Source organism: Bacillus rossius, chromosome 1 (assembly GCF_032445375.1).
Source record: "Bacillus rossius redtenbacheri isolate Brsri chromosome 1, Brsri_v3, whole genome shotgun sequence".
NCBI classification, from domain to species: domain Eukaryota; kingdom Metazoa; phylum Arthropoda; class Insecta; order Phasmatodea; family Bacillidae; genus Bacillus; species Bacillus rossius.
Genome location: NC_086330.1, coordinates 153,321,870 through 153,393,958, shown reverse-complemented (window position 1 = coordinate 153,393,958; position 72,089 = coordinate 153,321,870). Strand labels below are relative to the sequence as shown.

Here is a 72,089-nt window from a genome sequence, read left to right as displayed (position 1 = left end):
AATAAACGGTGCCCTGCGCGAGGCTATAAACTGGTTCCAACACATTCTAGCGGACATTTTGCAACTATCAATACACTTGTTACTGCAAAAATACCAGAGATAGCAGCACCATCGAACAAAAATAAAATAGCCTTTATAATTTTCTCAAGTACTTTTTAAGTTACTATTATTTCTTGTTATGACCATTAAAGTGTACAAAATTTATTCCAGGCTAGTTTCGCAAAGTTTCATGTGTCACACGAACACGCTTGGTACGTCCCCTAATAATCATCAAAGTGACTGACTATATAGCCTACGAGTTAATGGCGCCAGATGCGGGTCCACCATTTGTACGAAATCAATGAAAAAGTGATCTCTGCGCAGATCGGCAACGGAAAGGAAATTAAAATCAGTGTACTTAAAAATAAGTGTCTGGCCGTGTCCTATCATGTACTAGGAATACGGTTAGGGTCAGAAGTAGCATATTCAACACCTAAACTGTTATTTTTGTAAGTTGGAAATCGGCCTAAGAGATTTAAAAAGTGTCTATTTATATTTTATAGTTTATTTACTGCAGGGATTAAAATAAATTATATACTTGGCTTTATAACGAAGCTGAATTTTGAAAACCAAACGAGAGAATGGTTATGACCAAAAAATCTGTTGAATCTAAGATGGAATATATCTGTGATTGAGGCTATAAAAATAAAGGGTAAGAGCCATGACAAGTAGAAACCACATTTCCTTAACCCTACTTAACATCTCAACGCAAACTTATTTTTTTTTAACTTTTTATACCCTTTTTCCCCAATAAAAAAAAATTCCGTTAGATCAACTTGCTGAAATAGTTTCTTTCATTTTTTTCTGGTGCCTAATTCTGTATCACGCCTACATGTGTGGTCAAAATTTGTTAACAAACATTTCAATTTACTAAAATGCAGTATCTTCGAAAATATACGCAGCATTTCAAACGACTTTGATTTCAAAAGAATATTATATTTTCGGTATCACATTTGGAAGGACACGGGTTCGACTCCCGGGAACGACCAGTCTGATTTCGGTCAGATCCAGCACATTTTGGGGTGAAGCCTTGCAATAGGCCATTGGCCGATTTATTCCCCCAGCATTCCTTGTTGTTGAATGGTTACGTGATAACCTACTTTGAGGGAGTACAATCCAACATTATTTTGTTTCTAATATTTCGTGATTTTGCAAATTATTTTAAATAAATTCATGAAATAACCATGCTTATTTGTTTATAAAAGCTATTATTTCTAATAAAAATGTCATAGATGATGTATTTTTACGAACTTAAAGGCAATTTTTTTTGTCAGCCTAGCATGTACTGAAAGCATGAAATCATGTGGTATACAGTTTTCGAATAACCGTTCGTATGTAGTCTTCGTCTTTGAACTCTTTATTTTTAGAATACATTCATTTAATCAATACAAATGAAGAGTTTTAAGAAGGTTGCAAACTAATAGTTAATATTAAACTGTATACCACATGCTAGAACTGAAATAAATAATTGCCTATAAGTTAATTAAAAATCTTTAAATAAGTATTAGTTTAGAAGGGAATAAACTTTTATGAAGAATTAGATATGATTATATCATGAACTTATTAGAAATTATGTGCGAAAACACGAAATGTTATAAGCAAAATAGTTTAACAAGATTCCTTCCAAGATTTATTCCTGCGTCTCTGACGACACCGCTGTTCTTAAAGCTAGGGAAATAATACGTTAAAATGTGACCCGCAACCTGCTACTAAATAACAAACCTTACCATATGGTTTAAACGGTAAAAATTCAATCGTGGCAAGCAAATGTGCCACAGTTTACCTTAAACGAAAACAAACAGCTGAAACTAGAAAGAAATTCAAAACTATGACTATGGCAAGGGGAATAAAGAGTTAACTTCTGTGACAGGATCATTTTATTTACATAACGCTTGGAATGGACCTCGCATAAGCAGTGAGGTGGAGAGTCTTGACTGCTCGAGTTCGCATGTGTGGTTGCGCTGCGTTGAAATTTTTTTTTTAGACCGTTAAATTATTGCTACGTCAAGTGTTAGTCTTCTGAAGTATGCGGTACTGCTTTTGATTGGATACGAGTGAGGTTAAGTTTGTAAATTGAGCTTTTAATGTAAATTCAACTTTCTTTTTTTGGTGTCGGCGAACCGTTGTTTTGAACGTCCGTTACTTGCGTGATGGGATCACTGGTCCAGACCCGGGCGTCGTGCGCGCTCATGCGTGAAGCGCTCGTCCGCGGTGGCTCGGGCGAGGGGATTATGGAGGGGGGGGGGGAGGAAGGGGGCGTGGTCGATCGGAAGCTTGGACTCACGGCCCGTCCCTCGTCGTCGTCATCCGCTCCGACGATCTGCCCTTTGTTGCGCCACGTCTCTCTCTCTCACTCCCAGCCAACAGAGCACCGCTGGACCGGTTCAATACCCGCTGAAGCTCGCCAGCGCCGTTAGACGGTCGTCGTCGGAAACGGCGGTATCTCCAGGAAGTAGCTACTTGGAACAAAAGGTCCCTCGGGTAAAGCTTCCTTCCTGGGCAGGACATTTGCCCGCGCTTGGCTGGAAAAAACGCCCGGTTCTCGATCTCCCGCGCAAACACTCGTCGCTGCTTCCGTATAGTTAAGGTAGGCGTACTTCACCGTTGCGGGCCTTAATGGCGTAGGACCCGTTCCAGGTCATTATTTTATACTTACGTTCCCACGCGGTTAAAATTTCCGACTTTCTGAGTGCTTAACTTCAACAAAACGGAAAAAATATAAAAATAATGCATACTTTTGGCATAATTAGCTGGGAATGTTGAATTTTTAACATTTTCGTGTCGTGTGCATAATGAGAATCAAAATGGAACAAATAACTGAAAGTTTTTAAGTTTAAAGGCAATTCTAATGGCTACTGCGTGGTATGGTTTAAAATAATTACAGAAAAAATATTTTTTAATTTTAGTTAGTCTTTTAAAATCATAAAAATTCTGATGATATTAAAAGCCCAGGTTGAATTAATTTTTGACGTGACAACATCTAATAAATCGATGAACGCCTGCTGCACGCACGAAAAAGTGTCCCGTTACGCTGTGTTCCGTTACGCTCATTGTTCCGTTACGCTGTGTCCCGTTACGCTTATTGTTCCGTTACGCTGTGTTCCGTTACGCTGTCGGCGAGTGCAGTAAGAATAGGTTATGTTACAATTGACTAAAAATTTATGGTGATTCATATAATTGATGATAGATATTTGATTACAGTTTATTTATATGAAAACTTGTTCATAATTATATTTAAACTTTACAGCTAAAAGCCAGTTTTTAAAATTAATTACAAGTCATCTACACGTGAACTGTTTCGTCGACTGTTTATAAAGTGAAGTGAAAAGTTAATGTGGTTTTCATTGCTTATTAAAAAAACAATTTCGGCAATAAAGGTTAATTCTTCTTGCATATTACAAATCTGATTACTAGTATAATTTCAAGTATTTATTCATTTATTATTAAAATAAAAATGATTAAATTTTATTCATAAAAGTATGAAATCATTTCATCAATTTTTGTTATGACGTCACGTTAAACTATCGTCCGTAAACCGACTTTACAGACAACCAATTTTTTTTCTGAAATAAATGAATCATATCACATAGCAGCCAGTAAAATTTACTTTAAACCTAAAAAATTTCAGTTTTATATTTCATTTCATTCTCCTCATACTCACTGCACAAAAACGTTAAAAAAGTAACTTTACGAGCTAATTATGCATAAAGTCTGCGATATAATATGTGCCTTTTTTTAAATTTTCTGATATTTCAGCCACTCAAATGTCGGCAAGTTTAACAGTGTGAAACGAAATTATAATATGACATACACCCTTAACCAGAGAGTCCTCTAACGTCAAGGCTGCATTCGGCGAAAACTGGTCTTTTAAAGAATATCCGAATTATTTCTAAGCCAACAAAAACCGGTTTGTCGACAGAAAAATATTTTTTTTCGGTAGTCATTTGTTTGCATTTATAAATTTTTTATACATTATTTTCAATCAATTTTCAATTTTTCCACAGGCGAGTCGATTATTTGTGAGTTATAGATAGAAATAACATGATGTAGATGGCAGTTTGCTGGCTAAGAAACAGATTACCGTTACATTTTTATTAAAAATATAGCGCCACAAACCCCTCAAAGATCACAAGGATGCATGAAAGGAAGCGAGCGATCTGTCCTTTCACGAAAGGCTGCATGGGAGATTCTTTAAAGCCCTATGGAGTATAATTAAAATGTCTGACATCATTTAAGATGCACTTATCAAGGACACTTTTACGCTGAAGAGTTCTGTAAGGAGGTATTCGGGAACAGCTAAAATCTCGTCACTCACTCAGCAAGTAGCCAGTCTCACTTTGTGCAGAACTCAATCTGTAAGCGCGAGACTACTTCTCAACGGAAACTGAAGCTGTATGGACGCGTTTCCCGGGCGCGCAGCGGTGAGCACTTTAGAAAAAGATACACTTTTTTTTCTTGTCACTTGCGAGTTTCTGCGAGAAATACAAATTTTTCGTGCAGTGAATATCGTTTCATTGGGCTATGTTGGCCACCCTTAATTAGTGAAGGCAACGGGAAAAATCTAGAAGAAACATTTATGTGTCTTGTTTCCTATAGTATCATCAACAAAAAAAAACCTTGCCTTTAATTTTTATAGTTTTTTATTGGCGATAGAACATAATTATTTGCCACTAAATGAATTAAGCTCTCATACAGAGTAAGAGGATAGAATAATTTACTAAATGAAATGTTTCAAATATCTGTTATGTGTATTTTTTTATAATTTAAATTCTGTTAGCAGTCAATTATTGGTTTCCTGTTGGTGTTGGCAAACCACTGCTCGTACCTTGGTGGGCGCAAAGTGGCACTCGGGTCATTGATTGACTGCCACTGAACAATGCTAATATTTGTGGACTGTACTGACAGGGACCGAGTACCCATTTAAATGCAGCGAAAGGCTATCCTATTACAGTTTTTACGTCAGTTACCACGTGGATCACAGAGTTATATCTCGGTTACATATACTGAATGTTTCAAAAATCCATGCAACACACGCATGTGGGAGACATAACACAACTAGACACGCACAGGTCACCGTGCTGTGTATGGAGCGCTAGAGGGCACGAGCTGTGTTTTGGAACGAGAAGCAGACAGAAGGACGGAATGACAGGACTCAGAGATGTTGGCGCGGACGCACCTGGCACGAGTCTTGCTGGTGAAGGTTCTCCATGCTTCCCTCGAGCAGAGCATGCGTGGCATTCCGGCTGCTCCCTTCTCCTGGCTCGCGGCACGCGGCGGTCTCGCTGCAGATCCTCGGGACGGATCACAGGTGACGGCCGCTGTGAACTGCGTGGTTATGTCGTCTGCTGGAGAGAGCCCTCCAGCGCTTCACCGGCTGAGCTCCGAGCACACATTGTGCTTGTCCAGTTGCGCTCCATCACCCGTTAACGCATGCATCACTAATTTAGAAATATCCTGTTTATAGACCTCCCTCTCTCTGCAGTACTGTTTTTTTATTGTAAATATCTGTGTATGTGTTTATTTTCAGCCTCAGTATGTGGCATATTCAATATCCTAGCTTGTATAATATTATCGCTGCATATTTTGACGAAAAACTAAATAGATAAATAACTATAAAAATAGACGAGTTATTCTCTCACTTGATTAAAAACACTCATTGCCGTTAGTACATTTTTTACCACCCACTCATACATCTACGGACTATTGCTACGATTTAGAGAGAGAAAAAAAAAAAACATTTTTCATAAAACTTGCCGCAGCGGAAATAAATTTATCTTACTGTGTAAGATAAAAAAAATGATTCACGAGCCGTGGAGCTCTGGCTAGAGGGAAGACAAGAACTGGAAAGAAAGAGATAACGCGCGAATTTGTTCCTTGTTTTCACACCTTTACAAGAAGTCGAGATAAATTACATTCCTGAAAGTTCAAATTAGTAGTGTTATATCATGACGTGCCAAGATAGGCGGAGGAATTAAACTCCTGGAGATTCTAGCCGAAAGAAAACGAGGGAAAAAGCATCTCTGCGTCCCAAAAATGCCATTCTCAACTTTTATCCCCACTTAGTTTGCACCTATAATCAAACTGCAAAACTGAAAAATGCTAACACTTAAATTCGGCAGACTTTTTTTTTGCGTTGCCGGGTTGTGACACGTCTCAATTGAGTGTCGATAAGCCTTCGAAAAACCGCGTTTAGCGTTAGATTTCCGGCTGGGTCGAAAACAGAATTTTTTTTTTTAACCTTCCACGTGTCGTAAATCGGTGGATTTTCTCGCAGTATTCCTGTTTCCGGCACCAATTTATTTATTCAATGGTCTGTTCTCACTTCTTCACCCCTAATCGTCTAAAGAACTCAATGTTAACGAAATTTAAGACTAAACAAAAAATTTTCTATTTTCTCTTTGGAAATTGAAGGGTTAAATTAAATGGAACTATGCGTGTTGGTAAATTAAAGCAAACAATTTTTGGTATTTACTATCGTAAAAATATAATCTCCGCTTGAATACTAAAATCCAAACAAAAAGTGATAAATTCTTCCTGCAATTTTTAACATACATATTTATCATACCTTATACGCTGTTAATTTAGTAGCAACTTTTTCGCAAAATAAAAACCTGTAAGTTTCAGAAAAAAAATCATGCATGGTCCATTCCTTCCAGAGCTATTTATCTCATGACAAGTGAAAAATAAAATAAAAAATATCATACCTTGAACTTCAGACACTCGTGAACGTTCTGTACCTTTTGCACCTCATTTCTCTCCCTCTCTATCCTTCTATGTCTATCTTTATCTCTCTCTATATCTTACTATAATGATCCATAGTTATCTTTATATTTCTCTAACCCTATATATTTATATAGGGTTGTTATATATTTTTGTCTCTTTATATCTATGATTATCTCTCTCTTTCTCTCTCTGTCTTTCTATCTCTATCACTCTATATTTATCTACCATTCTCTTTATCTTTCTCTATCCCTCTCTGTCACACTGTCTCTCTTTATCCATCCATCTTTAAATCTATATATTTATCTATCGTTCTATACATATTATTTATCTCTCCCTATCTCCCTATCTCTCTAGCTCTCTTTAACCTTCCGCCCGCACAGTTCAGTCCTTTCTTGCGCTACCTGGCAGCGCTGTAAGGCCAGATCTTCCAGATCTAGAGTTAGGAAGCCGTTGAAATCTGCGCCATTATATTACCGCTAAATTTAAACGTTTTGTATACAATTTCTTTCAATCACTCCTACCAGCTACTGCACGAAATCAAATTAAAACAAACCTGTCTTGCACTGTTCCTGGTAATAAGAAGTATCTAAACTTTAAATTCTTGATTCATTCATTTACATTTTTTTTATTTAGACCAGTTATAAACATTTTACGGCCCCGTAACAATTGAACATGGACCTTGGAAGCGCAGGGAGTTTATAAACTTATCTGTTCGTTAGCAAATTCCCAAGCAATAAAATAGTTCGGAAATTTTAGTGAACAGCACAAACACAACGAAGTTACCTGCATGTTTTAGAATTAAGTTTTGTTTGCTAATCTCGTATTACGGTACAAAATGTGCAAACATGAAATTTTCGATTGAGAAGTTTAGTTAACTGTATTAAAAAAGAGTTCAAAAATCTCAGTTACGTAACACGAAAACATTGAACAATTGTTGAGAGACAAATACAGAATACCTTCGGGATTACCACTTACAATAAAGATAAACTACAACTATCTAACGATATAATGTTGTTCGCGAATATATATTTTTGGACTCAAACTATTTCTATCGTATTTAAAACGTGAGCAAGCATACACCTTGGCCAAAAATTCTTCCTCCTATTGCTCACACGTGGATACGTAGACCGAAACGCTGGGAGATATAATCCTTCGTTCCATGTAAACTTTACGCGTCCGTGTCGTTTACATGCGTTCCATTGTAGATACTCTTACGTTTCCGCGTACGTGATCCGCATCCACTTCCGTGCCACTGTAGAATGGACCTCACGCTACAAAAGCTTCATATATATATATATATATATATCTTTATATATATATTTCTTGTGTGCGTGTGTATGTCACTGAACTCCTCCTAGACGGCTGGACCGATTTTGATGAAATTTTGTGTGTGAGTTCACGGGGATTCGAGGATGGTTTAGATTCACAATTGGATATTTTATCTCGATTCTGAGTTAAGAAAAACTAAAAAAAAAACCTGCTTTAAAAGCGAAAATTGCAACGCATTATTAGAAGCCATTAAGTTTTGCTATTGTAAGGAACTAAGTAGAGAGTAAGAAAAAAATAAAGATCCTGACAGTTTATAGCGTCGCCATATTTGTTTCAATTTTCAATACCCTTTTTGTATATTACAATTTAAATTGCAGAAAAACAATCATGTTTCATAGCCACACAAATAGTGAGGATGGTTTAGATTCACAATTGGATATTTTATCTCGATTCTAAGTTAATAAAAACTAAAAAAAACACGCTTTAAAAGCAAAAATTGCAACGCATTATTAGAAGCCATTAAGTTTTGCTATTGTATGGAACTAAGTAGAGAGTAAGAAAAAAATAAAGATCCTGACAGTTTATAGTGTCGCCATATTTGTTTCAATTTTCAATACCCTTTTTGTATATTACAATTTAAATTGCAGAAAAAAAATCATGTTTCATAGCCACACAAATAGTGAGTGTGTGTCATTTCTCTATGTCCACGAGGTCTCGCCGCGTCAATTTTCTCTTTGGAGCGAACCCGTCCGCTTAATTAAATAAACAGCTTTTATCGTTGAATGATTTCATGATTTATTTAATGAAAATATGCTCTCATAAAAAAATTAGTTAGATAGACATTCAATAGGTGTCTTTCTCTCACTCTCTCTCTCTCTCTGAAATGTATGTAGCTTGCTCGCGGGTCAGTAATGCAGACAATCTTTACATTCTAGCTCGAGACGGAAAAAACAGCAAATGTGGTTTATAAAGACATTTTATGAAGTGTCTTCCCGTCATTACATTTGAAAGTAGAAACATATTTACTCAAAATTTAGGTAGTAACATATTTTTATTGCAAAGACTGAAATAGAGGTGAGAAAAATTATCATTTGTGAACATAAGAAAACTACTACAACTGCATCAACTGTTATGTTATAATGTTTAAATTTCTAAATGGTGCAAGATAATAAAAAATTCCATGCGGAAAAAGTCGTGGGCAGCAGATACGTATAGTTATAGGTGTGGGGCTATGCATGCTGATTTTTCATATACTGCATGGATGCGAACATGTAAGAATAATCTATCTATCTTACTATAATAAAACAGTACTTTTTCTGTCTGTCTGTACGCGATTTTGATGAAATTTTGTGTGTGGGTTCACGGGGATACGAGGATGGTTTAGATTCACAATTGGATATTTTATCTCGATTCTGAGTTAAGAAAAACTAAAAATACACTCTTTAAAAGCAAAAAAACTAAGCATTGTTGATAATTAGCCTCCATGGCAACGGGCTTTTGCATTGTTGTTGCCTTCTGCGTAACCATGGGAAAGGTTTTTGGTAACGGCAGTGGCGTGCCCAAGAGGAGGGGTATGCATAATGAGAAGATACAAAATGTCCAGCGTAGAAATACTTACCGCCATATCCATATCTCACAAAAAGTACATTTGGGCAGGACAATGTCTGTCGGGTCCGCTAGAAAGATATATAGAGAGATAGAGATATAAATAGAAAGATAGAGAGAGTTATAGAGATATACATAGAGAGATAGAGAATTAGAGAGATAAAGAGAGATGCTTAGTATACGTTTAAAAAATTACAAAAAAAAATTTGATTGAGGCATTGCAACGCATGCCGGGCATTATCTAGTATATATATATATCTTTATATATATTTCTTGTGTGCGTGTGTATGTCACTGAACTCCTCCTAGACGGCTGGACCGATTTTGATGAAATTTTTTGTGTGAGTTCACGGGGATTCGAGGATGGTTTAGATTCAAAATTTGGTCCACTGGAAAATGTTTATTTAATTAATTTTTTATTTATAAATTGTTGTTGATCTTTGAATGGTTTAGGTTTACAGTATAATGACGGTGTGTTGTGTATTTATTTATGTGTTGTTGTTAATCTTTGAATGGATTTTATGAATTGTTGCTATTACATTAAAATTAAAATAGAATTGGTTATTGAGATTATTATATTATTATGTATTGTAATAACATTTTAAAGTGTAATTAAAACTATAGGTGCAAATTTGTAAGGTGCAGTATTGAAGTGAGTATTTTACATGATTTTTCGTGATTTTAATTATGTATACACGTGAATTCAATACCAATCAACTTATCCTCCAAATTTAAATTGTCAGTTCTAATTTTATTTTACATATTAAAATGTAATAAAAAATATACATTGTGCAGAATATGTAAGGTGCAGTGTCAAAGTGAGTATTTAACACGATTTTTCATTACTTTTAATTATGTATGGACGTGCATTCAATAACAATCAACTTAACCTACAATTTTAAATTGTTAGATCTCATTTTATTCTATGCAACTTATGACGTATTGATGTCTCTTTGAAAATAAAAATATAAGTTTGTAAAATAAATTATAACATTATAACATTTATAGTATCTTATAGTAATTATAGTAATTTCAGTTCGACCCGGCAGATGACGCTGCGATTAGATTCAGGGAAATTTCCTGTAAATTTTCGAATTTAAAACGTTTGAACAGAACAACGTCGGTTGGGTCCGCTAGTATATATATATATATATATATATATATATATTTATTTATAAATATATATAGTTACAATACCAGATAGTTACTACGTTCTTTGGACGGTTCTTGCAATGGGGAAGTTGATTAAAGATTTTTTTGATCCTACGCCATTGCTGTTACACTTTATGTCATAAGAAACCTCAATAACAGCCGGGGGGGGGGGGGGGGGGAATGAATCTGAAAAATCACAGAAAACAAGCCAAAATCATCCGATGTCATAAACTGTAAACATCAACAGCACAGCAATATCAGTGGAAGGAATTAGAAATTTATTACAGCACAGAACACCACACTGAGCTGACAACGACGAGACTGTTGCAACAATAACAGTAAATAAAGTAAAAAATTACCTTGAATATCACAGCGACAAACAGACGAACTCAGCGGTGATACTAAACAGATAATATGGACAACACAAGGACAACGCGGAGACGAACAGGTGAAACCAGTGATGTGACAAAACAGATATTCTGGATACTACAGTTCCAGCACAGACTGTGATGGTTGCCTTCTTTCAGCACAGCTCCTGACAACCATTTCAAACTCGATACCCGACCAGTATTCACTTTGTAAGAAAACAGTTTCATAAAGAAATTTAAATTAAACAAAATTACAAAAATCCTGAACAAGCCACCACCTGATATTCATAAAACACAAGCAGAGCTTTTAAAAAAAAGCGGTTAAAAGGCGTAAGTAGTATATATTGGCCGGTCCGCAGTTACCAATTAACTTGGAAAACATTTGCTCAAGCACCAAACTCCAAAATACTTCAAAATATTGGTTGTCTGTAAAGTCAGTTTACGGACGATAGTAACGTGACAACGTCATAACAAAACATTGATGAAATGACTGCATACTTTTATGAATAAAATTGAATCATTTTTATTGAATTATCACCATTATTTATGGATACAAAGAAGGAGTGAAATGAAATCTACAATTTAAATGATAAATTTACTTTTATTTGCACTCATTAATTCAAATATGTTTATTACTTTAACGAAGAAATTATTTTAACTATAACTTCTATACATGTTTGCTATTTAACTTCTTCCAATCTGTGTTATTCTGTTAAGGATAGGACGATTATAAGAAAAGTAAAAAACGAATGGAAGTGTTTCAAGTTTAATGTGCCTCGATAAAGTCAAACCGATGGTTGTTCCAATCGAGTGGAAGAGAGATAGATGAGGCGCAAGCGTACAATGAGCGGAACGGGACACAGCGTAACGGGACAATTTGCGTTACGGGACACTTTTTCGTGCGTGCAGCCGGCGTTAATCGATTTATTAGACGTCACGTCAAAATCAAGGATACCTTAGCAAGTAAATGGTGGCAGCGAATGTCTTAAAAGCAAATGTAAAATTTAAATATCCTTACTTACTAGTTTACAAAATAATACAATACAAATAAATGGCAACTTAAAAAATATAGAGCTCTAAAAATGTACGTGACTAATACTTAAACAATAATATAAAACTGAAGCAAATTAAAAAAAATACTATGATTAACTCCATTGAAAAATAGGTGACGTGAGTGTAATTTACGCGCTATCGGTCAGTGCAAACAAAATCAGTTTAGAGTTCTGGCGATGCTAACACCTTTATTGCAAACTGCTGCAATGATTTTCATATCAAAGTTCAAGCAGCTATTTAATTTTCGTTCGCATAAAATAAGTTTACATAAGTTAATGTAACACCTTAAGTAGTTGTACAAAACCAAATGAATAGACCTGTTTGAAAGTACGTGCACAAACTCAAACATGTCAGTTAAATGGGGTCCACACAATACTTGTAAATGAGCTAGCTCATTTTTCAGCTGGAAATAATATCACCATTGCATGCAAGGCCTCGGGATTCTCGGCTCTTGAAATACCTAAATAAAAACACGTAGCTGGAGCTACCGAAACGTGAAATAATAATAATAAAAAAAGGCGGTCATGGGGACTGTCGGCAGAAGTGAAAAATTAAAACTTTGTGTAATATGACATAACTTATACGTCAAATGTACGGAAGAAAATGATTGTGGTATTATATCAGTAGCATGTTCGTGAAGCGAACCCATACGTTTTGGCCCAACAATAATAGCTAAAATTAGAAGAAATGAAGTTTTATCATTTAAAAAAAACAACTTAAATCCACAAATAATCAAAATCATCTCTCATAAATCAATAGCCTGACATTTGAATAAATTAACTACTTAAATAATAAACAAAATAAAAACATAACCTTAACTTAACTACCTACTAAAAAATAGCCAATTCTCGCAGTATGTACCACACAATAACATTAAAAATTCCTTGGAAAATAAAAATAAAATGAACAAATTATAGCTTTAAATTTATAATAAATAAAGTAATATCCTTAAAAAAACTATGAACTTAAATCCACAAATAATAAACATTCATTACGAAAATAATTAAACAAAAGAAAATCGCTCAGCGCGGTCAATTTAACTTCAGTTAGGCCTACTGCTACTACAGCATGTCGGTGACGTGAACTTTTAAGATTTTACCAATCCAAAAAGAGTCCAACACGCACATGATACAGCCGAGTACTTATATACAATGTATTCGGGTATAGGTATATGCGTGTACATGTACACCGGCCGCTGCGCGTCGCCAGTCTGGCGCAACACGTCACTAGCATGTCGGTGACGCGAACACACAAGTTTTGCCCCTACCAAAAATCGCTCAACGTGGCTAAAGAAATTATCTTTGAAAGATTTGTTCAATGGGAGTGCATGACTTGATGTAAGCTTTTGGACATACGCCATTGCTAAGCACATGTATGTCTGTAGAAGAAAACTACAAAAAACCAAAAGAAAATTATATTTAAATTAAGCAAAAAAAAAGCTTGTTTCCGTTTTGGAAAACTATTGTGTTTGTTTCGTTTTTTCGTTTTGTTGTGTAATTGTCTCGTTTCAACTGCTGCGCTGAATTTTTTTGGAGTTCAATTAATCATTTATGGGAATTTTTTCGTTCTCTTAGTCCATTTTTCTTTGTTTTTCTTTGTTTGTTGACCATATTCCTGCTATGGAATATTATGTGGTGTATATATCCTGTTGGAAACAGCTTTTTTTTTTGCTTAATTTGCGTTTTTTGTCTTTTGGTTTTTTGTAGTTTCCTTCTACAGACATACATGTGGTTAGCAATGGCGTATGTCCAAAAGCTTACATCAAGTCGTGGCTAAATAAGTTTTCACTTCAAAAATAACTGTTTACACTGACAACTTGCTCACTGCCCTCAGTTCAGAAGATGTGAGGTCCATGCCGAGACTACAAAAAAATCGGAATATTTTACCTTCATGGTCTGCTCGTTGCCATCTCTACGGCGTAACCTCCACGTAAAGCGCAAGCATTGCTTTAGAAAGGCAGCAGCTGAGAGTTCCCACACGCCGTAGCGCGAGTCCGGTCGGTCAGCTCCGCCGTGTTTCGCGCGAACTGCTGAACACGAGTCCCGGTCCGACAGCAGCGCCTCGCAGTGGCGGCATGTGTAACCAGCTTCCAAACAACCGTTTAATACAACTCGAGTGAACTCGGAAAAACAACTATGCTGGTAAAATCATCGGAAAAACGAATTGATATTAACAAAAATAACTCTATTACATAAAAATAAATTTTAAATGTAAAAAAAGCAGGTTAAAAGAAACTGTCAGAAATTTTAAGCCACGGAAGAACACAGTATAGTCTCTCTAAGACGCCGCAGCAGTATTGTCTTAGGTAGCCTACTGTGCTCGGCTGTGCTGTGATATTTTTATAATTCCTTTCACGGGAATTGTTGTGCTGTCTATGTTTTATACATATGAAATCTTCTTATTTTGACTTGTTTTCTGTGTGTTCGCATTTTAATTTTTTCTTTGTCGCTTATTGATGTTTCCTATGACATACAGTCTAACCAGAAATGGCGTATGTCCTAAAAAAACATTTTTAATCAGATACATGCTACAAGTTGTGTGTTATTTGTAAAAGTTCTGGCAATTATGAATGATTAAAAATTTTTTAACTAGTATTTTCATGGCTTCTCACTAAAAGTTCATCATCAGTTTTTATTGGTTTGCCAATACATTCAGTGTAAATTTTTTCCTTCTTAAGAGTGTGGTATCCTAAATCATTTTGCTTCTAATTTTTCGTGTTATTGTTCATCATTTTAAATACATTCGTAACCTAACCATTATAATTGTTAAATAAAGATTTCTATACGATAAAAAATAATTTTTTCTTTGGTTTTCAATGACTTAAGTGCAAATTTTTAAATCAGGTCTCGCATGTAATTAAAGCATGAAATCATTTGGTATACGTTTTTGGATTAACCGTTCGCATATATACTATGTCTTAAAACTTTATTTTTAATATGCAATTCCTAAATAAATAAAAATTATGTATACCACACGATTTCATGCTTTCAGTAGGTACATTCTGGGACTGACACAAAAAAATTAATTAGAAAAAAACCTTTAGCTTACATTTCTATGTTAATGAATTAATTTAAAAATCATGTACAGATCCACAAAAATATGACGAGCAAGATAATTAAGGAAACTCCCCTAACCCGCGCGACTGAAGGACTTCCAGAAGGGGCGAGGCTGTGCGAGTGGTGGGTCGCCCGCTAGCCGCGCGGCCGAGCCACTTCAGCGCCGGCGCTGGTCCGGCCCGGGGCCTGGGGCCGGCTCCCCCGAGGATCGCAATCAAGTGTCCCTTGTCTTCGGCGGCGGCGCGCCGCTGGGAGGGAGTGGCGGGATGATTGGGCACGACCCCGGCTGAAAGACATTTAACTCGCCGCGCCCCCTCCTTCCCCCGGGCGAGTGCCGGGATAAATAGGTTCGGGGAATTCGCCATCCCCACAAGACGCAAGGATGAATTACCACTCGGCGTAGACGCAGAGGTAGAGTTCGCACATAACGGCAGCGCAGGAGAGAACATCCACAGTGCCTGCAAACACGTGACACGTCCGCTCGACCAGGCGGCGCGGCGTCAATAATCTGTAACGACAAAATTAAACGGTTGGAAACTGACTTTTTTTTTCCATCGTGTAAACATACCTTAGCTAAAAACAATTTTGTCTTAGATAAGCATTTTTAAACTATAAATAAAGGTATGCAAACAGCCAAGATAAAACCAAACTGTTGTGTTTGGATTTCACCAGTTAGCCACTTCTTCTTTGATTTGCCCTCTTCTAAATCTAGAGTCGGTGATTCTTGACTCGCTCGTCCACTTCAAGCCCCAACCCGCATACACCGGGTAAGTCTCTAGCTTCTTGTTGAGAATTTCACTGAGCAACTGGGTTGTGCAGGCTTTATTTCTACATAAAGAATAAATCTGCGTGCATTAAGTGGAAACATGAACTCGGATACAATAATAACCATATGTGAATTGGAATATATAATGTTTTTTTTTTTTTGTATTTTTACGTTCGCCTGTGTGTACGAATGTCACCTCGTCGTCTTTATTTTGGAGAACTTTTCTCAGAGCAACCTACATTCATCCAAAAGCAGAAATGCACGTACTTTTAAATAATAGTTTTCCACTGCATTTGGTTATGTTTGTCATTTCCATTAGCAATATTCTAAAAATATTTATTTATTTTTTTCATTTCTACAAACATGTTTGAAAGTTATTATTTAAATGGTGAATCGGACTAACAGTTAAGCTTATAAATGTTGAATATTATCCTTATTGTGTTTTATCATTAACATTTCGATTTATTGCACATGTTTTGAATTTTTTTAAAAGAGTTTCAGTATTAAAATGCGGATGTGTATACATATATACAAACACATGCTATACATATAGGCTACACATATTTGGTTTTACCTAGAATTAGAATGAAATTTTTCGACGCAATTTCTTTTTATGTTGAATGATTACTGATGTGCTTCTAGGAACTACCAAATAACTTAAATCAAATAATTCGTAATGCAGATATCTTAGTAATTTTTAAGTGTTACACACTGCTGAAAAGTTACAAGTGCAATCTGTATGTTCAATTATTCATAGAATACAAATATGTTAAATGATATTTCATTTATTTTCATTTAAATTATATTTCATAAATTATATTTAAATGCATTATTATGAGACGATGGCTATCACGCATAAGCAGGTTCGTTATAGAAATGTTAATAAAAAAAACTTTCAAAGAATCTTGAACTCTACATTTTATAACATTTTTATCACACCCACACGTTTAGATTCTCAAGCACATATAATCACCCTACATGGAATATCTGAAAGCCAAAAATAATTCTTAAAGTTTTTTCTGGCACAGGCTTCTAGGCTGTGGAGCTTGGAGCCAACCGCCATCTTGGATTGTGACGCCATGGTGTCCATCGGAGACTCAAAATTCCTCAAAATTCCTTAAAAATGACTAAAAATGACTCAACATTTCTAAGAAGTCCCTATTTCAAGAGAAAATTCCCCCTTTAAAGAGAAAAGTTCTCGTTTTATTCCACAAAAATTAAAAAATTCATAAAAAATGGCTTAAGATTCCTAAGAGCAAGCCACCCTAAACCACCGAGGTCCCCACCTTGACCGTAAACTTGAAAATCTTTAATTGTTGACAAAAAAATTACAAAAAAATTCCCAAAATATTATCCTTGGTTCGATCCCCGGCGAGCGTAATCATGTCATTTATTAATAATATATTTAATAAATTCTTAATAATTGAAAAATTAAAAAAAAATCTTATGTAACACCCGCCATCTTGAATTATGACGTAATCGCTGAAATTATGGTTAATGTCCTCATCTTGAAAATCTGTATTTTGTATGCTAGAAAACCGGGAAAAAAATTAAAAATTTATAAAAAATATATTTAATAATAAATTTAATAAATTTGACTTAAAAAACACCGTTGCACATTTCGTTACGGTCGCCATATCGGATTATAGAAGAGTTACTCGTTTCGTTACTCCCACCATCTTAGGTGTGCATGACGTTTTCGGTGCACATTAGGTTATGGCAACCATATTGGATCCTATATAGTTCCAATTTACGTTACGTCCGCCATCTTGAAAATAATAATTTTTATACTAGAAATTTGGGAAAAAAATTATAACAAATTATTAAATTGAAATATATAAATTTATAGGATATATTATACATAAAATATAACGAATTTTAATGGGAAAAAATTTAAAATTTATAAGAAAATAATAAATTTTTTTAAATGTATTTCTTAATTTAAAAAACGCACTTACGTCAAAGAGTCCTCGTTTAGAACGTGGTAGGATAAAAAAAAAGATCCTTCCTCCAAGAAAGCAGCCGACAGACTGACCTCCCACAACTAATGCCAAGATATATCTACGTATATCGCCAGGTAGTATGACATTACGTCCGCCAACTTGTTTTCGTCCGCTGGAGGCTGTCATCTAGTTTGTGTCTGCTAGAGAGCGCTACTGACATGTTAGTTTAATTTTTACTCACTATGGTGCAGTAATTATATATTATTACTGATGCGCCTGCCATCTTGAAATTCGAACACTATCTTGGAAATTCATAATTATTGAGCTATAAATTAGGGAAAAATTCCAAAATTCATAAAAATTGTACAACTATTATACTGTTTGATTCGACCGATTCCCGTCCTTAATTCGATACTGGAAATATAAAAAATAATAATTTTATGTCTAATAAATACTTATATAATAAATCATGTTCAAAATCCTAAAAGCAACTTAAGTTCCTCATATACAAGCCTCCTATAAGCCGATAACCACCATATAGGAAATTATTTAGACAGAAATTCGGAAAAAATTCCATAATTGATCAAAAACATCACTTATTAAAATAATGATAGACGCGATAAATACCTATCATTTGTTTGATTCTCGGCCAGTGATAAGTATAGTTGACTAAACTTTAAAATAAATTTTTAATTTCTGTTTCTCATTAAATTTCGTGGAGTTTATTAATTATTCACTCTACGAAAAACAACACTATACAAGATACCCGTCCGACGAAATAAATACGGTGTCACGCTGCCTAACACAGGGTCTATTTTTTTCGATGCATGAAGTACATTCCACCCAGTTAATGTGCAATGATATACGTATAGGCGAAGTATCTTCGGACCACGAGACGAGGTCATGTACAATGTCAGACGTATAGACCAGCGGTCTCCGAACCACAAAATCCTTCTTTGTCACTATCTTTTATAACATATTTCAAGCAGTCAAGACAAAGCATTTGAACTGTTAGACATAAAGTATCGATAAATCTAATACATTCAATTATACCAACGGTTCATGTTTTACGCTTACAAAGGCACCAAGAATCCCTGATAAATGTTTTATCAAGACTAAGAGATTTTGAACCAGTAAATATTCAGTTCTATAGATATGACTACGCGCAATTAACGAAACCAGACATAGGCCTATTCAACAAAATAAAAGAACACAATGTACACACACTAGACATACAGTACACACAGTAAACACACTGAAAGCACAGTACACTCAGTACACACCCTGAACACACAGTACTCACACAGTACTCACACTGGACACACAGTACACACACAGGTAGCCTGCCTCCCCTCCGGGCGCGGGTTCCCCCACCACGCTATCTGAGCTGTGGGCTGCGAGCTGGCTTCGCCGAGCGGCAGCACGAGACGGTGGAAAACTTTCAGGATTTGCAGAAATTGCGGAAAAGAAATCTCGGAATTTAAAGCGATGACTATATGTTTTATATTCATGATTTTCTTCAGAAAAAAATTATCTTTTTTCTAGACTTGTACTTTTTTTCTGTCATTCTTCTAAGCAGTATAAAATGGCCCCAAAGTTGGACAAGTTGGTGATTTTTTATTTCATATTTTGAAAGAAAAAAAAAACAAAAATGTAAACGTATACAGACAATTCGTGTAGTATCTTCTCATGGGTGAAAATTTTTCAGATTCGTAGTGTCGATTAATAAAGTCCCATCATTATTTTAAAAACATAGTGTTCCGCTAATTTCTGATGCTACTAGGGAGGCCCCTTAAACACGGCCGACTTTCTGTCGCAGCAACTGAGCGACAGAAAGTCGCAGCTTCAGATGACAATCACATAAATATGCATACTAGCGTTACGTCTGTCACAGTATCAAGATGAACTGCGCTTGTTCGGAACGCAGGTGCTTAAAAACAAAAGAAAAAAGACAACGAAAGGTGCATCCACTAGTAAATTGGCAACTTATTAAAATCTTTTTATAATAAAATTGTTTGACTTTCTCTTACGACACCCAGGTTATTTCAGTTTGTAATCACAGTATAACATGCATCTGTCCACAACTTAATTTTCAAATTTCTATCACTAAATTTTATTGCACATTTATAGAGTTCAGGTCTTTTTTCTACCTCTAAAATGAACTGTTCCTATTCTAAATTCATTGTTTAATGCATTTTCGATGCACTACCAGGCACTCTGGCGCGTCGGTTCGCGGCAGTCGCTGCTACAGTTGTGTCGCCCGTGTGAAGGGACAGGTTCAAAAGCGACTGTTTAGACCGGGGGATAGCCATGACTGCGTGAATACATGCTGAGTGTGTGAAGCCGTTTTTTCCTCCAGTTCATTGTTACACCATATAGGTTATACGCCCAAAACATTGGGTGAAGTGAAGTGATTGCATGTGGAAACAGATTTAAATGACTTTCTTCTTCACGAAAGTGACTGTTTTTAACGAAGTAGATTCTAATTCGTTCTTACTAAACATCATCATACGTGGTCAAGCACCATTTCCGTAATGTTTTGGGTGTGAGCAATATGGCAATGACGAGGTTAAAATGTGACTTCACCTACGTCACAGCATACCGTTTCCTGACAATTCCTAACTACATGGTTTAGACGCGGTGACTCGCGACAGGAATGGAACCAGTTGCGTCTTTTTTAATCGTGGCTATAAAAAAAGGCGCTCGTGTGCATGGATTAATTACAAACATTGGTTCCATCAAGGGCGACTTTAAGTCACAGCGACAGAGCGACAGAAAGTCGCCCGTGTGTAAAGACCCTAAAGCTCTCGTCATAGCCAGGGCTCTAACAGCTTTCACGATTGCGGCGTATCCGTTTCCATGCCCTTAAAGCCCAGGGTGGCAGAGCCTAATGGCTAAGAGCGCAGGGTTATAAAAAAAGGCAGTGTTTACTTTATTTTAACAGGAAGTATTGAGGCTCAGTTTGAGTTGAAATGTAGGTATAGCCAATGAACAGTCGTAGCAAGTGAATTTATTGTATGTTGCTAGCCTTAAGGTACAAAACCGTAATGGTATTCATTTATAACTACTTTTTTGTTATAGATTTTATCGAATAAAACAATTTTTAACACCTTTAAATTAATTTAAATGATTAATTTTTTTATTGTTACTGCTTTGTTTTACATATGACATTTATGGTAGTTAAAAATACTAAAATTATGAAGTATTCTCAACAGTTTCTACGCACAACTGGAGCTCATGAATCTGGCTACGTTTAAAATTGGAAATAAAACCTATGGTATTTACCATATTCCACCTAGCTGTATTTGAAATCTTATCGACTCGTGGACATGTATTATTATGATTCATTCGTTTAGTGTTACAAATTTTATTGAATAACATATTTTGTGAATAATATAGCCAATAACTTACATCCATTATTTACACAAAACATGATTATGTACTCCTTGCATCAAGAGTTGGCGTACATCCAACTGCATTACAGAGATTGGCTTTTATAAAAATATAAGTTAAAACGTATTTCTTTTTGTTTTGCCATATCAATGTTTTCGGTTAAATACAGCTAAATAATGAAAACATGTATGTTAATTAGTTACAAAACACGTGATAATTTTTAGTTTACCAAATTGTAATTGTTTATGTTATAATATCAATGAAATCATAAGAAAAAATTATTAACACCATATTCAAACATTAAACATAAAAAATATTATATATTTTGCAGTAATGTTAAGAGTTTGTGTTTGTATTGCAGGTACCCTAGGGTGTGAACCTCATACAGCATGGATGGAAGAATGCAAGTATTGTTACTGCAGTGGAACTGGAGAGCCAGAGTGCACTAAAATGGCATGTAGGATATATTTATAATTATTACCATAGAAATGCTATATATCAACATATTTTTTTAAATATGTTCGCTTAAATTATAAACTTTATTATATTTTTATTAACGAGAAGTTTGTTCATACTTTCAAAGATGTTAAAAATATATTGTAATATTTTAACACCTGAACAATAAAAAAACATTTAGACAAATGTTTTAAAGGAACTTTAAAGGCGGACACATACAACTAACAAATTACAGGATGACTTGAGAAGGAATTGACCATGGTTTCTTATGATGAACATTCTCAGCATTTGCCTGGAGTGATTTTATGTAACCGTGGTTAGCAGAAGTCGGGATGGTATGACTTCGGATAGAACCCTGATCATCCCAAATGCGAATCCTATGTTTTGTCGTTGTACCACTATGCTCTGCAAATATAGATGTTTCTACAAAAAAAACTATGGGAAAAAATGTTACGATATGTAATCAAAAAGCGACATATTAAAGCTCTAAAATATTTTTTGGTGTTTTGAATTTCTGAAGTTATTGCCAGTGAATAGATGTGTCTAGCTTATTTCTAGATGTGGCTGGTCACAGATCTGATGTGTCTGGCCTCTGACTGGTGATGTTTAGCCAACAACTTGGATGTGTATGGCCACCGAATGGATGTGCCTGACCACCAACTGGTCATGTCTAGCATACAACTGGACATGCATGTTCGCTGACTGGACATGCCTGGCCACAAACTGAATATTTCTTGCTGGCTATTTCGTACTGGGCACTGACTGGAGGTGTCTAGCCAACTTCCGGATCTTCCTGGTCAATTTACTGTCGTGTAGAACTGGCCTGAAAACACATCAAAAATAATTTAAAGGACTTTCTTTGTACTCTAAGAAGACCGGAGAAATCGAAACATACTGGTGATTTGCTAAATTTTTTTTACTTGTAGATAATACATAATATATTTGATGATTTTTTTGGTAATTTTTAATTCAATTATTTTTTTTTAATCAATCAAGGATCGAACCTAGGATACAAATAGATCAAATTATTTAGTACCTTATTGAGTAATTTTTTTTCATGCTTTTGGGGATTTTTCCAGAAATTCTAGTTAAATAATTACGAATTTCCAAGCTGATGGACAAATTTCAAGATGGCAGGCGCCCTGGCATTAAATTATTCCTGCACTCTAGTGGGCAAAAATTAAACTAATATAGTTGCAATGCCCTCCAGCAAATGAAAACAATATGTTGGTTCCAATATGATGGCCTCCAGCAGACGAAAACAAGATGGCTGCTATGATGTCATACTAGCTGACATATTATCTGCCTTGGCATTAGTGGTGGGAGGTCAGTTTGCCGGTGGCTTCCGTGGAGGAAGGATCCGTCGCAATTTTTATTTTGTCTTCGTCGGGTTCGAACTGAGGACTTCAAGCTCCATAATGTAAGTGAATTTTTAAATCAAAATTGTATTAAAATTATATTTATAATGGTTTTATAAATTTTATTTTTTATTCAGATCTGATAAATGTACGGATTTTCAAAATGGTGAACTAATTTCAAAATAGTGGAATTTTTTGTTTAAAATTTTATTAATCTATTTTTATATATTTTTTTTTTAATTTTTCCCGATTTTATAGCTTAAATATTAAGGATTTTCAAGAAGGCAACCATAACAAAATTTGCAATGTTCTGGAATCCAAGATGCCGGCCGTAACAAAAAGTTCAAACATGATGTATTACACATGCAATATCTGTGCGTAACAACATATAGAGTGCGGTGATCGATTTCATGATAACAGATCCAAGATGGCTACCGGGGTCAAGGTCCTGATCTCAGCGGCTTAGGGTGACTTGCGTTTAGGAGTCTTTAGCTGCTTTTATGAATTTTCATTTTTTTCTAAGGCAAAAGTCTTTTAACAATTTTAGAATTCCCAACTTTTTACATTTTTATGAATGTTTTCCCTTAGAAACGGTAAATTTTTATTTTTATGACTTTTAAGATTTTTGTCGGAAGTTTTTTTCCTAACAACTGGAAATTTTTGCGCATTTTTGGCATATTTTGGCAAATATTTAAGGTCATGTTCATAATTAAAAGTCAACCAAGATGGCCACCGTGACGTCAGAATACAATATGGCGGGCAGGCTCCTCAGCTCCTCAACAAGGAACCAGTCCCTGGTCCTACAATCGTATACTACTAAACCCTTGCAGCAATGCTTCATATTAAGAAAAATTTTTTCAAACAAATTTATAGAAAAAAATGAGACTAACAAACAATTTGAACGAATTTGATGGTGTACATACATACATACATATTTTTGTGTTCCAAATGTTTTTTTTTTTTCATTTCTTTTTTTCACACCTTTTAGTTATAGTAGATTGAACCCAAAATTGATTTAGACAAACATTTTTGACATTACTTCTACACTTTATAGTACTTTTAAACGTACGCTATATTCTCCATATTAAGGGAGACATAGCGATATTTCTGTTTTTCAAAAACCCCTTGATTATTTCTACTCTTTTGGTTGGATTTTGCCCGATAACGAACTCGACCGAGATTTTCCATTACTATATATAATGTATTAGTTTGAAGTTATTTGTAAAAGATTACGGCAGTTATCGTATCCATAAAAATATTATATATATAATTTTGAGTTGACGATGGACTATGAAACAAAAAACTAATTTTCTGGAAGTCGCAACATGGTAATGGCTACAATAGGTAGTCCTTCTACTAAATCTGCCTTAAAGGTAAATTTTGGCTAAGTTAATTGGTATAAGCTGAAGAAATTATTTTTTCTTAGATAAGAGTTCATAAAATTACATAATTAACACTTACGTAATGATTGACTATCAACAATTAATACTTGAACTCTCTTAACTAAATGATATTTATCGTCCTGACATGATAATTAATGAGAAATAATCATATAAAAAATGCCAGAACATTACAACCATTAAGGTTTTGATATACGATTATTAAGAAAATAAAGGATAAAATCACTTGACATTTACAGTAAATTAAAAAAAAGTTGATTTATTTTTTTTATTTGTGTATTAATAAATATTTTTAACATTGCATATTTAACAAAATAAATTTTAAGTTTATTAAGTCATGAGTCATAGATGTATACACTGAATTCGTGAATTCCCTATAACCGAAAGTGTAAACTAATAAAAAAAAAACTATATTTTTAATTTTAATTAAATTAGAATATCACTGTAACAATATCAATGCGGGTTTATTATAGCGAATGTAGTAAGTTGCTGTAGATAGTTTATACAATGTTTTAAAAAATTTATAGCAATATAGAAACTGGGGCTCAGTACAAGAGAAAGCTTTAAAACTTAATCTAATCTTTTTTTCCAACTAGAGGTACATCACCTGGAACATAAATAAACTATCAAGTATGATAAAGAACTTGCAACAAGAAATTAAACTTGGATAGTTATTTGAAAATGATGTTTCCTGACCAGCATAAACCTAATCACATGCAGTTTTCTAACAAGTATAAAGTCCTATAAAAATACCAACAAATTACACCTGGTTTTAGATAGTAAAATATGTTTGTCGACTTCATTGTTATGCAATGCAAATAAAGAGAACACGAAAAATTGTTTTATCTATCTACTTCCGTTGCCCGGCTGCTATGTCTGCGAAGAGGTTATCAGCAAATAAAGGTCCAAACCAAAGTTCGTGTGTCACCCAGACGAATATAGACGAACATTAATTGGGTGTTAGATACGGTAGTGTGGTACATTTTTTTCTAACGAGATGGCGGACAAATTGTTTACCAACTACGCAAAAGCTATCCCAAGAACGACCCTGCTGAGAAGTTCATCGCTTAAGTTTGAATCGAGGTCAAAAAAACACGGGTGTCTCTCAAGTGTTTTTTTTTTATTATTTTCTCAGAAGTTTAGTACATGTGGCATGCAATGATATTTCACCAGCGACAACTGGAAAAAAATATAGAGGCGTTCCTCGAAGCGCGAATGAGAGAATGAGACAGACAAACAGCGCCAAAATGCAGGTTCACACCGCTTGAGGCGAGCATTACATTCTCCGGGAGAGAGTGCCGAGTCACAGTGGAGACATCATGAGAGCTCGCTGATTAACGGTCTTTTTGTTTGCCGACCTTGGGACCTGGAGGGCAGGCAGAGGACAGTTCCCTCATGGAGGAGGGGAACCATGCATATATACCCGCACGCGAGGGTTATTCGGCGACACATCAGGACCACTGAACCAACACCATGAAGACGACTCTGGTTCTCTTGCTCTGCGTCGCTGCCATTGTGGCCACCGCAGCCGGTGAGTACGGTTGGCTCAACCTGTAGGCTGTGTCCTCGTATCCACAGCTTGAGATCCACTGGCGAGCTTTCCTTTGTACACCGAAGCTGCTTGAGATGCTTGAGGCTGTTCTGTGGTCAAATCACTCGCCTCCTACCAAGTTTATCCGGGTCAAACCCAGATTGCCCCCCAGTGGGAATCTTGGAAGCTTTGCCGTGACCCGTGGATTTTCTCGGGATGCTTTCATTGCTCCTATCTCCTCCAACCACTCATTACATAATTTCTCCATAGTCATGTCATAGTCCATCGTCTCACATGACCTCGATGTCAAATATGTTTCGTTATAATTAATTAATTATGGGATTCAGATGCTTTGATATCCCAGTTGAAGGCTATGCTTTCCGCTGAAGCTATTGGGTTGTAAGACGACAGATAATCTCAGTAGTTTTAGAAGTTGGTGTGGAATGGCGGAAGCAGGAGTTGATACTAACCTGTTATACCTATGTTTCAAACAAAAAAAGTGTGTTCTAGCTACTCTAGAGGTTCAAATTTAACATCTTCGATTTTGTGGCTAAAGCAGACACCATTCATTCCTACTTTGTACTCTGCTGACGAACGCCCCAAACCGATATCGCCGACTGGCAAATGACTTTCCAAATGGTTTTCTTCTGCTCCAGTAACCTCGAGTTACTATGACTTTTTATATCTACATTTAACTTGGGATTTACAGCCAGTAATCAGCTTGGGCTTGTGTGATGGATGCATGTAGCTAACACAATCAATACTTCAGTGCAGGGAAATTAGTGAAAGAATTGGCCATTAACCAATAGTGAGTCTAAGCATATGCTTGGAGTGATTTCGAGAAATTTTTTTTTTGAATATACGTAAATCAGGCTGGCTGGCCCCAGATTCGAACGTGGGTCTTGCAGAACATAAGATTTGCAGTGATCCTTGCAATTTTGTTTGGACCTTCCGTAGTGTGAGTGTTGTCAGATTAAAAAACACAAACTTACGTCTATGCCTTGTGTATTTATATAAGTGAAATTATTTTCCCTGATAAATAATTTGTTTGCATTAAAAATTATAATACATTAGTATTTAATAAATAATTTAAATTAATAAATAAGAAAAAAACATTCAGCATATTTATGAATTTGTAATTATTTATTAACATTTCTATCGATTATTTTACAGAATTGATTAATAAATTTTTAACACTTGTTTATGTTCATATTAAATACTGAGAAATTATATACATTTTTTAATTTGATTAAATTCATACATTACCAACTATATTTTTAACACTCCATTTCTTTTCTTATTTTGTTTCTATTAATTATTTGCATGAAAAATTAAAGTGAGTTTTTTTATTACGCCAAGTAAGTATAACTTCTAACTCGCTTACATAAATACACGCACCCAATTTTTTTTTTAATAGTATCTTGGTGTTCTGTGTCACATCAATGTTTTAAAACAGACAATTCCTTAAATAAGTACATTCCAATGGCGCTCATTTCCCAACTGCCATCTCCAAAGCATCACATGATGTTTCTTTACGAGCACTGAAGGCAGGACAAGAGTGGCAGTAGATTCGTAGACCACCGGCAGTACTGTAGAGAGCTGTGAGGCTCGAGACAAGCTGGACTGTGTGTGAGAGAGCAGGCCAGGGAGTGGCAGCTGGTGGTGTGGTTGCAGGGCCCTCCGGGGACACCTGCAGTACTGTAGAGAGCTGTGAGGCTCGAGACAAGCTGGACTGTGTGTGAGAGAGCAGGCCAGGGAGTGGCAGCTGGTGGTGTGGTTGCAGGGCCCTCCAGGGACACCTGCAGTACTGTAGAGAGCTGTGAGGCTCGAGACAAGCAGGACTGTGTGTGAGAGAACAAGCCAGGGAGTGGCAGCTGGTGGTGTGGTTGCAGGGCCCTCCGGGGACACCTGCAGTACTGTAGAGAGCTGTGAGGCTCGAGACAAGCTGGACTGTGTGTGAGAGAGCAGGCCAGGGAGTGGCAGCTGGTGGTGTGGTTGCAGGGCCCTCCGGGGACACCTGCAGTACTGTAGAGAGCTGTGAGGCTCGAGACAAGCTGGACTGTGTGTGAGAGAGCAGGCCAGGGAGTGGCAGCTGGTGGTGTGGTTGCAGGGCCCTCCAGGGACACCTGCAGTACTGTAGAGAGCTGTGAGGCTCGAGACAAGCGGGACTGTGTGTGAGAGAGCAAGCCAGGGAGTGGCAGCTGGTGGTGTGGTTGCAGGGCCCTCCGGGGACACCTGCAGTACTGTAGAGAGCTGTGAGGCTCGAGACAAGCTGGACTGTGTATGAGAGAGCAGGCCAGGGAGTGGCAGCTGGTGGTGTGGTTGCAGGGCCCTCCGGGGACACCTGCAGTACTGTAGAGAGCTGTGAGGCTCGAGACAAGCAGGACTGTGTGTGTGAGAGCAGGCCAGGGAGTGACAGCTGGTGGTGTGGTTGCAGGACCCTCCGGGGACACAGCAGGACTGTAGAGAGCTGTGAGGCTCGAGACAAGCTGGACTGTGTGTGAGAGAGCAGGCCAGGGAGTGGCAGCTGGTGGTGTGGTTGCAGGGCCCTCCAGGGACACCTGCAGTACTGTAGAGAGCTGTGAGGCTCGAGACAAGCAGGACTGTGTGTGAGAGAGCAAGCCAGGGAGTGGCAGCTGGTAATGTGGTTGCAGGGCCCTCCAGGGACACCTGCAGTACTGTAGAGAGCTGTGAGGCTCGAGACAAGCTGGACTGTGTGTGAGAGAGCAGGTCAGGGAGTGACAGCTGGTGGTGTGGTTGCAGGACCCTCCGGGGACACCGGCAGTACTGTAGAGAGCTGTGAGGCTCGAGACAAGCAGGACTGTGTGTGAGAGAGCAGGCGAGGTAGTGGCAGCTGGTGGTGTGGTTGCAGGGCCCTCCGGGGACACCTGCAGTACTGTAGAGAGGTGTGAGGCTCGAGACAAGCTGGACTGTGTGTGAGAGAGCAGGCCAGGGAGTGGCAGCTGGTGGTGTGGTTGCAGGGCCCTCCAGGGACACCTGCAGTACTGTAGAGAGCTGTGAGGCTCGAGACAAGCAGGACTGTGTGAGAGAGAGCAAGCCAGGGAGTGGCAGCTGGTGGTGTGGTTGCAGGGCCCTCCGGGGACACCTGCAGTACTGTAGAGAGCTGTGAGGCTCGAGACAAGCAGGACTGTGTGTGAGAGAGCAGGCCAGTGAGTGGCAGCTGGTGGTGTGGTTGCAGGGCCCTCCGGGGACACCTGCAGTACTGTAGAGAGCTGTGAGGCTCGAGACAAGCAGGACTGTGTGTGTGAGAGCAGGTCAGGGAGTGGCAGCTGGTGGTGTGGTTGCAGGGCCCTCAGGGGACACCGGCAGTACTGTAGAGAGCTGTGAGGCTCGAGACAAGCAGGACTGTGTGTGAGAGAGCAAGCCAGGGAGTGGCAGCTGGTGGGGTGGTTGCAGGGCCCTCCGGGGACACCGGCAGTACTGTAGAGAGCTGTGAGGCTCGAGACAAGCAGGACTGTGTGTGAGAGAGCAGGCGAGGTAGTGGCAGCTGGTGGTGTGGTTGCAGGGCCCTCAGGGGACACCTGCAGTACTGTAGAGAGCTGTGAGGCTCGAGACAAGCAGGACTGTGTGTGAGAGAGCAAGCCAGTGAGTGGAAGCTGGTGGTGTGGTTGCAGGGCCCTCCAGGGACACCTGCAGTACTGTAGAGAGCTGTGAGGCTCGAGACAAGCTGGACTGTGTGTGAGAGAGCAAGCGAGGTAGTGGCAGCTGGTGGTGTGGTTGCAGGGCCCTCAGGGGACACCTGCAGTACTGTAGAGAGCTGTGAGGCTCGAGACAAGCAGGACTGTGGGTGAGAGAGCAGGCCAGGGAGTGGCAGCTGGCGGTGTGGTTGCAGGGCCCTCCGGGGACACCTGCAGTATTGTAGAGAGCTGTGAGGCTCGAGACAAGCTGGACTGTGTGTGAGAGAGCAGGCCAGGGAGTGGCAGCTGGTGGTGTGGTTGCAGGGCCCTAAGGGGACACCTGCAGTACTGTAGAGAGCTGTGAGGCTCGAGACAAGCAGGACTGTGTGAGAGAGAGCAGGCCAGTGAGTGGCAGCTGGTGGTGTGGTTGCAGGGCCCTCCGGGGACACCTGCAGTACTGTAGAGAGCTGCGAGGCTCGAGACAAGCAGGACTGTGTGTGAGAGAGCAAGCCAGGGAGTGTCAGCTGGTGGGGTGGTTGCAGGGCCCTCCGGGGACACCGGCAGTACTGTAGAGAGCTGTGAGGCTCGAGACAAGCAGGACTGTGTGTGAGAGAGCAGGCGAGGTAGTGGCAGCTGGTGGTGTGGTTGCAGGGCCCTCAGGGGACACCTGCAGTACTGTAGAGAGCTGTGAGGCTCGAGACAAGCAGGACTGTGTGTGAGAGAGCAAGCCAGTGAGTGGCAGCTGGTGGTGTGGTTGCAGGGCCCTCCAGGGACACCTGCAGTACTGTAGAGAGTTGTGAGGCTCGAGACAAGCTGGACTGTGTGTGAGAGAGCAGGCGAGGTAGTGGCAGCTGGTGGTGTGGTTGCAGGGCCCTCAGGGGACACCTGCAGTACTGTAGAGAGCTGTGAGGCTCGAGACAAGCAGGACTGTGTGAGAGAGAGCAGGCCAGTGAGTGGCAGCTGGTGGTGTGGTTGCAGGGCCCTCCGGGGACACCGGCAGTACTGTAGAGAGCTGTGAGGCTCGAGACAAGCTGGACCGTGTGTGAGAGAGCAAGCCAGGGAGTGGCAGCTGGTGGTGTGGTTGCAGGGCCCTCCGGGGACACCTGCAGTACTGTAGAGAGCTGTGAGGCTCGAGACAAGCAGGACTGTGTGTGAGAGAGCAGGCCAGGGAGTGGCAGCTGGTGGTGTGGTTGCACGGCCCTCCGGGGACACCTGCAGTACTGTAGAGAGCTGTGAGGCTCGAGACAAGCAGGACTGTGGGTGAGAGAGCAGGCCAGGGAGTGGCAGCTGGTGGTGTGGTTGCAGGGCCTCCAGGGACATCTGCAGTACTGTAGAGAGCTGTGAGGCTCGAGACAAGCAGGACTGTGGGTGAGAGAGCAGGCCAGGGAGTGGCAGCTGGTGGTGTGGTTGCAGGGCCCTAAGGGGACACCTGCAGTACTGTAGAGAGCTGTGAGGCTCGAGACAAGCAGGACTGTGTGTGAGAGAGCAGGCGAGGTAGTGGCAGCTGGTGGTGTGGTTGCAGGGCCCTCAGGGGACACCTGCAGTACTGTAGAGAGATGTGAGGCTCGAGACAAGCAGGACTGTGTGTGAGAGAGCAAGCCAGTGAGTGGCAGCTGGTGGTGTGGTTGCAGGGCCCTCCAGGGACACCTGCAGTACTGTAGAGAGCTGTGAGGCTCGAGACAAGCAGGACTGTGTGTGAGAGAGCAGGCGAGGTAGTGGCAGCTGGTGGTGTGGTTGCAGGGCCCTCAGGGGACACCTGCAGTACTGTAGAGAGCTGTGAGGCTCGAGACAAGCAGGACTGTGTGAGAGAGAGCAGGCCAGTGAGTGGCAGCTGGTGGTGTGGTTGCAGGGCCCTCCGGGGACACCTGCAGTACTGTAGAGAGCTGTGAGGCTCGAGACAAGCAGGACTGTGTGTGAGAGAGCAAGCCAGGGAGTGGCAGCTGGTGGGGTGGTTGCAGGGCCCTCCGGGGACACCGGCAGTACTGTAGAGAGCTGTGAGGCTCGAGACAAGCAGGACTGTGGGTGAGAGAGCAGGCCAGGGAGTGGCAGCTGGCGGTGTGGTTGCTGGGCCCTCCGGGGACACCTGCAGTACTGTAGAGAGCTGTGAGGCTCGAGACAAGCAGAACTGTGTGTGAGAGAGCAGGCGAGGTAGTGGCAGCTGGTGGTGTGGTTGCAGGGCCCTCAGGGGACACCTGCAGTACTGTAGAGAGCTGTGAGGCTCGAGACTAGCAGGACTGTGTGTGAGAGAAAAGGCGAGGTAGTGGAAGCTGGTGGTGTGGTTGCAGGGCCCTCCAGGGGCACCTGCAGTACTGTAGAGAGCTGTGAGGCTCGAGACAAGCAGGACTGTGTGTGAGAGAGCAAGCCAGTGAGTGGCAGCTGGTGGTGTGGTTGCAGCGCCCTCCGGGGACACCTGCAGTACTGTAGAGAGCTGTGAGGCTCGAGACTAGCAGGACTGTGTGTGAGAGAGCAAGCCAGTGAGTGGCAGCTGGTGGTGTGGTTGCAGGGCCCTCCGGGGACACCTGCAGTACTGTAGAGAGCTGCGAGGCTCGAGACAAGCAGGACTGTGTGTGAGAGAGCAAGCCAGTGAGTGGCAGCTGGTGGTGTGGTTGCAGGACCCTCCGGGGACACCTGCAGTACTGTAGAGAGCTGTGAGGCTCGAGACTAGCAGGACTGTGTGTGAGAGAGCAAGCCAGTGAGTGGCAGCTGGTGGTGTGGTTGCAGGGCCCTCCGGGGACACCTGCAGTACTGTAGAGAGCTGCGAGGCTCGAGACAAGCAGGACTGTGTGTGAGAGAGCAAGCCAGTGAGTGGCAGCTGGTGGTGTGGTTGCAGGGCCCTCCGGGGACACCTGCAGTACTGTAGAGAGCTGTGAGGCTCGAGACTAGCAGGACTGTGTGTGAGAGAGCAGGCCAGGGAGTGGCAGCTGGTGGTGTGGTTGCAGGGCCCTCAGGGGACACCTGCAGTACTGTAGAGAGCTGTGAGGCTGGAGACTAGCAGGACTGTGTGTGAGAGAGCAAGCCAGTGAGTGGCAGCTGGTGGTGTGGTTGCAGGGCCCTCCGGGGACACCTGCAGTACTGTAGAGAGCTGTGAGGCTCGAGACTAGCAGGACTGTGTGTGAGAGAGCAGGTCAGGGAGTGGCAGCTGGTGGTGTGGTTGCAGGGCCCTCCAGGGACACCTGCAGTACTGTAGAGAGCTGTGAGGCTCGAGACAAGCAGGACTGTGTGTGAGAGAGCAGGTCAGGGAGTGGCAGCTGGTGGTGTGGTTGCAGGGCCCTCCGGGGACACCTGCAGTACTGTAGAGAGCTGTGAGGCTCGAGACTAGCAGGACTGTGTGTGAGAGAGCAGGTCAGGGAGTGGCAGCTGGTGGTGTGGTTGCAGGGCCCTCCAGGGACACCGGCAGTACTGTAGAGAGCTGTGAGGCTCGAGACAAGCAGGACTGTGTGTGAGAGAGCAGGCCAGGGAGTGGCAGCTGGTGGTGTGGTTGCAGGGCCCTCCAGGGACACCTGCAGTACTGTAGAGAGCTGCGAGGCTCGAGACAAGCAGGCCTGTGTGTGAGAGAGCAAGCCAGTGAGTGGCAGCTGGTGGTGTGGTTGCAGGGCCCTCCAGGGACACCTGCAGTACTGTAGAGAGCTGTGAGGCTCGAGACAAGCAGGACTGTGTGTGAGAGAGCAGGCCAGGGAGTGGCAGCTGGTGGTGTGGTTGCAGGGCCCTCCGGGGACACCTGCAGTACTGTAGAGAGCTGTGAGGCTCGAGACAAGCAGGACTGTGTGTGAGAGAGCAAGCCAGTGAGTGGCAGCTGGTGGTGTAGTTGCAGGGCCCTCCAGGGACACCTGCAGTACTGTAGAGAGCTGTGAGGCTCGAGACAAGCAGGACTGTGTGTGAGAGAGCAGGCCAGGGAGTGGCAGCTGATGGTGTGGTTGCAGGGCCCTCCAGGGACACCGGCAGTACTGTAGAGAGCTGCGAGGCTCGAGACAAGCAGGACTGTGTGTGAGAGAGCAAGCCAGTGAGTGGCAGCTGGTGGTGTGGTTGCAGGGCCCTCCAGGGACACCGGCAGTACTGTAGAGAGCTGTGAGGCTCGAGACAAGCTGGACTGTGTGTGAGAGAGCAGGCCAGTGAGTTGCAGCTGGTGGTGTGGTTGCAGGGCCCTCCAGGGACACCTGCAGTACTGTAGAGAGCTGCGAGGCTCGAGACAAGCTGGACTGTGTGTGAGAGAGCAGGTCAGGGAGTGGCAGCTGGTGGTGTGGTTGCAGGGCCCTCCAGGGACACCGGCAGTACTGTAGAGAGCTGTGAGGCTCGAGACAAGCAGGACTGTGTGTGAGAGAGCAAGCCAGTGAGTGGCAGCTGGTGGTGTGGTTGCAGGGCCCTCAGGGGACACCTGCAGTACTGTAGAGAGCTGTGAGGCTCGAGACAAGCTGGACTGTGTGTGAGAGAGCAGGCCAGGGAGTGGCAGCTGGTGGTGTGGTTGCAGGGCCCTCCAGGGACACCGGCAGTACTGTAGAGAGCTGCGAGGCTCGAGACAAGCTGGACTGTGTGTGAGAGAGCAAGCCAGGTGTGGCAGCTGGTGGTGTGGTTGCAGGGCCCTCCAGGGACACCGGCAGTACTGTAGAGAGCTGCGAGGCTCGAGACAAGCAGGACTGTGTGTGAGAGAGCAGGCCAGGGAGTGGCAGCTGGTGGTGTGGTTGCAGGGCCCTTCAGGGACACCGGCAGTACTGTAGAGAGCTGCGAGGCTCGAGACAAGCTGGACTGTGTGTGAGAGAGCAGGTCAGGGAGTGGCAGCTAGTGGTGTGGTTGCAGGGCCCTCCAGGGACACCGGCAGTACTGTAGAGAGCTGTGAGGCTCGAGACAAGCAGGACTGTGTGTGAGAGAGCAAGCCAGTGAGTGGCAGCTGGTGGTGTGGTTGCAGGGCCCTCCGGGGACACCTGCAGTACTGTAGAGAGCTGTGAGGCTCGAGACAAGCAGGACTGTGTGTGAGAGAGCAAGCCAGGGAGTGGCAGCTGGTGGTGTGGTTGCAGGGCCCTCCAGGGACACCTGCAGTACTGTAGAGAGCTGCGAGGCTCGAGACAAGCTGGACTGTGTGTGAGAGAGCAGGTCAGGGAGTGGCAGCTGGTGGTGTGGTTGCAGGGCCCTCCAGGGACACCGGCAGTACTGTAGAGAGCTGTGAGGCTCGAGACAAGCAGGACTGTGTGTGAGAGAGCAGGCCAGGGAGTGGCAGCTGGTTTTGTGGTTGCAGGGCCCTCCAGGGACACCGGCAGTACTGTAGAGAGCTGCGAGGCTCGAGACAAGCTGGACTGTGTGTGAGAGAGCAAGCCAGGGAGTGGCAGCTGGTGGTGTGGTTGCAGGGCCCTCCAGGGACACCGGCAGTACTGTAGAGAGCTGCGAGGCTCGAGACAAGCAGGACTGTGTGTGAGAGAGCAGGCCAGGGAGTGGCAGCTGGTGGTGTGGTTGCAGGGCCCTCCAGGGACACCTGCAGTACTGTAGAGAGCTGCGAGGCTCGAGACAAGCTGGACTGTGTGTGAGAGAGAAAGCCAGGGAGTGGCAGCTGGTGGTGTGGTTGCAGGGCCCTCCAGGGACACCTGCAGTACTGTAGAGAGCTGCGAGGCTCGAGACAAGCAGGACTGTGTGTGAGAGAGCAAGCCAGGGAGTGGCAGCTGGTGGTGTGGTTGCAGGGCCCTCCAGGGACACCGGCAGTACTGTAGAGAGCTGCGAGGCTCGAGACAAGCTGGACTGTGTGTGAGAGAGCAAGCCAGGGAGTGGCAGCTGGTGGTGTGGTTGCAGGGCCCTCCAGGGACACCTGCAGTACTGTAGAGAGCTGCGAGGCTCGAGACAAGCTGGACTTTGTGTGAGAGAGCAGGCCAGGGAGGTGGCAGCTGGTGGTGTGGTTGCAGGGCCCTCCGGGGACACCTGCAGTACTGTAGAGAGCTGTGAGGCTCGAGACTAGCAGGACTGTGTGTGAGAGAGCAGGCGAGGTAGTGGCAGCTGGTGGTGTGGTTGCAGGGCCCTCAGGGGACACCTGCAGTACTCTAGAGAGCTGTGAGGCTCGAGACAAGCAGGACTGTGTGTGAGAGAGCAGGCCAGGGAGTGGCAGCTGGTGGTGTGGTTGCAGGGCCCTCAGGGGACACCTGCAGTACTGTAGAGAGCTGTGAGGCTGGAGACTAGCAGGACTGTGTGTGAGAGAGCAAGCCAGTGAGTGGCAGCTGGTGGTGTGGTTGCAGGGCCCTCCGGGGACACCTGCAGTACTGTAGAGAGCTGTGAGGCTCCAAACTAGCAGGACTGTGTGTGAGAGAGCAGGTCAGGGAGTGGCAGCTGGTGGTGTGGTTGCAGGGCCCTCCAGGGACACCTGCAGTACTGTAGAGAGCTGTGAGGCTCGAGACAAGCAGGACTGTGTGTGAGAGAGCAGGTCAGGGAGTGGCAGCTGGTGGTGTGGTTGCAGGGCCCTCCGGGGACACCTGCAGTACTGTAGAGAGCTGTGAGGCTCGAGACTAGCAGTACTGTGTGTGAGAGAGCAGGTCAGGGAGTGGCAGCTGGTGGTGTGGTTGCAGGGCCCTCCAGGGACACCGGCAGTACTGTAGAGAGCTGTGATGCTCGAGACAAGCAGGACTGTGTGTGAGAGAGCAGGCCAGGGAGTGGCAGCTGGTGGTGTGGTTGCAGGGCCCTCCAGGGACACCTGCAGTACTGTAGAGAGCTGCGAGGCTCGAGACAAGCAGGCCTGTGTGTGAGAGAGCAAGCCAGTGAGTGGCAGCTGGTGGTGTGGTTGCAGGGCCCTCCAGGGACACCTGCAGTACTGTAGAGAGCTGTGAGGCTCGAGACAAGCAGGACTGTGTGTGAGAGAGCAGGCCAGGGAGTGGCAGCTGGTGGTGTGGTTGCAGGGCCCTCCGGGGACACCTGCAGTACTGTAGAGAGCTGTGAGGCTCGAGACAAGCAGGACTGTGTGTGAGAGAGCAAGCCAGTGAGTGGCAGCTGGTGGTGTAGTTGCAGGGCCCTCCAGGGACACCTGCAGTACTGTAGAGAGCTGTGAGGCTCGAGACAAGCAGGACTGTGTGTGAGAGAGCAGGCCAGGGAGTGGCAGCTGATGGTGTGGTTGCAGGGCCCTCCAGGGACACCGGCAGTACTGTAGAGAGCTGCGAGGCTCGAGACAAGCAGGACTGTGTGTGAGAGAGCAAGCCAGTGAGTGGCAGCTGGTGGTGTGGTTGCAGGGCCCTCCAGGGACACCGGCAGTACTGTAGAGAGCTGTGAGGCTCGAGACAAGCTGGACTGTGTGTGAGAGAGCAGGCCAGTGAGTGGCAGCTGGTGGTGTGGTTGCAGGGCCCTCCAGGGACACCTGCAGTACTGTAGAGAGCTGCGAGGCTCGAGACAAGCTGGACTGTGTGTGAGAGAGCAGGTCAGGGAGTGGCAGCTGGTGGTGTGGTTGCAGGGCCCTCCAGGGACACCGGCAGTACTGTAGAGAGCTGTGAGGCTCGAGACAAGCAGGACTGTGTGTGAGAGAGCAAGCCAGTAAGTGGCAGCTGGTGGTGTGGTTGCAGGGCCCTCAGGGGACACCTGCAGTACTGTAGAGAGCTGTGAGGCTCGAGACAAGCTGGACTGTGTGTGAGAGAGCAGGCCAGGGAGTGGCAGCTGGTGGTGTGGTTGCATGGCCCTCCAGGGACACCGGCAGTACTGTAGAGAGCTGCGAGGCTCGAGACAAGCTGGACTGTGTGTGAGAGAGCAAGCCAGGGAGTGGCAGCTGGTGGTGTGGTTGCAGGGCCCTCCAGGGACACCGGCAGTACTGTAGAGAGCTGCGAGGCTCGAGACAAGCAGGACTGTGTGTGAGAGAGCAGGCCAGGGAGTGGCAGCTGGTGGTGTGGTTGCAGGGCCCTTCAGGGACACCGGCAGTACTGTAGAGAGCTGCGAGGCTCGAGACAAGCTGGACTGTGTGTGAGAGAGCAGGTCAGGGAGTGGCAGCTGGTGGTGTGGTTGCAGGGCCCTCCAGGGACACCGGCAGTACTGTAGAGAGCTGTGAGGCTCGAGACAAGCAGGACTGTGTGTGAGAGAGCAAGCCAGTGAGTGGCAGCTGGTGGTGTGGTTGCAGGGCCCTCCGGGGACACCTGCAGTACTGTAGAGAGCTGTGAGGCTCGAGACAAGCAGGACTGTGTGTGAGAGAGCAAGCCAGGGAGTGGCAGCTGGTGGTGTGGTTGCAGGGCCCTCCAGGGACACCTGCAGTACTGTAGAGAGCTGCGAGGCTCGAGACAAGCTGGACTGTGTGTGAGAGAGCAGGTCAGGGAGTGGCAGATGGTGGTGTGGTTGCAGGGCCCTCCAGGGACACCGGCAGTACTGTAGAGAGCTGTGAGGCTCGAGACAAGCAGGACTGTGTGTGAGAGAGCAGGCCAGGGAGTGGCAGCTGGTTTTGTGGTTGCAGGGCCCTCCAGGGACACCGGCAGTACTGTAGAGAGCTGCGAGGCTCGAGACAAGCTGGACTGTGTGTGAGAGAGCAAGCCAGGGAGTGGCAGCTGGTGGTGTGGTTGCAGGGCCCTCCAGGGACACCGGCAGTACTGTAGAGAGCTGCGAGGCTCGAGACAAGCAGGACTGTGTGTGAGAGAGCAGGCCAGGGAGTGGCAGCTGGTGGTGTGGTTGCAGGGCCCTCCAGGGACACCTGCAGTACTGTAGAGAGCTGCGAGGCTCGAGACAAGCTGGACTGTGTGTGAGAGAGAAAGCCAGGGAGTGGCAGCTGGTGGTGTGGTTGCAGGGCCCTCCAGGGACACCTGCAGTACTGTAGAGAGCTGCGAGGCTCGAGACAAGCAGGACTGTGTGTGAGAGAGCAAGCCAGGGAGTGGCAGCTGGTGGTGTGGTTGCAGGGCCCTCCAGGGACACCGGCAGTACTGTAGAGAGCTGCGAGGCTCGAGACAAGCTGGACTGTGTGTGAGAGAGCAAGCCAGGGAGTGGCAGCTGGTGGTGTGGTTGCAGGGCCCTCCAGGGACACCTGCAGTACTGTAGAGAGCTGCGAGGCTCGAGACAAGCTGGACTTTGTGTGAGAGAGCAGGCCAGGGAGGTGGCAGCTGGTGGTGTGGTTGCAGGGCCCTCCGGGGACACCTGCAGTACTGTAGAGAGCTGTGAGGCTCGAGACTAGCAGGACTGTGTGTGAGAGAGCAGGCGAGGTAGTGGCAGCTGGTGGTGTGGTTGCAGGGCCCTCAGGGGACACCTGCAGTACTCTAGAGAGCTGTGAGGCTCGAGACAAGCAGGACTGTGTGTGAGAGAGCAGGCCAGGGAGTGGCAGCTGGTGGTGTGGTTGCAGGGCCCTCAGGGGACACCGGCAGTACTGTAGAGAGCTGCGAGGCTCGAGACAAGCTGGACTGTGTGTGATAGAGCAAGCCAGGGAGTGGCAGCTGGTGGGGTGGTTTCAGGGCCCTCCAGGGACACCGGCAGTACTGTAGAGAGCTGCAAGGCTCGAGACAAGCAGGACTGTGTGTGAGAGAGCAGGCGAGGTAGTGGCAGCTTGTGGTGCGGTTGCAGGGCCCTCAGGGGACACCTGCAGTACTGTAGAGAGCTGTGAGGCTCGAGACTAGCAGGACTGTGTGTGAGAGAGCAGGCGAGGTAGTGGCAGCTGGTGGTGTGGTTGCAGGGCCCTCAGGGGACACCTGCAGTACTCTAGAGAGCTGTGAGGCTCGAGACAAGCAGGACTGTGTGTGAGAGAGCAGGCCAGGGAGTGGCAGTTGGTGGTGTGGTTGCAGGGCCCTCAGGGGACACCGGCAGTACTGTAGAGAGCTGCGAGGCTCGAGACAAGCAGGACTGTGTGTGAGAGAGCAGGCGAGGTAGTGGCAGCTGGTGGTGTGGTTGCAGGGCCCTCAGGGGACACTGGCAGTACTGTAGAGAGCTGTGAGGCTCGAGACAAGCAGGACTGTGTGTGAGAGAGCAAGCCAGGGAGTGGCAGCTGGTGGTGTGGTTGCAGGACCCTCCGGGGACACCGGCAGTACTGTAGAGAGCTGCGAGGCTCGAGACAAGCAGGACTGTGTGTGAGAGAGCAGGCCAGGGAGTGGCAGCTGGTGGTGTGGTTGCAGGGCCCTCCGGGGACACCTGCAGTACTGTAGAGAGCTGTGAGGCTCGAGATTAGCAGGACTGTGTGTGAGAGAGCAAGCCAGGGAGTGGCAGCTGGTGGGGTGGTTGCAGGGCCCTCCAGGGACACCGGCAGTACTGTAGAGACCTGCGAGGCTCGAGACAAGCAGGACTGTGTGTGAGAGAGCAGGCGAGGTAGTGGCAGCTTGTGGTGTGGTTGCAGGGCCCTCAGGGGACACCTGCAGTACTGTAGAGAGCTGTGAGGCTCGAGACTAGCAGGACTGTGTGTGAGAGAGCAGGCGAGGTAGTGGCAGCTGGTGGTGTGGTTGCAGGGCCCTCAGGGGACACCGGCAGTACTGTAGAGAGCTGTGAGGCTCGAGACAAGCAGGACTGTGTGTGAGAGAGCAGGCCAGGGAGTGGCAGCTGGTGGTGTGGTTGCAGGGACGTCAGGGGACACCGGCAGTACTGTAGAGAGCTGCGAGGCTCGAGACAAGCAGGACTGTGTGTGAGGGAGCAGGCGAGGTAGTGGCAGCTGGTGGTGTGGTTGCAGGGCCCTCAGGAGGCAGGGCGGAGGAGCGGTGCGAGCCCGGGACGGTCACCAACGACGGCTGCAACACCTGCACCTGCACCTCCACCGGCGTCAAGGCCTGCACGCTCAAGCTGTGCCTCGGCCCCAACAACTGAAGTCCTGATCACTTGTTTTCTCTCTGTGTAAACAATCAAATCTTTTTTAAAGAATCTGTAATCACACACACGCTGGACAGCACGCAGAAGTCTCTTCAACACCGTAACACATCTCGCCAGATTAATGCCGCTTACTTGCCAGGTTTTTCAGTGACGATCTTACTGCAGGCTAAGTCACTGTATTCAGAGAGACAGTTTTTCAAACCGTGGCTTATGAGGTAAGAATTTTGTTATTTGTGTACTGCAGAAAAATGTTTCATTTTGTACAACACTTATTTTTACTTCTTTTATGAAATAAAAATCTTTTAAATCTAATGTTGTTTTAATTCAAAAATGTAACAAAACTATAAGGAACTACTCAACATATATTGTTACTCTTAGTTTTAAATGTTTTAAGGTGTATCAAAATAATCTACCGATTTATAGTCAAAACTAAAAGAAATAAAATGTAATTTTAACCACATCTGTTTAATCATAGCCACATATCCTTCATTAATTTATTTTTCGAATTTTTAAATCAAACAATTTAAACAAAACTCATCACACATTAAAATAATTGCCATTTAACATCGAAAATATCTTTATCCAACCGAAGGTAATGAAACTAAACTGTTTATTGTATTGCTTGTGGTCACAATATATAACTGAAACATATAAAACATATAACTGAAGCATGAAAATTTCATAAATTAAAAATATATAGTAAAAACATTAATGGAAATAAAATGTAGGTCATATATATACATTTAACACACTCATTTACAGTCATCTAACTAATTTCACCGACTGTTAAACCTTATCATATACGTATAAAATGACTTCGCCTATCACTTACATAGACTAATAGAAGTGTGTGTAATATATCTTTTATTGCAAAGCTTTTTATATCATTTTAATAATATTTTTTTACATAAATTATGTTTTAATATCAAAATGAAAGGTGGTTTGGGGGTATTAAAATAAGTTACAACCAATTCTTTTCAGTACAAATAGTTTCTTAAAGTACATCAACTTGCATCAAATCAACTACTCTAAAAATGTTGATATTTTTGTAGGCCCTAAGTACTATCTTTTTGTTTGCTCAGTAAAGTGTTGCGTTGCATGATTATGCACAGTGGCTTAAGGTGACGAGTCATACACTTGAGTCATGCCGGCGTGTTGAGGAAGAACCCACGAACCTCTCCATATGAGGGTCATAACAGCCACCAAGTAAATATAAAAAATATAGATGTTTACACAGTAATAAGGTATTATTGTTCATGAAGTCAGTTCGTACTTCTACCTAAACACCGTATTGTCCTGAATATATGTTGGAAATTATGTCTTAAATTTATAAAGAAAAATGCACATCTGAATTACATGCGAGCATTTCAGTAATTGCAAGAAAACAAGATATCTATAGTATACTTTTAAAAATGTTTATTTTATCATGCATGTTGGTAATTTTTTACGTTTCCAAATTATTTTTATAAACAATGCTTTTGTAACGTACAAATTGATGAGTTACAAGTATTTTTTTCCTGGAAATATGTTGAAGCAGACAAGAAAGTGCAACCACCAGTGATGGCGATAATGATAGTTACTGCAATTTTTAAGTTGTTATCACCAAGTTTAAAGTTTTAAAATTTTATTGAAATAAATATTTTAGTTATTTTGGTGTGCAACCCCTAACATGTCAAATAATTTGTTTATAAACTATGATTGAAGATATGTAATAATGCAACCAGCATGTCTCCAGAAGTACATTTAATTATTTGTAAGCAAAGTAATTTTTGTGGTTTTAAATTTACTCAATTTTTTTCTCCAAATTTTAAACTGAAAAGCAATTAGGTAAACTTATGTGCGAGTCTACTTATATTCGGGACAATACGGTGTCTATGTTTATTATTTTAATTACAGTAGAGCATACCACGCTCTTTCTCTAAATAATTCTTAAACGGTGTAGCTCGTTGGCTATGAAACTGGATTCATAAAGTCATATAAGCACGTCTGCATGATTACACAGTAATTGGGTGAAGCCATTTTATCTTTCAGCAAATTGGGCGTCATATTGGTTAGACGCCCAAAACATTGGCTGAAGTGAAGTATTTGCATTATTTTTATGAAAGTGACTGTTTATAGCGACGGAGATTCTAGTTCATACTTACCAATGGTCATCAGACGTAGTCAAGCACCTTTTCCGTAATGTTTTGGGAGTAAAAATACGGCGATGACGAGGCTAAAAATCTCCTGACAATTCATAACTCCATGCATATAAGCACAACGGACTTTGCAGTGTGGTTTCTCGTATATTGTTTGAGTAAATTTTATTTTTCTCTATACATTGCTAACTACATTTCTTTATGTTTTTTTTTTCTCAATTTGAAGAGTTTTTCATCTTGTTGTCAAGCACTTCGCTCTAAAATCATTAGTATGCGAAAAATAGCAATCAGATCAGGTCTTAAAGTCAAATTCGTTAAAGATAGTCTAAGGATTGAATGTAATCGGAAAATTCATGGGTGCGGAAGGGATTCTCTGTAAAATCCAATTTTTTTTTAAACCAGATGTGTCAATAACATTATGGCATTATGGAGCCGTATATATATTTCGGTAAAGCTTCAAAAAAGTGTTGTTTTTATTAATTTTATAACAAAAAGAATTCGTTCTTAATTAAATTCATCACATTTGCTAGAAATTTACTCAATGATTCATTGCGGACAAATTCGCTCTAATAATCACACTATCTCGTAAACTCATGGTCGCTTTTGTCCAGTGTGTAAAGTTGACGACTGGCCTATTTTCCTCGCCACTTGCTTCACATTACTGTGTTATAATTGGTATTTGAAGTCTCAGTAAACATATAAATTATTAAAACGATTTTTTATCAATTATTTAATTTTTTATTATTATAAATCATAAAATAAGAATTAAAACATAAGATGATATAAGAATTAAGAAAAATTCCTAGATAAACATTTTGTGCACGAATAAGCAAAACCACGATATTTTCCACTGACGAGTAGCTAACTTTCTCAGTGAAAACGAGGTGGAAATTAATGTAGTTGGAAATGTATGGAGGAGAAAGACTGTGCGCTGAAAGACGGCTGTCACTAGATAGGGCTTATGCTGCGCTTGTTGAACACAAACGATTCACTTTATACCAACATCATAATGTCATTCACATTCAGATATGATGTATGATTATTTAAAAAATAAAAATACTTGAAAGCAATCTGTAATTTTACTTTCTAAAGCTAATTAATTTGATTAGTACAACATTTAAGTGTAAAGAAAACTATTTAACAAATGTTTTCACAAAAAAGGGCATATCAACAAATGTTGTACCATCAAGTTTGTGCCCTTGTTTATTTGGTAGATTTCAGAGAAATACCTATTGTAGCTCTTACCATGGTGAAACTTCCGGAAAATTTTTATATAGTTTTTCGTTTCATGGTTTGTAAGCCCTAAAACCATCGTCACCTCAAAGGTTTATATATATGTTGTGCCTACTAATAAAGTTATGATTTTTCCCCTTCCAAACGTTGTTTATTCTACCCCTTGCAGTACCTAATGGCTGGTCGTAACAAAAACTTATATAGACTAAATATTTTGGTATTACTCCTACGAGGTATAATACCTCAAATCGGATGTGACATTTTCCTTACTATGGGAGTTACATCGATTTTTCTGTTTTTCATAAAATCTTCACAATTTCTACCCCTTTGGTCGGATATTGCCCATTACCGAACTCAACCGAGATTTTCAACTACAAGGTTTTATGTATCAGTTTAGAAGTGATTTGTAAAAAATTGCGACAGTTATAGTGTTCACAAAGTTGTGATATATATATATATATAAAGTTTATATATATAAACTTTTGAGTTGACGATGGTTTTGTGGTCTATGGACTATGAAACGAAAAACTTTATATAAAAAGTTTCTGAAAGTCGTACCATGGTAACGGCTACGATAGGTAGTCTGTTTTTGAAATCTACCTGAATAGAATAATAGCTTTTTATTTTTAACATAACCTAGTAGACCCTGATATCGTTCGGGTTCAAAAGAAATTCCTTTGGTTTTATGATGTGTGGTTGTAAGTGGCAGAATCGTGTGTAGCCTATTTCAAAGAGAGAGAGAGAGAGAGAGAGAGAGAGAAATATGTGAACTAGTGTTTCAGTACTCTACAGTGACATCAAACCTCGGTGTCGAGCCAATTTGCGTGTTCTCATGTGTCAAATACACTCATAATAAAAACATTTTGGACACAAAATTGTGGTTTGACTACATTTATTGGACACTAGAATTAGCTTCTGGAGCAGTACGTTGACTATCGAATCATTTGATTAGCAGAGCGAAATTTTAAACTATATAATGGAATGACTTTGATAAAAGCGAAAAGACATGAATAAATACGTAACCACGGCTTTAAACCTGATTATGGACATTTAATTTGAATAAAATACTGCCCGTTTTGCTGAAATCCATTAAAAAGTTAATACTTTAAAGTTTCCTTTTGTCATTGTGAACTTTGGTACGCACCATCTGACACAGATCGCAGCACCGTGGTTGTTACACTTTTCCGTTCCTTGACTTTCTTCGCATTTCCTAAATTACTCCCACCAAATGCCGTGTACCTAGAGCTAAGATGTTACACATGTTACTATAACATACAGTACAGAGTTCTTTCTGAAACTTTATTGTAATTTTATTATTATAAACTAATAGTAAATTAACATAGTCTTCTCCTATCAGGACAATATAATTCTCTTTGGACTGAGAATCTATTAACTTTTGATGCCGTGCAAGACTGATAATTTTATTTCTATGGTTTTTCAGATGGCTTATTGACATTTTAATAATGAAAATTTTGTATTTTATCATAAGATAGCGTATAACATGTTATTTGGGAACACTATAGCTTGCTCTCATTAATTTGTTAGGGAATTTACGATTGACCAATTTCAGTTTTTGCAAATTTCAAATGTATTAACAAATTACACAGGCCAATAAGAAAAAACTTTTTAAGGTACCTAGGATTTGGGAAATGATTTAGCTATATTTGGGGCGCTGAATATAAATATAAAAATAGTTTTTTTTCTATTAGCTATACTTTTTGAGATAAATGTGAACAAAATAAGTAAAACCTCCTGCTTGAATCAATCCATTTCGTCACAGGGGTACCCCAGGCTGGGAATCCCCACTTCATCACTGTGATACCCCAGGATGGGTATTACATCTGTCATTTCAACGCTTAAACTAAATTTGAGGTCAGTTTGTGAGTTTTAGCCGTGCAGAATAGATCGAAGTTGATAAAAATGAGTTACACTAAAAAAATTTTTTTCTCTAAATCATCCTGATGTGTTTTGCTACACATATTAAAATATAACAGAAAGACTGTTAGTGACCTTCTAAAGAGAGCTTATCATGGATACTTTGGTGTTAAGCTCGGTGATCAGAATAAATCATGGGCACTGAATCAGTTTTTTGAAACATGCACAAAACATTTACGTCAGTGGATTAGAGGGAAAAGAAAAAAAGATTAAAATTTGACGTACCGATAGTTTGGAGAGCACCCAAAAACCATATCGATGACTGTTACTTCTGTCTAGTAAATTTTACTGAAATCAGTCGAAACAACCGTAGCAAGTAGGCTTATCCTGATTTAGTCTCTACGATACACCCGGTCCCTCACTCACTGGTAAACGATATGCTTAAAAATTTCAAGTCCCTTGGGTGCAACATGAGTATTAAGGTGCACTATTTACACAGCCACCTGGACCGTATTCCAGAAAAATTAGGAGACAGCAGTGAGTAGCAAGGGGAAAGATTTCATCCAGGGATTAAAATTATGGAGGACCGCTATCAAGGAAGATGGGATACGCACATGATGGCAAATTATTGCTAGAGTTTAAAAAAGGACTGTTCCAAAAATATATTCATGAAGTTCACGAAAAAGAAACTGCCGAAGTATTGAGTGACTAGTTGGTTCCATCAATGTCTTGGTACTATCTTTGTGTGTATATATAGTTACGAACACGTGAGACCAGACCGCGATGCCAGGTTCGTAAGGCATACCACGTGTGCCTGGCCGGATTAAAAGGGTTGTCGCTACTCACCTCCCCTCCGCTCCCCGCGCGGGGCCCTGCCCCGGCGCCGGACAGCCTGTGGAAATTCCGCGGGCTATCGCGTGAGCTGCCGACATTGGGTCGACTCAGGGTGACGCGACTGGCCCCAGCCGCGCTCGTCACTTCTAGAAGGGCGCCAGGGTCTATATAAGCCTGGACGCCGGCCTCCACGAGAACTAGCTCGGCGAGTTGGAGTGAGCTGCTCGGCGAAGAGAGTTTTTCGATGGCGAGATTGCCGCGGGTACGGCGAGAGTCCCAAGCGAAGCATCGAGCGGACCTCGGCGAAGGGAAGTGCGACGGCGGCGACGGAGAACGAGAGTTCGGCGACGGAGGTCCACGAAGAGTGCTGCGGCGAGAGCTGCGCGAGGGGTGCGGTGTGTAAGGACTTGAGATACTGAGTGTGAGTAATTGATTAGTAGGCATTTTAAGTAAGATTATGCATTAGTGTTGTAAATATTAACAGTCAATAAAACTGTGTAGTAAAAAAATATTTGGCTATTCCTATACGAACCCAGTTCTTTCCACGACGATTATTTTAATAATCGTAACAATATATATTACTAATAATAATATTTCTATAAAATAATGATATTTGTATAATAGGTATAATAATATTTGTGTAGTTAAATAATAATGATTTTATTTTTAGATTTGATTGGTGGATTTAACCTAAAATAACGTAAAACGTACATTCCACTAAAACGTCATATCTAAAAAAAATTACCTCCTAGGCAAAAACCAATACCATATTTGAATTCATGGCACTAAATTAATATGAAATCAGCTCCAAATACTCCGGCATCAAAACTATTGCTGGTTGTGTTATACGATTGGTTCCTATTGTTGTAACATTGAGGTAATAAATTACCTTAAACTTTTTGAATGAGAGAAAAACGATAAGGGAGTTCTTGGCCATCATGACATGATTCATGCTGTAGAATTGTTTATTGACCAGTATTAGTAATGCTTGGTGATATTAGAGGCAAATTTAATATTGAACTTGTGTGAATTTAAAAGCTCATGTATCGTAGCTACGCTGAAGATAATATATTTTGACAGATTCTCTATCAGAGTAAAGATATTTCATCTGTTATATTCTCAAAATATAAGGTATAAGTAATATTGCTGTTGAGCTGTTACCTTGACGAATTAAATTGTTTAATTACTCAAGCCATTCAGAATTGGTGCTTGAACTTGAAATATTCACTTGCCAATAGCTTGAGTGAAGTAAAATGTGATTTTGATAGAAGAATATAATAACATTTCAGTAAATGAGAATAGTCCCTTTAAAACAGACTAAATTAATTATCACCTACAACTAGAAAAACGAAAACCAGTGGTATACCTGTGAGTGTAATAGATTTTTATGTGACATCCGATTGAGCATGCCGAAAACATCAAACTTTTTTCTTTTACCTCAAACCCTTGTGTTTAATAGTATTGAATGTACTACAAACATTTGACATATCTGTGCACCAATATAAATTTATGTGATTGCTTTGTTCTTAACTGCATTGATTGTTTAATTTCTGATAGAAAGCGATATTAAAATATATTGATAGTTTATACTGCTATACAAACCAGCATATTGTTTCCAATAGGGTTAATTTAATGTGATTCTATCACTAATATTGTGGTCCCTGAATATTAATTGAAATATTATTGATACAAAAACAGACTTGTCTACTAGACATTATTACACCCTCACGCTGTAGGGGCCTATAACTATTTGTATAATATACATAAGCACAGGCCTACCTTTAAGAACATAAAGTAGGTGGTACGTATGAGAAGATACATATGATACATATGAGGAGAGTCACACGAGTAAAGAGTAAAAGAGAAATTAAATGAAGAGGTTACTTTTCATGAGTTATTTCCAACAAAACACATGGTAAAGTCCACCAACATTTCAACATCAGAAAGGAATTATCCGAGAACGAAGTCTCTGTTTACACGTCTACTCGTTGACCTAGACGACAAACTTGGCAGGAATGATGACAGTCAGCTGTTATCGTGTTTGTCCGTGGAACACAATGACGTCATAGGATTCTCCCCGCACTGGGCTGTCCGCCCTGAAGCCGCCTCGCTCGCGCGCTCATCTCGAGGGAGCGCAAGTACTTCATAGGCAAATTGCAAGAAAACATTCGGAAGTAAACAACACTGTGGGAAGGACGTAATAAGAAAAAAACGAACGGTGACTAAATTTCCCATGAATACATTTTTATCTCAAGTTGAATTGAAAAGAAATTTACCAATCAATCGAGATCGTAGGCTTCAATTAATAACGTCATTCAGTTTCGTTACATGTTTATGATAAAGAACATTATGTAAATATTTTTTTAGTGTTTGTTTTTAAGGGGCATTTGGAAAGTTTATATGAGTCATGGAGCTAGGAATTGGAAGGAGAGTTAATGCTGTGACGTAGTTGAAGTCATTTTTTAATTCCCTCGCCACCGTCATGCCCAAAACATTGCGAAAATAGTGCTTGAGCACGTCTGATGACGGTTGGTAAGTATAATTGAGAAACTTCGTCGTTAAACACAGCCACTCCCATAAAATTTATTCATTTAAAACTGTTTCCACAATGAAAACATGTTTGCTATATAGCAATCAATGTTTGGGCGTCCAACCAACATAGCATAGACCATGAGTTGAGAAAAAATAACCGTCTCACCCGGTTGCCATGCAATCATGCAGACTTGGTCACAACCAGGTTTGAACGATAGCATATATATATAAAATATTTGTACGTGCACAATGATAAAACGGGTGAACTCAGACAACAGTGCTACAGCGAGAGTGCATTAAATTCGTTGTCTAATGTCAATTAATCACAAAAAAAAATATCCTCCATAATTAGTTTTATATGTTTTTTTGGATGTTTGTGTTTGTAAATATCAAAAATAACCTAAATAGTACACACGCCGTTATTTTTATAGAAACCAAGTTTAAAATAAAAATTTTAAATAAGTAATAATAATTTTTTTGATAAATCTGTCATTTTTAGCAATATATAAAACTGAAAAACTTCTACAGTACATTAAGTCAAAGGGAAATCTTAAGACAACTAAGTAAAGAGTCAAATCCGGTGTAGAAATGTGTGTAATTTTAATATGAAGTTTAATGTGTATACAGGATGTAATCAGCTTATTAAGTAAATTACCGTCTAAAAGTGAGCATGTTAGTAACATACAAAGAAACTGAAAATAGAGTTTACTGGAAATAAATTTATTGATGAAAAATATCAATGATTTTATAACCCATAGTCCTAATATTTTTGCAAAGACTATTTATGTCGTTAGTAAAAAACAAAAAAAAAAAAACGACCGTTTACAGTTTCTTGTACTTCAAAATGAGGGCCGTTTTTGAGTTTAAATTATCGTTAAATAAAAAAATAAAAGAAAAACATTAAGATATGACTTGTTTTCAGCTTCTGCGCCTTGAGACTTGTAAACGGTCAATTATATAAAAACAATCTTTATTTGTGTACGAGCGTTCCTGCAAACAGTCTGACTCATGAACACCGCATTGGCGATGTTGTTGGTTGCAGAGGTACTTTCATTATTGCTAATTGACATGTCTTGTTACTATATTTTAGTGTAATTAAATGTTTACACTTTAAGAGTGCTTTCAGCTGTGATAATTTCGTCCTGCTAAATTTACTATAGGCCTACATCATAACAATTTTCTGAATTTTCCTTTAGCACCAGTCCAAGAATTAATTTTAAGATCACTTAATATAGTCACGCTACTGTAAATTCCAATCCAAAATATACCTCATTTGCAAGGCAAAATAGCACATAGCAAATGTAGCATAGGAATTATTTTATGATATTAGAGTTAGTTTGAAACCGAGGCGATTAGAATTCATACCCTACACCAGTGTTATCACTAAATTACATGGATATATGTGCAACACTTTTGTAGCAATAAGAAACAATTTCTTGGAGAAAGTAAAGAATGCATGGATGAAATTAGGTCCAGGAATAAATTTAAAAGTTCAATATAATTATTGTAAAATATGTGTGATTAAAATATTGTTTATATGTGATTTAAATTTAAAAAATGGGAGAAGCTTAGTAAATTTCAATAAAGGTTTTTGAAAGTAATTCTAACAATTAAATGGAGTATCGGTAGCATTTATTTTAATTATAGGCGCTACTCAAGTAAATAGTAAGAAATATGTATATTATGTTTATTTTTCATTTTGTAAGAGTTAAACTTCAATAATTTAAACAAGGTTTGTCGATAATATAAAATAATTATCTGTAATTGGAAATTTCACACCTAATTTTTTTCTTTGTGGAATTACTTCGCTATAAAGAAACAAAAATTCGATGCTGTAAGTCTATTTTTGTATTATATGTGTTTATTAAATTTCTCATATAAAATATACGTGCTAGTGTTAGAATAATATCTAGTTATCATTTCCTGATATAAAAAAATTTATCTCGAATTTCAATAATACACGACCTGTATTTATACTGATCATTGTGTACATGTTACTAAAAGACACTAACTAAATATGGTTTAAAACATGCTTTCTGAATAAATGAAATCCCGACATATAAAGGTAATTTCACACAGCCTATAGGATGACAAATCAGCTAAAATTAGGGTATCATTGAGGTAGTTGTGGGTACCTTTTACTTATTTAAAACAAAAGAAACAATTTATGGATTAATTTAATCCTAATGTAAAGTTACTTGACAGTTAATAAATACCAACTAAGAAAATGGTTTTACCTCATTTGAAATAAATAGGTATAACTACCTACTGGAGGATAACATTAGGCACGGTAAACTCATGATTGTATAAAATATATATTTATTCCTTCACAATGACTGTGATTATAATTTTTTTTTTAGTTTAGTCACAGGTGTAAAAAGACTCTTCCATTGTCGGAAAATATTATTTATTCTAAAAGTATATACTTCTTGACAGTGTTTATTGTAGCTTGCATTTGTGTTGCATGTACCCTGGCGTGTACACCCAACAAAACATGGAATGACATCGCCAACACATGCTTCTGTAGCGAAAATAGTGTTGAGGGTTGCACTAAAAACATTGCGAGAGCATTACGCTACAAGTGCCGACATTGCAGTAGTAAAACAATGTCAACAGTTAATTAAAAACCATGAATAAATTTTCTTTTAAGACAAAATATGTCCGTTTGTTCCTGATGATGGGAGCAAAAATCCATGTTTTCCATTCTTAAAGATTTTTTAATATATTTTAATTTATTTTTTCGAATTTTCACCATCCAATTCTAATCTCATTTTTTACTTAAGTAGTAAAAAAAACAATAAAAAATGTTTCCCTCTTTATTTTTATTTCTTTTGCACTTATTCATTCTCGCAACATGGGTGAAGATAAAGATATAAAACTTAATTATAGATAAATATAATCGTCAAACCTACTTATGGGAAATCAAGGGAATGCTGCAGTCAACCGCCTGACTAAAGACACCGATAGTAATAACAGCTTACTTTCTGATGTCAGCAATGAAGGTACTGACAATACTTAATATAGTAGGAGGTTTTGCGCAATTCAGTACGAGGTTATGTGTGCGTATATTAAAAGAACTATATCAAGTTAACTTACACATGTGTGCACACCAACACACAAATTTGCCCACAAATCTTTAACTTTGGTTGTATTTTCATGCACCAGTTCGAAGATAAAATTATGAAAGAGGTAAACTGTAACATTTATACAAACAATTTGTGTATCTTAAAACTGTGCTCCGATGGAATAGCATAAAAAATCACATCACTGTAAAAAACAGCAATAAAACGGTTGTGATTTCTGATTAAATAGTATGAGACCATTACCTTTTTTTTCAAGTATACTATATTATCCATCATACTTAAAAAAATAATAAACATATAGCATTTATTTTAAATATTAGCTAAGTTGTTATCACTGGGACACAATTCATTCACAGCTTTAATACTGGCTTCGACATGGATGTCAAATATCGTTTAAATAATTCATGTTAATATAAAGACATTATGTAAACCCCGGTTTGATTAGCTTGACTGTATTTTAGGGTTAAACAGTTGTTTTCGGTATGATCCAACAAAGGAGGGAATATTTACAAGAGGGACACCATGCCTGTTCACTTGGGATGTGCAGACTGTATTTATACCTGTCTGCCCTGGATGACGTCATAGCTCCCGTCTTGCTGCACAGGTAGTGCAGTTGACCGTTTGGAACCAGGCCTCGCTTATACTGGAGGTCGGTTACACTAGGCGAGTATTATATCATATAGTATTCGTACTGAAGAATATTTAACAGTGGAGTGACCGTAACGTTACAAAGCTACAAGCGAGAGGAACTGAACCTATTAGTTGACTCAAAACCGGGTGTCGTGGGGCAGTTGTAAAAAAAATGATCTCTAATTTAAAGTACCTGGGTTACAACCTGTATCAGGAATCGCAATTATATATTTTTCTTTGGTTTCAAGAAGTATCTCTAAGTGTATAATACAGATACTTATCGACACCCACGGCCGATTCTCCAATACTTTCTTTCGCATGTCTTTTTTTTTTTTTTTTTTTTTTAAGCGACCCTGCTGTGAACTAAACTTTATTAAAGATAAAAATGTTGGCACGATAAACATGTCACCTTTTGAACTCTATGAACTATGTGAGTCAAGTAAATATAAGTTAATGTATATATAAGACATTTGCTGACGAGCTCTCCAGACAAAAACATCATGAAGTCCGTGAAAGTGTTACTTCTAGTTGCTTTTATGTTATTGCTATCGCTGTTTGGTAAGTGTTTTAAATTTTTCAACATTGCATTTGTAGCTATAAAACTGCATTCGATGGAAAACACAAAAGTATTTATATTATTAAACTAGCATTTACTATAAAGAATAGTTGGAGTTATTAATATTATTGTAATGGAATTTCCACAACACGTGGAGGTTTATGGGAGGTGGTAATAAAACTGATTTTCATAGGAATGACTTCAAATGTATTTATTTGCACCTCAATGTAAATAAACAGCGAGAAATATGCTACACGGAGTTCTAAAATGTTTTATGGTAATTGAAACATCATTTGACGAAAAATAATTATGGACGAAAGGTTTTGCACACTGTACCGTGAACAATAGTATGTGCGACGCTGTATGTCACTATTGGAACACAATCATCTCAATTTTGTGTTTTTATAACAGCAATAAATAATTATCATGTTGTCAAGGTGCCTGATTTATTGACCAAAACACGGAGGTACAATTTACGATATGGTTAGTCATACATATATATTTTTTTTAAATAAAAAATAATAGTTAAAAATGATTTTGGACATGTAACTATACAAAGAGTAAACGTGCATCAAATTTACCACTCATAGTTCTTATTGCCAAGATTCCGATAAGCATGTGAAAATTACTAATTCATCATATTTGTACGTTTTTACATTACAAAAAGAAAAAAATGCGTAACTGATATATTTTAAGTAGTAGGAATATATATATATATATATATATATATATATATATATATATATATATATATATATGCTTACCTAAATATTTACATGCATTATTTTACCTAGAATTAGAGCATGCACTAATAAACATGTTAAAACTTCACTTTGATTGCCTGTACATGAGGATGTTTTAAACTACGACGCCTGATCATTAGACGAGAGGTTAAGAACGCTCTTGTGGTGCGCTACCACGCTCAGTTACCGTCGATTAGGCGTCTGTTCGATTGCCCGAGCGAGCGACACAAACGTACCTTCGGAATTTATTGAGAGAGTCAGAAGGTATTGAAAGCTGTCTCCCGTCTCCCGTTCAGCCTACTGTGTGTTGGGCTTGGAGGGTGAGCCGTTGCAAACTGCGGTCCTATTTTGCTCCGCACTGTACATGCTCGCTTCCAGGCTGGCGTGACAATCCGCGGGACGTGGTCCTAAATGTATCGCCATCTTGCAATTTCAAATATTCTCATACAGATTCCAATAAAGCTTCCGTGCTAAATTTTTTGGGTCGACATGGCATAGGACTTATCTTTGGCTACATGTTGAAGTCAATTCTTGTGAACCTGTGTTATTACCAAGACAGTTGTTATCACTCTCGTGAACTATTAAGTTATTTCCTCGCGGCGACTACAAACTAAAGCATGTATAAATATGTGGTTCAACAAGGTAAACAAGGTCTAAGGGATATTATTTATGACTTGATATGCCAAAATTTGGGATAAGTAATTCAAAATTAGAATTATAGAAAATAGAAAAATCAAAGATGAAGGTGTTTAATCCTTTAACTGCTCACCACTGATGCCGCTTGCTCATAATTAGTTCTTACGCCGTTAGAAATTTCAGTAGCTACGCGAGTGGACATGACAGCAAAAAATTGAAAACACAAAATAAAAATAAAACTTTTCTTTTTATCTTTATGGAAATTGCGTCAGGTTACGACTGTTATATTGTAAACAGGGTAAACTATATAGAAGAAAGAATAGTGTAAACTCCGTTGTATACAATTCAGGATTTTTTAAGGCTCTGTTTATAATCCAAGGTGATACCTGTGAGTTCATGTGAACACAGTACCCTTAAAATTACGAATAATTCAGTAAACTTGCCAAGATTCTCGAGTAATCATGCAAGAAGTGCCCTCCCTCCATTCTTTCAAGGTAACCGCTAGTCCGTCGTGCGCGCTGCGAGTTGTTTCAGTCGCGAGCAAGCACAGAAATCGTTGGCCACCCAGATGAACCAATCACAGGTCAGTAGGTATGTCTATTGAGAGGGCCGAGAAGGGGAGGGGGAATCCCCGGGATCCGATTGAGTTTCGATATTAGTTTTATGCATGATTTTATCCTGATAGTAGCTCAAAATTACAAATCTATTGACAAAATATAGTTAAAAACATTCGAAACCACACAAGTTAGGCAATACACAAAATATATATTTTTTTCATTAATGGCCACAATATCGTTTATATTGTTTATGTATTTTTATTTGATTGTGGGGTTTAAAAAATTGTATGTTAATTAATGAGGAAGGGACCCGACAAAGGCCAGTACTGTGCCAGTGCGCCAGGCCTTGGTTGCTGATCGTCTTTGAAGATGCCTGCTACAAGGCATGCCGAAATGTCGTGCACGTCGTGTCCTTGGGCACGGTCACAGCTGTTTTGCTGAGAAGTAACTGCAATAAAAAATTTCGTCAACATAATTGTATATTCCGCAGTAAATAAAAAGCTAATATTTTACTGTGCTTACTGTCCACTAGGTATCTCTAGCATGCTGGATATGTTATGATTAATACTAGAAAAGGAAGTAAATCTAGGTTTTCAAGGGTTAAATTAGCACTATCCTAATTTGTTATTATAATATATTATAACAAGTTTAGTAATGTTCGAATAAGAACTTAAATTTGAATTCGACGTTTGCCTGTGTACACCTACGTATACCAAACGTGACTGGGTAACTTAGAAAAAACAAATTATTTCTAATTTCAGTTCATTGATACCTTAACTAAATAATTAACCTAACATAACATAACCTAACGTGCTCAAAAATAACGCAACACCTAACATTACCCAGTCAGCATAGGTTAGACCTAGGTGTACACGGTAATATCAGATTCAAATTATTAGAGTGATTATTTTAACTTTACCCTTCAACCTTGGATAATGCTAAGTTAACATGGGTAAACCTAGATTTAGTTCTTCTTCTAGCATTACCCGTAGCAGATACATTAAAAATAATTGTTCACTTAGGGGCTGAAGGAAGAGGCCCGTGTGTTCTTGGTTCAAAAATAACTTTGTCCTAATAGTGTTGACAACTACCCACATTTGTGTGCTGCAGGTGCCCTGGCGTGTGTACCAAACACAACATGGAAGCAAGACTGCAACACCTGCTTCTGCAGCGAGAATGGCCAAGCCGCATGCACTCTGATGGGGTGTATTTCACTACCCAATAACCAACCCCTGTTGGTTAACAATAGCGCAATACCATCAGGAAATTAGCTCATTGATAGTAGTGCACTTCTTTTAATTAATTTTTTAAACCATACATATTTTTAACTTTCGTTGACTAGAAAATGTGAATAATTACAAACTATTTAGGGCAAAATATAAACATATAGATTTGCATTTATTTTCCAGCGTTATCAAAGTAAAACGAAGATAGAGAATCACAGACACTATTTAGATGACAGATTTCTCAATGTCTTCTGTAGTGGATTAGAGATGTATTTATATTGTAACAAATATTTACATACAACTGTCGCCACCCAATAATGATAAAACATTTTTTTTTATATTTTTTAACAGAGGTGATTTCGTCAGAAATATTCAGAGATGCAATTAAACTTTAAAAATAGCTAAAACTAGAATTTTAAAGTAGCTAACATTTTATGCCAAATTTAATATTGCCTGCTTCAAAAATATGTTCTGAAATATTATTAGAATTAATAAAATAGTAAAATTATTTTTTTACCACCTTAAAAGCAGAATGTATGTAAACTTAATGCGACTGTTGTACAATTTACTTAAAATAAAATTTCCTCTTTCAAATATATAGCTTTAATTGTGTAAAATCATTAACAATTTAATCATCTATAATGAAATATCAGGATTATCTTTCAACAATGCTTGTATTTGCTATTATTTTCCCTAAACAGAGAGCACATAATTATTTATATTTTAAGTCATTGTTAATAATCATCTTTTCACAACTTTAAAAGTGAAATATAAAAAAAATAATTATTAACGCATTCATTTACCTGGACTCACATTCTAGAAGAGATCTGAAGCACAGTTTGACCATCATTATTTCTTTTTAACATCGCGTTAATTAATCACTCCAGCCATGGCCAATTCTTCCCGTAATTTTCCTAGGTCAATAAAACACAATGTCATCTCATCGAGGCAATAACCTGTTTGGGCCGCTTGGGTATTTCCGTAAAACAACGTATTTGCCATAACATTGAATGTAAGCAAACAAAATAAATCATATGAGTATTTAATGCAGTGATTATGTTAATGCAATGTAAAATGTCTAAGACGCGCTGTACTGTTGATATGTAATGTATTACTTGACAAAAAATTACAATTAACTAATTGGTGCACACATTCACCATACAGAGCCAAAACCTTATTATGTTATAAAGTTATGTGCAAGACGATTGAAAAAAAGATGTATTTAAAGTGACTATTAAGTTAAGGCAATGTAATTTCTTTTTTGTAACATATTCGGAACGAAGATAAAAAATAACCCCTAAAATAGGTGTTTGGCACTGGTTAATGTGTATTGCGACAGCGAATTAGAAGAGCGAAAACATTTGGAAAACATTTCATCAATTATTTTAAATAGAGAAATGCTGTGGTATTTTAAAGACGACACGTCGTATATGTAAAGTGACACCTACCAACATTACACATTATCTTTCCTAAAAGTATTACTTGAAGTTAATGCAAAATTCGTATTATTTTCTAGCGCGAGGCTGGATTATCTCGTCATTATACACTTCCACTACGTACCATAGATAGTATTTTCACGCTCCAAAAGAAAAGAAACCAAAAATACACACAAATATATAAATGATTAAGTCACTAACAATTATGCCGGCAGGTAAAATCTAAAAAGCAGTCAATGTTTAGAATCCTGCAACATTCTCTTTAAAGTTGGACACGAGGGTAGAATCCGCAATATTGTCATAATCAGGGCAGTTTGGTTTGTTAATAGGCTGCTGCCATGGTTCCTCGTGACTGGGTCAAATCGTTTTGGCAAGTCCGTAACTGGCCAGTATTCGTTTAAAAAGTGTCAAACATCACATTATTAGAGACTGGTTCAGTGACCCTCAGGATGGACTCCAAGTCAAGTCAAGTCAACTTTAAATTCTTAATTTTTTAACAAAAAAACTCAGAAAACATTCTAAAAAATATAAAAAAGTTTACTTTAAATATTAAGTTACTTAATCCACTCCAGTCTTCACTTCGATTCCTGACAAGAGTAAAAAGGCGATTTTAAAATGAAAAATTTAAAAAAATTTAATTACAATTTAAATAAGATTTTAATAAAAAAATTATTTGCATATATAAGAATAGTCAGGAACACATTGAGAAAACTAACACAAGTTTCACCAGGAATGACCAGACGCACTAGGAGAAAACCTACCAAATATTGGCAAAAATAATTAGGAGCACACCAAAAAATCCATTAAAATATTGACATGAATAATTAGGAGTACACGGAGAAAAACACAAACGTTTTGCTAAATTTAGATCAGTGAATCACAAAAATTATAATTAAAAATTACAAAACAACTTTTGACAGCTTGTGCTAAACCCTAGCCTAAGTAAACCTAGGAGACGTTTCAAGTAATATTTTATGATTTTTTTTTCTTTCGAATTTCCAGTTAAAAAATTACAGATTTTCAAGATGGTGACAAAGACGGCCGACAAGATAATAGATTTCGCGACTGTTGACTGTTTGGTAATACTACACTATAGCTGATTAAAAAAAAAACTAGTATGGCGAACGCGCTCTCTAGCAGACAAAATAAGATGGCAGCCTCCAGCAGACGTCATACTGGCTGATGTGATATCCGCCTTGGTATAGTGGTAGGAGGTCAGTCTGCCTGTGATTTCTGTCGAGGAAGGAATCATCGCTACTTTTAACTGAACGACCACACCGATTTCGAACCGAGGTCTCCAAACTCCATGAATTAAGTTTTTTTTAATTTTTTTTTTTTAAGGTTTATATTTTTCCCCGAATTTCTAGCATAAATATTACGGATTTACCTAAAATGGCGGAGATGATATCACTACCTATTCAAAACGACGAAATCCAAATTAGCGGGTGTTATGTAAGCCAAAGTTTTTAATAAAATTTCATTTAGAATGTAATTAAATATTTTTTAAATTTTGTATTAATACATTACATTTTTACTCTTTTCGGGAAACGAAGTGAGGTCAGGAATATATAGAGTAACAAAACATTTGATGTAAACAATTTGTCATATACTTTTTGGTATTTTTTCTTAATTTTTAGGTCAAAAATTAAATAATTTCAAGTTTACAGTCAAGGTAAAGGTCAAAGTTCTCCTCCAGAGGCTTTTTGGTGGCTTGTCGATAGGGAAAATTAAGCTTCTATGAGGAATATTTTTTTCAAGGAAAAAACATTTTTATATCATCCCAGAAATTAGGATAAGTATACAAATACATAATTTTAATTTTCAATGAAAAAAACAAAACTAGTTTGATTTTCTATCCAGGGAAAAGCTCTAGTTTGTGACAGTAAGTATTATAATTTTTAACATACCTATTTATTAAGCTATATATAGGCTAACACTGGCATTACTGTACCGTCACACAGCTACAAGCGAAACGAACTGGAACTTTTAGGTTACCTTATACGAAGCGACGACGTGCGGCAGTTGAAAAACAATGACCTCTCTTTCCCTGTGCCAGCAACCATGATTTTATTTTTTTCTTCTTTTCAAGAAGTCTCTCCAGGCGCGTGCATAGACAGGATCCTTCCCGGCAGCAACGGCCAATATCATTTTAATTTTTCCTCTCGCATGTGACTGTGTTTCCTAGTGACCTCACTGCGAAACAAACATTTATGGAGATAAACTTGTTGGCAAGACAAACATGACGTCTTTTGAACTCTATGAACTATGAGAGTCAAGTGAATGCAAGTCCTCGGATATCTAAGACATTCGCTGACAAGCGCTCCAGATAAACTCATCATGAAGTCCGTAGAGGTGTTTCTGCTAGTTGCATTGATGTTACTGCTTTCGGTGTTTGGTAAGTGTTTTAACTTTTTATAATAATAAAAATATATAATTATATGAAAGGGAATTGCATTTGTAATTTTAAAACTACCTACGTTGCACATGAAAATATTTACTTTAGTTTAATGCATTTATTATGAAGATAGTTGGAGTTATTAAGATTTGTTGTAATTACGTAAACAGTTTATGTTATGGCCGTTTATTAAATGTGATAGACAATATAACAACCTTATGTTACAGCTGAGTTCAAGAGTATTTTATTATAGTAAAGAGATTTTTGACAAAAATTATTTTGGAAAAACTTGTTGCAAAATTTATTGTAAATAATAATGTGTGAGTCGCTGTATGTCAATACTGGGGTAAATTAATCTCAATATTGTTTTCTTATAAAGGCTATAAATAATTGTCAGGTGGTTAAGATTTTTTTTTAACCAAAACACGGAGGGTTGTCTACCGATATGGTTAGACGTATAAATATTGTTTAGAATATTAAAGAAAATAGTTTAAAAAATGAATTTGGACACGTAACTGTAAAAAATATAAAACATGCATCAAAATTAACATTGTTAATTTATAGTAACCAAGGTTCTAATGAGCATGTTAAAATTGCTCATTTAATATTTTTGTACATTTTTTACGACACAAAAAGAAAAAAAAAACCTGATATAATTTCAGTAGTACATATTTCCTTTAACTTATATAAATGAAAAGCGCCTGAACATTGGTTGCACACAATAGTTTACCTAGACTTACAGAATACACTAAGAGACATAGTAAAAAATCACTTTAATTGCGTGTGAATTGTTTGTATTAGGATGTTATATACTGCGACGCCTGAAGTTGGACGAGAGGTTAAGCATTCCCGGCAAGGCGGCTAACACAGTCATTCCTTCGGAACTTATGTGTTTAGTTTAGAGAGTGGAAGGTATTAAAAGTTGTCTCCCGTTCAGGCACCTGCAGTGTTGGTCTATGTGGTGCGGTTCTATTTTGCTCCGGACTGTACGCTGTTATTTTTTTTTTTTTTTTTGTAAATGCAACATAAATATTCTTGTAAAATTACAGATATTTTTCAAATATCTAAATTTTCATGAAAACAACTTAATCATTTCGAAATAGTTTTCGCAGTAATAGGGTGTTCGGATACTTACCCGGGTATTTATACTTCGTGTTGTCCCAGTACCTTTAATAGTTAAAGAATTATTTGTAAACCGTTTCCTGAATAGCTTTCCAGTGTTAACTGCGCACATAAGTGAGCATAATAAAAGAAAGTAAAGTCCTATTATTAAATATTTTATCATGTTTTCCATGGTTTAAAAAAATTATGCTTCAATGAAACCAAAATTATTAAAATATAAAATTATACGCCAGTTTCCGTACGAAAAACTGGTATTGCAACGGAAAAAAAAACGTTTTTCGCAAGTGCAAAAATAACCTTAGCCATATGTAGCACAAAATTACACTATCCTCTTGTAGTATTAAAAACTATTTCTTGGCAACTAATTACGAAAGGAATCTTTTGTAAAAGTAAAGAAATTTTTTTTCTGTGTATAGGCTCGCTTCCAGACTGACGTGACAATCAATGGGACGTGGTCCTGCATTTAACTATTCACCACGTGACGCCACTTGCCCGCAATTAGTTGTTACGCCGTTAGAAATTTCAGTACGTTAATGAACATGGCAACAAAAAAATTTGAACATTTAAAATACAAACAAAAACGTTTCTTCTGATCTTTATAGAAACTGCGTCGTCTTACGTCTGTGTTACTTTGTTAACAGAGTAAACAAGAGTGCTCACTTTGTTGAATACTATTCAAGGTTTTTTTTAAGGCTTTGTTTACAATCCAAAATGACTTTTGTGAGTTCATGTGATTACAGTAACCTAATATTGCAAAGAAGACAGCAATAAGTGCTCTCAGTTATTTCAAAGTAATAGCTTGACCCTCGTGCACGCTGCGAGGTTTCTTCAGCAAGCACAGCAAGCGTTTGCAATCCACGTGGACCAATCACAGTTCAGCAGAACCACTTTTTATATGCTCAATTTTGCTGGAAAAGGGGGTGGGGAGGAATTCCCGCTACCCGGTTCAGTTTGGAGTTTTTTCATGCACGAATTTACCCTGATAAAGGTCGAAAACCCATGTCTATTGCTAAAAGATTTTATTGGAAACCCTAAAAGTTAGGCAGTATGCAAATATAAAATTTTCAGTTGGGCCACTGTATCGTTTACAGTGTTTCGATATTTGATGCGTAACGTCTTAGCTCTTGGTGTACATCATTTGATGGGAGTTAATTACATACGTTTATGCGATGGTGGATGGTGCGAACCTAAGTTCACAAATACAAAAGGAAACTTTAAAGTATTAAATTTTTAGTAAATTTCAACAAGATTGGCAGCATTTTAATAAAATATTTTGTTGTCAATTAGGTCCATAGCAGGGGCTTAGTATTTTATCAAGTCTTTGTCGCTTTTATCTGAACATTTTAATGAATCTTTTCATTATATAGTTTATAATTTTGGTCTGCTTATGAAATGATAAAATAGACGACATAGCTGCACTGGCAGCGAATTCTAGTGTTGATTCTACATGTGATTTGAGTCCAGAAATTCAGTTTAATACAAATTTTCGTATATTTGTCATGCTCGGCATTATTTAAAAAAATATATTTTTTAAATTTCATGTCTGTGTATTGTATTATAAGCGTATTTGCAATATGAAAATATATGAATAAGCTCGTTACCGATGTTAGATGTTACACCTAAAGAGCAAGTCCTGAAAGATTCGCTCACATTTTTAAAAAAATTTGATTGTGGGATTTGAAAAAATTGTTTATTAAGTAATAAGTAAGTGGCCTGAGACAAAATTATTTGCCCCCGGGCCCTTTGTTTCTTTCGACGGCCCTTCAGCTCGACTGTGAATTACCAGTACTGTGTCAGTGCACCATGCTTCGGTTGCTGATCGCCCTTCAAAATGGCTGCAATAATGTTTGCCGAAACGTCCGGTACTTCTTTTTTTTTTCCTCGGACACGGTTGCAGTTGAAAGGCCGAGAAGTATTAAAAGTAATAAAAACTTTAGTCAACATAATTATACCTCCGCAGCAAATAATATACTTAATAAAACTCAGACACTAACTGACTTAGAGACATTGCATACGTTAAACCGGTGGGTATATAAGTATAAAATATTTCATAGTAGTTCCTTATATAACGTCAGTGAACACTAAGAAAGCATTTTGAAAAATTCTTTCCTAAAGAGGGTTGAATTGGTAATATGTTTGTAATTTTTGAAGCTAGAAAAATGGAAATTGTTGTTTAGGTACGCTTCTGTTTATGAATATCTCAGTTGTATCAACGTTTTTGGTAATTCATCAAAACTGAGGATCAAATAATTTCCCGTCGGGCCCACAGCTATTAAGAAAATAAAATGCTACTATCTTTAGCATTATAAATACATTTGAAATAATTGTTCACTTCGGGGCTGAAGGAAGAGGCCCGTGTGTTCTTGGTTTAAAAATACCTTTGTCTTAACAGTGTTTACAACCCATCTGAATTTGTGTGCTGCAGGTGCCCTGGCGTGTGTACCAAACACAACATGGAAGCAAGACTGCAACACCTGCTTCTGCAGCGAGAATGGCCAAGCCGCATGCACTCTCATGCTGTGTCAATCACACATTCTCCCACCGCTGTGAGCCGGAACGACACAACAGCACCTAACAGCAGACAATAAAGTTCATTTACAGCAATACACATACTCCTTTTATTTTACCATTTCTTTCCACCAAATATGTATTTACCGTTTTTTGAAGATAATTTTCATAATTTTCATAATTAAGGTCAAATGTAAATACATTTAGTAAAAAAAAGGTAGAAAATCACAGACACCATTTAAATTACAGATTTTTAACTGCATTCTGTTGTGGATTGGACTTATATCTATATAGTATAGCAACTATTGACATAAAATAATTGCAACTAAACAATGCTAAAAAAAAATGTATGTTCTTTTGACGTAATAACGTCTTTAAAATCGATGAATGCCGGCTGCACGCACGAAAAAGTGTCACGTTCCACCTGAGCCGAGCGTGCACGAACCGGCCAACCACCGTGCCATAAAATCTTCTATAATACGAAACAGGTTAAGACGGGCTTTTTAACAAATTATTGAAATGAAATTTGCAAAAACTGTAAATAATATTTGAAAATAAAAAAGTATGCAATTTTATTATGACGTTATTACGTAAAATTATCGTCCGTAAACCGACTTTACAGACAACGCCTTTTTTTGGTGTGTTTTAACGTTTAATAATACATTCAGAGATGCACCTAACTATGATTAGAAAAACACTGTAAGTGACGTTTTTTTTTTTTAAAGTTTAAGAGCTTTAATCCCAAATATTCAGAAAAGAAATCAACTCTTAAAACAATTATCATAATGTTTACTCCCTTACTAGTGAAATATTGAATAGAAAAGCACTTAAACATGAATTTTAGAGAAGGTAACATTTTATGCCAAACTTCATAATGTCTGCTTTAAAAGAATGTTCAGAGATAAGATTAAAATTAATAAAATCGGTTACATATTTTTTCCCACCTCATGAGTAGTATGTTAACATAAAGAAGTGTTTTTTAGTTTACATAAAAATATTTTTCATAGTTTGAATCTCCATCTTTAATTGTTTGAAAGCATTAATAATTTAATTCGATTCATGTAATATCACGACTACTTTATATAAAATATTTTTATTGTTAGTAGGCCTTCGTAATTTGTCATTAATTTAAATTGACAGCTGAAGACTATTATTCTATATTTTAAGTTTTTTTAAATATACATACTATCACGCTGTTGTAAGGGGAATAAAAATTATAATCAAGCGTTTATTTACCTTAAAGTTAGATATTTATAACAACTTTCACATTTCTAGCTTTAGTCATACTGATGACTTAAGCTGGGGTTATTAGATCAATGGATGTAAACTTTTATTTAATTAATAATAAAACTTTCTTTGACAAAATTTCATATATGGACGAAGAAATATGCGTACCCTCATTTTACATAAATTACTTGTTTTAAATTTTTTAGAAATATATTCGTACCTCAATCGTTATTTGGGCAAAGTACAAACTAGTTATAAAGCCATTTTCAAGTTAAATTTTGATGCTGGGACAAATAGACCCAAACACACAAAATAACTTGAGACTGTTCATCAGAGATGTAGATATTCTGAATATTCAGCAAACATATTTTTAGCAGTACTCCAACTGTAAAATGATTGCTGTGTCTAGAGACAAACAGAGTGAAGTGGTGCATCGGCAAGTTCTTCGACTCACATTCTAGAAGATATTTGAATCACGGTTTGGCCATCATTATTTCTTTTGCGGTTGCGTTCATAAATCACTTCAAACATGGTCCATTCATCCCAAGGTCAATAAAACACAATGTCATCTCGTCGAGGCAATAACCTGTTTGGGCCGCTTGGGTATTTCTGTAAAACAACGTATTTGCCATAACATTAAATGTTAGCAAACCAGATAAATCATATGATTATTTAGTGCTGTGATTATGTTAATGTAAAGTAAAATGCATAGGACGTGTTGTACTGTTGGTATTTGATGAAATGCTTGACTAAAAATTACAATAAACTGATAGGTGCACACATTCACCACAAAAGAGCCAAAATTCTATGATTTTATAAAGTTATGTGCAAGCTGATTGAAATAATTGGAAATTAAAGTGACTATTAAGTTAAGGCAATGTTATTTATTTTTTGTAACAAACTCGTAATCAAGATAAAAAAATAACCCCTAAAATAGGTGTTTGCACTGGTTAATGTGTATTGAGACAGCGAATTAGAAGAGATAAAACCTTTGCAAAACATTTCATAAATTAAATTAAATACTGAAGTGTTGTGATACTTTGAAGACTACACGTTTATGTATAGTGACATCTACCAACATTAAAATTTACATTCCTAAAAGTATTACTTGAAGTTAATGCCAAATTCATATTATTATTTAGCGAGTAGCTGGGATTTCCTGTCATTATACGCTTTCACTGCGTTTTCATCGTACCATAGACAGTATTGGCACGCTCCGAAAGAAAAGAAACCAAAAAATATACATAAAAATATAAATGGTTCAGTCACATACAATAAATTATGGCAGGTAAAATATTAAAGCATTCAGTGGTTATAAACCTGCAACATTCTCTTTATATTTGAACACCAAGGTAGAATCCACATTTATGTACATAACCAGTTTGTTAATTGATTCTGATACATTGTACCTTCTGCCCTAATTATTCCCTTGGTTGTTGGTCTCTAAATGACCAAAAATCCTTAAGATTAATAGAGAACCAATAGCATAAGAAGCACCACAAAGGTATAATTATTTGAATTTTAGGGTATCGCGAAATGATTACGCTAATTTTTTCCGTCTCTACACGTTATTAAACGAGAGACCATTAAAGTGAATAATAGTTTGTAACCTTGTACGTTGCCTAATAAAACCATTAATTTTCTAATTTATAACAAACGCCGAATTATTTGTGTAAAAGTGTGTTATTTTCATCCTGGTACTAGAAAATAACACGAATTTAGTAGTTCTAGACTAATATATAGTATGACAGCCAACAGTAGTATAATGTTCAAATATAATCCTTACATAGATTAATAATAATTTTTTGTACAAATATTCTGAAAAAATGATTGGCTGAAGTAATTATTTCCTTCATTATCATTTTATGTCAGTTTAGATGTATTGTGGAAATATTTTTAATGTAATTTATTAAACTAAAATATTTTATCTATACATAAAATATAAATAACACGTGCATATGCCGTATGATATTCGAATATCTCTCGTTTTCAAGGCCCAGCAGCTAACCATGCTATTGCTAAATCGCTTGACTACAGAAGAGACCTATTTGTTCAGTAATTTTAAACCTGCGTGAAACGAATCACATAATTCTCCTTTTTGTTACGAGGCCAATGCAAACTATATTATTATAACCATTTTTTATATATGCCTGCTCTACATTTTACTACAACTTATTCCTCTGTTGTATATGAAACCAGTTAATTATCAAACGTCAATATTATAATTATGATTAAGACTGATTTTCGCAAAACTGTAAAAAAATTCCATTTTAAAAATAAAATTTCAGATTTTGTCGTTCATTGGTAATTGGTTAAATATGGTTCCTTGGAAGTTCAAAGTTAAAAAACCCGGGTAAGGCATGACATATTATAGATTAAATGTTTTACCTATATAAATATATATTTGCAATTCATATGTTACTACATGTGGGGTTTTGGGGAATTTTTTTCAAATTTTGGGCGTGATAAACCCGTTAGAAAATATAGTTCAGTTGTCGTTAAACTTTTTTTTGTTTACTGCTGTAACTAAACTGCTAACTGAGGAGATTCTGGAAGCCAACCAAGGACCAATGGATCGGACAGATAAAGGAAGTGTTGTAGATATATATTTTGAATATGACCCGTTTTGGGCGACCAAACTGTAGTAGTGTGAATATATCTCTCCTTCCTCGGCGTCAGGTGGAGATGCGGCTGGTGTAATTATTAAACTATTATCCCAGACAGCACGCCACTGAAATTGTGAGAGAGTGTGTAATATTATATGCGTTGTGTATCCCTGCATAAAGTTACCGTCAAGTCTATATGGTTCAAATAATATTCAATAAGATAGACTTAATTAACAAATACTAAGTTTATAACGATTGGCAATGTCTGTATAATTCTAGAGCTAATAATGCAAATATCATTTCACTTAGGTATTTCAATTAGACCTTAAGACACAGGATAACGAAACAAATGAAATGAGAATTTTATTTCATTTGGTTGTAAAACTGAATTGTTGTAACTTTGAAATATTATAGGGCAAGAGAGTACACAATACTCTAGGTGGTACTTAGCAACACTGAAAATGATACGGTTTTGCTGAAAATGAAACTACGGCGATGACGATACCATCAGGAACTGTATCGAAGATCGACGTCCCTCTAGCTCCTGAAAAGTTTATAATCAAATTGGATCTCACCAAACGTCAGAAATGTTCGTAGTGAGGAGCTGCAAAAGTCGTCTTGAAACACAATGTAGCCAAAAGTGACCGACGCGGAAGTGTTTCGCCAATGCGTCGTAACTCCCTATCTTCTGACTTACAAAGTCAGTAACTGCTAGCTCAAGACTTCCAGAAGATGGACCTCTATCTAATTCAATCGCTGGTGACGCGTATCTTCGGCTACTGAAGCGGGCAACCAAGGATTTGGCCAGCCCCAGGCCGAGCAACGTCTTCCCTCAGCAGTCAAATCAAATTCAAATTCAATAGGTTTTTATTAATTACAAATTTTTCTCTTTACATATTTGGTATTTACAACAAGACACTCCAGCACTCAGTGCACTTTTGTCTAGTATAAGTTTACATCTATATACAGTTTCTATTAGGGTAATTGTAAAACATTATTTGAATTAAAGGAAAATTTTCTGTCGTATTGTTTTTTGGAGCAATTTTTGGCTCAATGTCTTTGTTTTGATGCTATACCTAAAAGTACATTTACATTTGATATTATTTACACATACAAAGAAAAACTTATCTTTCACTGTTTGTTACAAAAAAAACATAAATATGATTAATTGCACTGACTATATACATTCATGGCACTGTGGTGGGCGTACATGGCTATTCACTTCGGGTGAGCACTGTGGTTGGTGTCTCTTTGACTGGTTTCACTCGTGTTGCCCAGTCAGGGTAGCCTGCCAGGGTGGTACTCAGTGATTAGTTTGTGTGGGTGCGGGCGTGTTATGTCGTATTGTCCGATGTCCTGGGTGAGTGTGTACGGGTGTTGTGCTGCTTTGTTGAAAAATTTGTCTGCGTATTGTATGACTAATTGGGGTGGTGATGGTGTGTCTGCAAGTTCGTGTAGTTGAATGTTAGTTACATATTTGTATTTACCGAGTGTTGCTGTGAGTAATTTGTTAAAGCATGTTTTTAGTTGGTGGAAACGGATGTCGGGTACATGGGCGAAGATTACAGAGGAATACAACAAAATAGGTACTATGTACGCCTGGAAGAGGCGCACTCTGTGCTTGGCTGTCAGGTGCTGTGGGGGCGGAGAAGGGTGGAGAGCGAGTTGTACGCTCGGTATGCCTGCGCTGTGACAGACGAGTCCTCAGCAGTCCCGCAGGCTTCTCTCCCAATTCCTTCCTTCCAGAACTATTCTGTTGATTTGGTTGCTCACAGCAACCAAAGAGCTGTAAGATTTTACCAGTCATTTCTCAATGACAAGGCAGTTGGAAGGTGAAAAGAATAATAAAGTAATATCAATTTGTGTGTAAAGCTACGGCAAAATGAACAACACTCCAAGGAATAATAATTCAGAAGACCCTGAAACTAAATACTTATTATTAGATGTAGTGTTATATGACTGTCAACTGATTGTCCTCCTAACATACAAAAATTATTACATTATGATTTATCACAAAATTATGCAAATTAGTTTAAAACAATAATAAATATAGAACAAAAACTGTAAACAGTCTGACTGATTACAGAGTGCAACCAAGATGTGTGTTGCCGAACTAAGTTAGGTATGCAATACAGTGCCACACCGCAAGATCACAAAAGTGCAAAGTTACTGTCGCGGCGTTGCCATTTGAAGTAGGCTTATTTTAATTTATTATATTTGATTTTTGATATCACTGACAACAACATTTCCACAATATTCCTTAAAACATACTCCAAAATCCTCCAAATTATTAAAACAATTACTATTTTGAGCGGAAAAAATTCGATTTTAAGGGAAAATTTTCCGTTTTACTCCATAAAAATGTTGGAGACTTGAAAAGTCCTAAAAGCTATTTAAGACTCCTTAAAATAATAAAATCAAGCCGCTGATTTTTAATTTTGATGTTTTGGCCCTCATAACAACTTTAATATGATACCTACTGTAGCAAGGTTGAAACCATGCTAACTGCTATTATTTTTGTAGCAGCAAACCACGGTCTGATTACCATCTTTGCCTTGCTGGTTGGATCTTTAGGTTTCACCAGTTTATTAGAAATGAACAAAAAACAAGGTGTGATTCCGTCTGAAATATAATTACTCCATACTGAGGAAACTTATAACAGACACAAGAAAAATATTAACGTACAATATTAATTACATTCTTAAACAGCTCTCAGGTATATTAAAAAAAAAAAATATTGGCCGGCCGTACATGGAATTATCAAAAGTTTCATTTACTAAAAAAATACATAAACCAATAAAAAAAAATACAAAATATGTTTAAACGATCCCAGGATATATACTTAAAGTCCAGAAATTATGTTTATCTAATTAACTGCATCTGACGACGTAATTTAAAGAAAGTTCAGAAAAGGGTCAAAAGATACAGAAGCACCGGAGGTCGGGGCTTCGTTTCCCGGAGATCACGCGGCTACATGATGCCAGGGCGCTTTTGTCCTGTTGTGGAAGGGAGATGAAAATGCCAATTCGGCGTCCGGCTCTCGGACCTTGTCTGGAACAGTCCGAATCAAAACTGATCAGAACTTGAACACAGACAGTATACGGGGCAGAAAATGCCTGGAAAAGTTAAGGGGAGGTTGGGGAAAGTCGCGGAACGTCACTCACCAGACAGGGGAGTTGGCTTCTGTTTACAGATGCGTCGCCAGCCAGGAACAGGATCCCGCGAATACGCGGCTGGGCGCGGTCGTTTTCATAATTTCAAAAAAAATTAAAAGAAAAATAACTATTACATTTTGTACTATGCAGACGAACTAAACTACTTGAAAAAGATTATAGGGATAGCATCCTTTATTTAGGCGACTACATAGTCGGTTGCGGCCGGATGAAAGTCTTGCAGTGTCTCGTCGACTCGCCGATAATCAAACGGTCCGTCTGCAGTCGCGACGCGAAGTGTCCCGCGGAGAACCGCGTCTCGTAATTAAAAGTAAATCTTAAAATCAAAAGTGGAGGGGGTGACTAGGAGTCCGGACCGAAAGGTCCCGAATTTCCCCGAGTGGGCATCATAAAAAAACTCTGACTGATGTCTCGAAGTTGGTAGTACTGGCCGACTTTAGCGCTACCTGTTGAGAGGTGTCTGAAATAAAAAAAAGTATCGACTCGCCCAAGGCATCTGCTTAAACCAAGGGTTAAAGGGACAGTCAGGTGCTACACTCTGGCGGCCTACAGGGTAAGTTGGCTGGGTGGTTAGCGAGTTTGCCGCTAGGTATCGCGGGTTGGTCCATCTTGGCACACACATTTTTTATGCAAGGCGTCCTTGGAGACGGTCGCTGTCAGCTGGGGTTTCTGACCTGTCATTGGCCTTAGGCGAATTCTTAGAACCGAGAGAGGAGGGGTGTGAACAAAAGTGCAACGACGCTGAGAATGAGTGTCCATTACGTGCTTTTCGAGGAGAGAACCTAATACATATTCGTGACAGTAAAGGCTATGGTCAGCTCGTCTCTGAGAAATGGTAAAGCCTAGTACACACTAGTAGACATGTTGGGCGATTTTTGTCTCTGAGACATGTCTAGAGTTGTCTATGTAGACATGTCTATAGACCAATCGCCGTCTACGAGTCTGTTGCGAGACAAAAAATCGCAGGTCTATGGTCTCCCGATTGGAATGGGAGACCATAGACTGAATACGACTGATTGAAAAGTTTTTGTATCAGGTATAACAAATTTTTTGGTTCAACTAGTGTACTAAGAGCATTCTGTAGTCTATAAATAGGTTCAAAAAAGAGCATAAGTATCGTAAA

At 39.2% G+C, this 72,089-nt stretch overlaps 1 protein-coding gene across 1 annotated transcript; it reads left to right on the top strand.

The window, feature by feature from the left end:
• Window positions 1–26,053: 26,053 nt before the first annotated feature.
• On the top strand, window positions 26,054–64,058 carry LOC134537886 (protease inhibitors-like). Its single transcript, XM_063378835.1, has 5 exons — window positions 26,054–26,111; window positions 40,320–40,449; window positions 53,248–53,339; window positions 56,384–60,330; window positions 63,878–64,058. Exons 1-4 carry the CDS (start codon window positions 26,054–26,056, stop codon window positions 56,542–56,544), a joined length of 441 nt encoding a protein of 146 aa, XP_063234905.1. The 3' UTR covers window positions 56,545–60,330; window positions 63,878–64,058.
• The last annotated feature ends 8,031 nt before the right edge of the window (window positions 64,059–72,089 follow it).

Coding starts and splice junctions, on each gene's coding strand:
- LOC134537886 (XM_063378835.1), top strand. CDS start 26,054: ATGAAGACGACTCTGGTTCTCTTGCTCTGCGTCGCTGCCATTGTGGCC. Junction 26,112..40,319: donor CATTGTGGCCACCGCAGCCG/GTGAGTACGGTT, acceptor GTGTGGTTGCAG/GGCCCTCAGGAGGCAGGGCG. Junction 40,450..53,247: donor CTGTGCCTCGGCCCCAACAA/CTGAAGTCCTGA, acceptor TGTATATATAAG/ACATTTGCTGACGAGCTCTC.